The sequence below is a fragment of the Anomalospiza imberbis genome, chromosome 2 (genome assembly GCF_031753505.1).
Source record: "Anomalospiza imberbis isolate Cuckoo-Finch-1a 21T00152 chromosome 2, ASM3175350v1, whole genome shotgun sequence".
Taxonomy (NCBI): domain Eukaryota; kingdom Metazoa; phylum Chordata; class Aves; order Passeriformes; family Viduidae; genus Anomalospiza; species Anomalospiza imberbis.
The window spans coordinates 4,752,063-4,823,255 of NC_089682.1; the positions used below are offsets into that span (position 1 = coordinate 4,752,063).

Below are 71,193 nucleotides of genomic sequence, written 5' to 3' on the forward strand. Positions count from 1 at the left end.
ATCATGAAGTACAACATTCTCATGCTTTACATTTGCTCTGTTCTTCACACTCTGTGCAAGTGTTCCACTCTTAGCAACAGTAAAAGCTGTGCCTCTGTCATCTGAATCAAAGATCAAACCACCCTGAGAACTTTTCACAGCACAAATTCCTGCAAAATGGTCTTTAACCCATGGTGTTTTCACTTTTACAGAGATGAAGCTGAGTAACCTGGACTAGACTGAAGTGTGTTGATAATCTGCAGTGCTGAATAGCCATCGTCAGCTTTGTTTTCATTTGTTCATGATACAGTACTTAAATGTGGCAAGTACTTAAATATGGCATGCAGAGACCTCTCAAATACTTTGACAACCCTCTGATCTGAGGAAATTGTGGAAAAGTGATCACTTGGCACTTTTTCAATCTCTATTCAGATTAGAAGCAATCTTGCAGAGTTGATTTGAAAGTGGGACTTTGACTTGACACCCACAATTTGAACACTTTTAAAGGAATTGCCTCCTAGGAAGAAGTAAAAAGCTTTTTCATGGAATCCTAATTCTGAAAAATTAATCTGGGGGGAAAACAACAGCTGCAGTGGTGGAGGTCGATGTTCTCCATGCCAGGTGTTGCCAACCACAAGGAGCAGGTAGGAAGTGTTTTCCTGCATTCTCACGAGCTGGGAAAGTGCTGGGAAATACCTCTGGGTGCTTATTACACACGTGGGGCCACCACCATGCAGTAAGGTAAAAGCCTGCACAGCAATCCATCTTTTCCTAATGCCAGCAGGCAAATCCCATGGGAAGCCATGAACTTTAGGCTGTGACATTACTCAGGGCGTGGGTTTGTGGATTTAAAAGTGGGATGGCACAGAAGGTGGTAGCAGTGGTTTTCCACATCCTCTACATCTCTAGAAATACCCAACCTTCTGGTGCTTACCCGTCCTGGGCAGACACTGGAAGCTACAGACATGGCTGGAGGTGACCTTGGGTGGACACCAGCAGCTTTGCCCCTATTGTGCCAGACCTTCCTTTCCTGCACTTTGCCAGGAGGAGGCTCCCATTTCAAATATCCCCAGCAGAGCATTTCACACATGGAATACGAGGGGGTCCCTCATACCCCCATGTAGAAACACATTTTAGATGCTCCCATTTTTATCCCCTATGTTAACATGATAACCAGAAGCATAAAAAACAAAGTACCTGGACAAAGTTCCTGTTTTACTTCTCCATTTGAGAGCATGAGAAGTATTTCAGGGTCCTGACATGTCTCTTAAAAATCCTTGGATCCCTGGCAGTCCAATTTGATGGCAGCCATTGAAAATATTGATCAAATAATAAGTCACATTTTCAGTTTCTCAGTGGCAACTGTTTCTTCATGTTCTTTGTGTAGTGTTGTCTAACTCAAAGTGGGAAGTTTCCTCTATACTTAAAAGAAAAATAGAAGACAGGAAAAGAAAGGTGAAAGATGCTCTTTTTGAGGCAGACTGTGCTTAAAGGAAAATTCTGACCAAGAGCAATCCACCCAGATAAGCAAAGAGAAGCTGATGCTTTTCTTTAAACATAGTGCCTGGAGGGAAGTAATGTATGACTGTGATTTATGTGATCTCATCTTAGCTGCAGTGAGATGCTGAAAAATTACTAGAATTCAGAGGATTGAGATGGGTGGTTTAATAACATTTGAGTGACAGCAGTTCTTCCTTTCTGGGGACTCAGAAGTTTTGATTTCAGTTCTCTGCTTTGTTGTTTTGTTTTGGTTTTTTGGGTTTTTTTGGGTTTGTTGTTTTTTTTTTTTTTTGTGCTGTATTTTTGTTTTGGTTTGAGTTGGGAGGGTTGTTGTTGTTGTTTTTGGTTGGTTGGTTGGTTGGTTTAGTGTTTTGTTTTGTTTTTCTTTCCGGGAAAGGTTTTCAGCAGCACAGGAAATGTAGTTTCTCCTCCAAGACACAGACTTTACACTAGCAGCTCCTTCTTCCAAAGTCTACCCAAAGAATAGACTTTTTGGCCTGTCTCCATCTCCATTGCAGGTCTCATTAAAAATGAAAAATATTTTTTTAATAGCTATGTTTTAGCAAAAAACAATACACATTTCAACCTTGTACTTCTGAGATAAATCCTGTGTGGGTGTGCTTTTTATCTCCTAGGAATTCCTAGCAGTGTTTTGTGGGAGGCTGCTCTAGGCCACCCAGCCAGGAGGTCGACACCAACAAATGATTCTTGGAGGAACCAAGGGAACACCTCCAAATCAGCCGCCCTTGTCCTTGTGGGGAATTCAGCTTGCCAGGTGTTCACTGGGAACACCACACAGCTGGTCCAAACAGCCCCAGGAGATTCCCCAAACGCCTGGAGGACAACTTCTCGGTACAGGGACGCGGGGAGCCGGCTCGCAGAGGTGCCCTCTGCGATTTGTTGCTCGTTCCCAGAGAGGCTCTCGTGGCTGATGTGGGATTGTCTCGGACACAGCGACCGCGCAGCCGCTGAGTTTCAGATCCCTGCTGCTTTGCCTGCGCCCGTCTGGCTCCCGAGATGGGCCAGGCACAGCTGCGCCTGGCTGGAGAAGCAGCATCTTTTATCAATGTGTCCATGGCAAAGCTGTTGTCCCAAAACGGATTCTTCCACCCCGCGTGCAAGAAGCCAATCCCCACACAGAGTTCAGCTATTTCCTTTATTTACACTTCAGCACAGAAGGAGGTGCTGGGTGGCAAATCCACAAAGCCAGCACAACGACTATCAAAACTTTTCACTATTTATACTTTTTAACAAACAAAGGCATTCATGTTCATTGGCTACCAGTTCTCCTATTATTTTTTTATTATTATTTTTATATTTTATGGTATAATATTTAAATATTTAGATATTACATTAATATTATATGTAATCTACAATATTCTATATCATATATTACATAATAGATTATACTTAAATATTAAAAATATTTTTATTCATAAATATTTATTATTTATGGACATTATAAAGATTAAATAATATACTATATTTACATTTTTATTTTAAAATAATATTTGGATTTGCTATTTATTAAATAGCAAGTTAATATTTTCTCTTATTACTAACTAATATCAATTTGCAATAACTTACTGATACTTTAGTATTAATATCTTAATATTAATGTATTAATATTTTTCTGTTGGCTAGAAGATTGCCCCAGTTCTTATGTTAACTAGTCTTTCTCTGTGCTCAGTCTGTCTCTTCTTTTTTCTCGCTGGGTTTCTGGGGTCCCTGGGCCAGGAGTCACTGGTCGCCGTCTCCCCGTGCCAGAAGTACCTTTTCCCCAGCTGGAGCCGATTTCAGCGCAGTTGCTGAGTTGGCTTTATGAGTTCGGTCCTGATCTGGGAAGTTCTGCCAAATGTCCTTGTGGCTGTCACTCCTGCATCCTCGGTGTCCCCTCTGAGCAGGAGCTCCTTCTCCCCAGGCTTTGTGCACCTGCCCTTGGCTCTGACATCGCCGGTGCCTCTCAAGCCCTAAGCCTCAGCCAGGCCATTCTCCCGACAAGGAACTGATGTCCCTGACACCTGGACATCAAAGGCAGCCCGTGTGACAGCGGGCAGGCTCCTGGCCAGCCGCCACCTGCGGGGCCCGGCCTGGCGCTGGCAGCGGGCACTGATTGTCCGGCTGTGCCCTCAGGCAGGGCCAGCAGAACAGCGCCCGCAGCGCCCGCAGCGCCCGCCTGAAGCGGGACGGGCGTTCCTTGGGGGGAGCCGGCTGCTCCCTGAGGGCCTGGGCTCCCGGCTGGGGAGCTGAGGGGCCTGGGGGGCAGCAGGGGCTGGGCAGGGCAGGGCCCTGGCTCTGTGCCCAAGAGCCAGGAGAAGCTGCTGCCTTGGCCGAGTCCTGGGGAGCAGCATCAGGGTCCTGCAGGAGCTGTGGGTACTTGGGGTTGATCCAAATAGTGTGGATGATGATGCATTCCAAGTCCTGCTGTGACTCCTTTTTGTCACTGTCGCCTCTCTCTTCGGACAACTCTGGATATTGTCTGACTTCTCCTTCGGACAGCTCTTGGTCAATGGAGTGTTCCCATTGGGGAAACATTTTGTTGCTGTTGTCTTCTTTTTGGAACAGCTCTTGGATTCTCATGTACAGCCATTTGGATAGCTCTTGGTGTCTCTCAAATTCCCGGTGGCACAGCTCTGGGTCTATCTCACCTTCTGACAGCTCTTGGTCTCTTTTGTTGTCCTGCTTGTACAGCTCTTGGACATTCACATCTTGCTTTTGGGAAGGGCCCTGTCCTCCAGGCAGCTGCTCTCCAGCCCCATCCCAGGTCCCTCTGTCCCCTCTCCCTCCATGGCTGGCCATCACCCGGGGCTTTGTGTACAGGCCCGGCAACTCCATGGCAGGGGGGGAGCTGGGGTTCACCTCCTCCGTGAGCGTCTCCATCGTGCTCTGCCACAGAGGCTCTCAGGGGAGCTGCCTCCTCCTGACACAGCGGCTCTCCTGGGACTGGGCACCCCAGGGCTCTGCGCCCCTTAGATACCCCTCTGGCAGGGCGGGGCTCTGCCATGTCACAAAGGCCTCTGGGTGACACCATGTCCTGCATCGCCAGGGGCCCTGGCAGCACACACCTGTGTCACCAAGGGCCACACCCGACACCCCTTCAACAGCCGACCCCGGTGGAAGCAGCACGGAGCAGCCGCGGACTTGGCACTTGTAGCCCCTGCTGTGCCCAGGGGCTGTGAGGCTTTGGACACGGCCCCACACGACAGCCCCAGCCCCACCCTGCAGAGCCCTGGCTCTGGGGGCTGGGCTACTCAGGGCACGGGCCACTGGCCAGATGGACACAGCCGGGGAGCTGTGGGCAGTGGCTCCATGTCCAGCTGCACGCCGGGGATGAGGGGTGTCCCTCGGGGCTCTGCCTTGGCCCGGGGCTCTTGCATGGCTTCCCTCATGACACAGACAGCGGATCCAGCTCACCCTCAGCACGTTTGCAGGGGTTGGAAGCTGAGCAGGGCGGAGGCATCACAGAAGGAGGGAGCCGTGCACAAGGATCTGGACAAGCTTGAGAAGTGGGACCACGAGAACCTCATGAGGTTCAACAAGGCCAAGGCCCAGGTGCTTCACCTGGCCCGGGGGAATCCAAGTCCTGGATTCATCGAGGTTGGAAGAGACCTTCAAATGCCACAGATTAGCGCTGCCTCCCCGGCCGCTCCCAGCACCTCCAGAGGTAGCGGTTGCTTGGGCCTCGAAGCTCTGCCCTGCGCTTGCCCAGTCCCAGCAGGACCCGAGGGGAACGCCCGCAGGCCCTCTGGGCAGGCTGACCCCGGCGCGCACGGGCTCCGCTGGAGAGTGTCCTTGCAGCCCCAGGTGCCAGAGAAAGCCCAGGGCCAAAGAGTCTCTGCCCCGCAGGCACGACTTGTTTATTGCTTGTGGCAGTGGGGGCGAGCCCCGCGCGGGATGGAGAAGTGGGCTCGGGGTTGAGGGCGATGGCGCCGAGGCTACTCCCGCTGTGTCCCGTCGCCTGTGCGGTACCCCAGAGAAGGAGCCGGGGCCAGGCTCGGTCCCTGCTGCCACAAGGGCACTGCCGAGGGCTCCCCGCCCGCCAGGGCTGAGGGGTGGCTGCCACCTGCTCTGGCCTCTCGTCCCAGCCCCCATCTCGAGCACGGCCACCCAGAGCCGGTTGTGCAGGACCACGTCCACATTGATGGCTTTTGAACATCTCCTAGGGCTCTACAACCTCTCTGAGCAACCCCTTCCAGTGCTTGCTCACCCTCTAAATGAAAAGTTGCTTTTCCTCCTGCTCAGAAGGAGCCTCTTGTGTTTCGGTTTGTCCTTGGGTCTTACTCTGTCTCTTGGGTACCAGTGCCAAGAGCCTGGCTCTGTCCTGTTGGCACCCTCCCTTCGGACATTCCTATACCCTCATCAAATTCCCCTGCAGACTTCTATAGCCTCATCCCTCTTAGATGCTCCAGCCTGTGAATCCTTTTCATGGCCTTTCAGTGGCCCTTCTCCAGTGGAGACACATCACTTCAGGAGTGGCCTCACCATTGCTGAGGAGAAGGCAAGGATTCCTTCCCCCAGCCTGCTAGCAACACTCCCCCTAATACAGTCCAGGCTGCCCTCAGCCTGCTCTGCTGGAAGGAGATGTTGTTGGCTGGTATGAAATTTGCTGTGGACCAAGACCCCAGGTCCTTTCCACAAAATTCCTTTGCAGCCAGCTACTCCCAGCGTGTGCCGGTGCCTGCAGTTGTTCCTGCCTGGGTGCAGGACTCTGCACTTTGTTGTGCAGAACTTCGCCAGATTCCTGTCAGCCCATTTCTCCAACCCTGTCCACATCCTTTGGGATGGCAGCACAACCCTCTGGTGTGTCAGCCACACCTCCCAGTTTTGTGTCACCAGCAAACTCGCTGAAAGAATGCTCTGCCCCACCATCCAGAACAGGAAGAATGGGACGAGAAGAGTGCTGTGGAGGATGGGCAAAAAGGGGACTTTCCTTAGGGAGAGTGGGGCAGGGAAGGTGTTTTGGGGTGAAGGAGACACATTCAGGTGACAAGGTCCCAAAGCTGTGTGGGCTCCCAGGGCAGACAGCAAAGGCTTCTTTGCTGGACATTTTCAAGCACATTCCCAGCTCGAAGCAGAGGCAAGAAGAAAAGGGAAGTGAGGAGCTGACAGAATCCCAGAATGCTGATGGCTGGAAGGGACCCTGAGCAGGCGTTACGAGCCCACGAGGGAGAGAGGCCTCTGCCCAAATGAAGGTGCAAAGGAGACCATATGAGGACAACATACGGATTTTATTTAACGTGGATTTTATTTACCAATAAAGGGGAGGTAGAGAGTTAGAAAGAAATAAGAAAGAAGTCTCAGAAACAGATCATCAGTTAGAACTAGATGATCTTTAAGGCCCTTCCACTAGCAACCATTAAATCCTGATCTAGACACAGGAAGCCAAATACACTGTATCTACAGGAGTATTTCTTCAGATGAGCTACAAAAATAAATCAGAACAGAAAATCAGTTCTCTCTCACTGTGCTGCAGGAGCTGATGTGTTAAAAAGCAAAATCCCCTTTCTCAGATGAATGGAAAACAAATGTTCACCTCCTCTTCACAGGTCATTGCTGTGTGACTCATCATGAGTCTGCCTTTTATCTTCTGAAGACACACCCCATAGTTGCAGTTGTCCAATATTAAATATCAGAGAATCTGGCATCATTGCTTTCTCCTGACATGGAGGATTTACTGATGAAGCTTTTAATTTCCTTCACTTACAACTCATCATATATGTGCATGTGCAAGTACGTTGTAGTTAGACCTGGTTTAGGAACTGGTTGCTCAGTCTGACAGGGTTGGAGAACACAGCTACAGCTCCTGCACAGATAAATAACTGGTGATTATTAGTGATATGGAAAATGTCTGGAGCACAGGGTTTGCCAACCTCCCTGCATCCCTGTTCACTTCGACTACAGGACTGGCCTGACTGAGAGCAGCTCTGCACATAACCAGCAACTGATTTAGAGCACTCTGTCCTTTACTGAGTCCCACTTCTCACAGCTCATATGGATGAACTGTGAGGGCTTTTTTTGTGTCATTTCAGGGAATGGGCCAGGATCACAGAAAGTTCATGGTTCCCTGTCACAAACCCCATGTCTATGTAGAGCTCCAGATGATGGCAGCTGAGAACCACCTGCAGAGGAGGGGCTGAGGGATGGTCAGACTTCAATGCTTCTATAACCTTGTTCTGGGAGAGGATTTCACTAAATACCCAGGGGAACTTCAACAAAGTAAATTTCCCCGTTCTCACCTTCTGGTTTATGTAACATTTCCATCAGATAGGACCCCAGTCCACTGGTGCACTCCTCTCATCCCTTGCCTAAGAATCCCACGGACAAAAAAAGGAGCTTTTATTTTGCTGTTGTTATCTTAAAACTTTCATAGCACTATACTAAAAATGAGGGCTCAAGAGTTACTTAAGATATAGTTTCCCACAATTTTTATTGCAGGGCACCTCAGCAGGAATGCAGCACATCCCTTATCTATTTGGGCTGGTTCTAACTCCATTAGGGATGCAGTAAAACTAAGGAGAGGAAGGCTTCCTCTTCCTGCTCAGCAGAGCATAAATGCTCCTTGTTTATGGATATATTACTACAACCATCATTTCCTAATGCTGCTGATACTGATATCTAATACTCCAGGAATTTCCCACAAAGGAATTTGCATTTAGAGTTTTACAAGGTTTGTTTCACATAAGTGTAATTTAGACAGAAAACATCAGTGAAACAAACATATGATCAGTAGCGATCACTGTTGTTCCTTGGAAAAAGACCATTTCTGAACTTCTTGAACATTTACAAGGCACAACTGGTGCAATTCAGATGTGGCCCTGCAAATTCCATTATGCTGTTATCCCATGTTTATTCCCAAGATGACATGGCTTGCTTGTGGACTTGGCAGTTCAATGCCGGGTTTTCCATAGCAGAGTCTCAGGCATCTGGATCCTTAAAGCAATTTATTTCCCTGGCTGGTGCCACAGGTGCCTGTGACTTTTAAGGGACAAAGGGTCACTGCCAGTTCTTGCCTGGGGCTCCCACTCCCCAGAGCTCAACCTGCACCCTGAGCCACCTGCACTGATTGTATTCCTCAACTCCATGCCATGGGGAAAGCATTTTCCTTCTCTCACAGTCCACTGCTTGGTGTCTGCACCTCTATTTGTGTTTTTCTGCAGTAAAGTGAATATCTCAGTGAGATACTGATGAATTTCATAGTAAAGAACAAGCAATAATTAAGTCCATAACCTGTTTTCTAGTATGGCATAGGAGGGATAATTCAAATTGTAACTGCTTAGCAATGATAATTCCAGACCAAGTAATGATCTGGTGCAGAGGAAATGAGGACAGGAAGGGGTTACCCTGACTGGAGGCAGGGATGCCGGAGCCAGGGCTGCTCCCTGTGAGGGAGTGAGGTTTCACTGGCTGATGAGATAAGAAATGCTGCAGTATTTTGGTGGTAGTGGTGCAATGGGAGCACTCAGGGCACATGTTTGAGCAGCAGAGCTGGTCCTGGGGGCTGGATCACGGGGATGAGGCGCCCTATGCGCCTCACACAATGGATACAAGGGGAAATGTAAGGAATCAGCCCATTCTACATCTTTGCACTGTCCTTGTAAAACCACTTATGGCAGTAGGACTCTGCTCTGGATATTGTTCATTAAATCTCTTTGCATCTAAGCATAAACATGTGCTTAATTCACCTTGAGGGATACAAAAATCCCCCACCACTGTTCTGCCAGATCCTTTGCTACCATTTAATCTCCTGTTGACAGTAGTAATTTACATGAATTGAGGAACTCATCTCTGTAATTTTTAATGTAACAAGATTTAAAGAGACAGACAGGAGGAAGGTCGTGCAAAGCCACTTGCACCTGAGCAGTTCATGGACAATCAAACACACTACATGCTGTGCTTTAGGTTTCAGACTCTCCCTGCCCCACTCAAACTGTAATATTTTAATGCTAAACGGCTGTGAGGAACTCTTTTATTTGTCTTATCTGTAACAGATAACACTCTTCATTTCATTATCAGAAACTATGGAAGTAGAAAAATGGTTAGAGAAAAATATGACTACTTGTAAATGTCCCGATGGTTTAAATACCATAATCATAATGATCATTAACAGATTTCAGTACCCCTTGAACAAATAGATTTCATATTCAAGATAACAAGGACTTAATTCTTAGTCACACTGCCCTATATAAATTGAAGAAATAGTCCCTGTCTTTGAGGACTTTCATTTTTTCCTCTTCCTCTTTTTTGATAGCTTCTACTCTTTGGGGTTATTTAATTAATTTTGGGAATCTTGTTGTGTGGAGCTTGCTTTGGAGAAGTGTCCAATCCACTACACAGTTAAGGCTCTTCTTTGTTTTTTGATACATTACTTCATTTTTTGCTTCTGATTACCTTGAAATTCAGAGACAGGAAAATACTTCACCTTATCAGTTGTTGGTGGGTTGGGCTCTTTGTTGCTTTTAAGCAAATCTTCACTCCTTTATTCAGTGAAGTTTGTACCATCCCTTTTCAATAGGAAATTTCATCATTTTCTAAAGAGATTAAAAAATGCAACATGTAATTGAAAACAGTCAGAAGCACGGACAACAACAAAGAGGGAGTTCAGATGTCATTTCCTGGACTGACTTCAGACTGCCTTGCTTTAGACACTCTTTTAAAGCTACTCCTGGGCCAGGAGTGGAGGTTTTCATAGTGTAAAAAAGAAAACCCAAGTCAAGATTCAGTGTCCAGACAGGCAAAATGGCTTTGGCAAACACACCAGCACAGACAATTTGTGAACAGAGCCAACAGTTACAGCATTTTCAGGTGAACATCATTGCTCTGGTTGATGAATCCAGCTCTGGCCAAAAGTAATCAGCCTGGGAATTCATATGAGACTGGGACTAGCTACAGGACTCTCCATAAATATTTATGAGAAATAAGGAAATATTTAGTATAAAGCAGAAAGCAAACATAAATCTCTATGTTTAAAAGTTGAAGCCAAGTTTCTACATCATTAGATTTGTATATTTACTAAAAACTCTGAAAAAGCATCAACTGAAACCACAGTCTCTTCCGTGCCTCTCAAGAACATCTGAATTTCACTTTGCTTTACCCACTACTACAATCACTTCTGATGACCACAAAACTTGCAGTAAAGGAGCCCAAGAAGATTCCCTAAACAATCTTGTTTCTATGGATTAAACCACCGCTCAACACTCAAATGCAGAAAACACTTCTGTCCACCAGAGAAGCCACTGCAGTTCTCACACACCAGCCTTGGGGGTGACAGCAGGGTCTCATGCCTTTGATTCCCTCTGGTGATCAGGGGTCAGGGTCTCCAGGATGATGAGCTCCATGTGCCTGGCTCCAGGGTGGGGTGGGCACTTCTAAGCGGGGGAGCTGTGCAAGGATCACATCGGGGAAGAGGGAAGGGTGGGGGCAGAAAGGAGGGCAGACAGGGGGAAGGAAGGAAGGGTCACCATAGTAAAAACAGAAGATATACTGTCTGCCCTGCACAGTCGGAACCACCCCCTCTGCCCAGAAAGCCTGAAGTCTAATAAATCACAGAATCACAGAATCAATGAGGTTGGAATATACCTCCAAGACTGAGTCCAGCCTTTGACCACACACCACAGTATCAACTGAACTATGGCACTGAGTGCCATGTGCAATTATTTCTTGAACACCACCATCACCTCCCTGGGCAACCCCTTCCAATGCTTAACAACCCTTTCCATGAAGAAATTCTTTGTGGTGTTCAGCCTGAACCTCCCCTCTCTGCCCTGCGCAGTCTGAACCACCCCTCTGCCCAGAAAGCTTGATGCATAACAAATGTGCAGGAAAGCTGGAAGAAGGAAAAGCCCCCAGGCAGTGAGTAGACAACAGGAACTGCAGGTCTCTGCACACAGCTGAAGAGGACACAACCCACTAGGCAAGGCTTTCTGAGCCTGCAGAAAACCCATTATCTGGATAGTCCAATGCACGTGGGATTACCCTGGTGTTAGTGATGTCAGCAGCTCCCACTGCTTCAAGTAATTTGGATCTCTCAAATTTCAGGTATTTTTGTACTGGAAAAAGATCCCCTTAATTACAATATCCAGTTTACATAAGGCAGTCAGGCCTCACCAAACCACACGCAGACAAATTTCACTTGTCTCCATCTCTGTGACTGACAGGAAGCCACACAGTGATGGCTACTCACATGAACAAGGTTTCATCCCACTCTTCATGCTCTTCAGGATTGCCCCTCTCATTGTAAGGTCGAAACCTGCATGTCAAACACTGTGACCCAAGCTTCAGCCAAGTCAAATAGCAGACAAATACACCTGAGACATTTGCAGGAAGAGGTGGACATGTTTATACACAGCAAATCACACAATTCCCTATAGCTCATCCCTTACTAGAGAAGAAAAAGGCTCAGGAACTAAAGAGAATGGCTCTGGTTTAAGTGTCTCTCTCTCTGCTCTGAACCATGGAGAGCATTCTACCCACTGATGTTGTATTTTTCAGACACTTTCATGCACACACACGCCCCACCCCAAGAATGCACCGTCCCCCAGTTATATTTTCTCTCTGACCTTTCCATTTCTCTATTTATTTTAAAGCCTTTCAAATCCAAATCCTTCCCACCTCATGGGCTGCTTTTTGTCTCCACTAGCTTGTGCTGAAGCACCTTTGCACTGGAACTGCAAAGCTCCTCCAGGAAGTAACTCATTCATCTATCACCCTCACAGTGGGATGGGGAGGAGAATCACAAAAAACTTCTGGGTTGGGATCAGAGCCGTTGAATAATTGGAACAAGTAAAATATTATCATAACTACTAATTGAATTTTTTAAAAATAAAGCCCAAGTGATGCATAGTACAGTTGCTCACCATGCATTGATTGATGTCCAGCCTATCCCTGATCAGCAATAGGACCCCTCTGGCTAACTGTACCCATTTAAACCCTGAGCAGGGCATTCCGTGGTGTGGAATATCTCTTTGGCCCTTCCAGCTCTGCTCCCTCCCGGTTTTTTTGTTCTTCTCCTCACTGGCAGAGCACGGGAAACTGAAATGTCCTTGACTGAGGGTAAACAGTAGTTAGCAACAATGAAACATCTGTGTAGTATCAACACTAGTCTCCAAGACACAGCTCTGCACCAGCTACCAGGAAGAAAATCAACTCTGTCCCAGCCTCAGCCAGGACACTGGGGAGGGGGGGTTCTGGGGGTGGGGCTGTAGCAGCCCCCCAGTACCTCTGGCCAAGGGGGTGGCACTGGGCTCTGTACAGAGATGCACAGTGGGGGAATAAGAGACATTGGGTAGGAACTGAAACATGGGGGTTACATCCAACCAGGTATGAAGAAGGAAAAAAAAGTGATTAGTCAATCATTTGAATGAATTTCATTCTGTGGAATCTCCATACCTGAGGGTTTTCAAGACTCTCTGGGATAAAGCCCAAGGCAACACGGTCTGAATCACTTTGATTTATAAGGTTTGACTAGACAACATCCAGTATAATATCTGAATAATTTAATGATTAAGGATTTTTCCTAGTGGTTTATGTCACAGAATGATCCTGCCAACTAGTGCATTTACACTGTATTTTGATTTATTTTTAAATTATAATGTGAAATGGCTTTGACAAATGTTTGGTCATTCATCTTTTGCATCATGCCCCATTTTTCTGTTCATTAAAATTATTTCAAAACATACTCAGGACTGTCAGATTTGAATGAAATTCTACTTAGTCTATTTTAAACATCTCTGTTGTGTTGTGTTAATCTGTAGAACTGTATGCCAGTGAAAGAAGCTGTTATAAATCATTACATAAACATGAAAACTGTTTTCAATGTTTTACACTAAAAAGTTTCCCACTAAGGGGGTCAAGTTTTTATTTTGCAGTTTCAGGAGAAAATGAGAGAACCAAACTCTTGACATGTGGAGAAAGGAGAACCCTGATTTCACTGTTGACTGCAAGTGATGCTGCTCAGAGTCTTCCTTTTTTTTGCTACATAGTCCTGTGATCAAACAAAACCAAGTTGGTCATGTAACAAAGGCACTGCTGAAAATTCATAAGCTAATCTCTAGTATTGATGTATAGCTCCCAGATAGATCAATTATGGTCTAACATGTCTCAGTAATTGCAGCAGCTATGGAAAACAAAGAATGGAAGACAGAAATTTAAAATAATACATCAACTGAAACCAAGCATTTCTAGTGGATAGTGGAGCCAGACATTCAGTAAAACTCACTGCAAGGGTCTGCTAAGTAAAGTTACAATTCTGGTGTTGGGAAAATGGGAAAGTGATCATCACAGCCATTCTTACAACCCACAAAATGCACAGCTGGAGACACTAAATTAACTCATGAGTTTCTGTATGCCAAGATGTCTTGGGTTGGAAATGCAAGATGTGGCTGGGGGTGTGTTCTATTCCCACCTGTCAGAGGTAGGGCAGGTATCTGCTGTTCATTGGGCAGTTTTTTCTTTATCCCTCCCACAGCCAATCCTCCCTCCAGGAGATCTCTTCTGTTCATGGCCAGTGAGTGTCCCTGCATGGCTGAGAAAATTCCATCATCCCAAGGGGAGATGCTCCGCCCAGGGGAGGAGCCAAGCATTCCTACCTGGATACAATCTGACTTTGGGAACACCACAGCAGCCTTTGCCCACTGCATTCCCAGAGGAGCAGCTTTCTTCTCCTCTGCATTCCCAGAGGAAGCCCAGGCCCATCTCCACCAGCCCTGGAGCTTCAGAGGAAAACTCCAGCCTTGTCCAGGATCCCTGCTCCAGCAGAAGCACAGCTGGCACTGCAGGAGGGCTGAGCCACCATGGAATGGGACTGCTGCCATCACCCTGACCCACAGGCTGCCAGGGCCTGTTCTGACTCTATCAGGGTTATTTTGTATTACTGAATTTTAATTTTATTTTTATTTTTCCCTAATAAAGAACTGTTATTCCTATTCCCATATCTTTGCCAGAGAGCCGCTTAATTTCAAAATTATAATAATTCAGAGGGAGGGGGTTTGCATTTTCCATTTCAAGGGAGGCTCCTACCTCTCAGCAGACACCTGGCTTTCCAAACCAAGACACAGGAAGTGTACTCTGCAAGTTAAATGCTTGAAAACCTTTTTCAGAAACCTCTATGTATCTCACAAGAAAAAGCATGGAAGGCTTGGATCTGTTTAATAATGAACCAGACCTCAGAGGAACCTGGAAATGACATCCTGAATGCTGCTTGGAGAGGGTCACTCTGAAACAGACACCAGCAAAGAAGCTTTGTTCTCAGCAGTATAGGTTGGTACAGGATTTAAGAGAAATAAAACAAATGATCATGGACAAATAATGATTTGACTGCTTTGGAATTTAAAAGATGCTTTCTTTTGCATTCTGGAGGATGAACAGAGCCAGACCATCTTAGCATTCAGGTGGGGAAATCCAACAGGAGGAAAGGTGCTGCTATTCCTGCAGAATTGATGGTGGGATACTTGTTTCAGATAGTCACAACAGCTTACAGGGATTTTCACTAAGTTACTTCACCCTGTTGTTGTTCTCTTAATGCTAACCCTATTATGGTTTGTCTTTATTGCAGCACTGAATATTTGCATTTGAAAAATCATGAAGCAATTGACTTGCCAGTCATCCCTGTGATTAATTTCGGGAAAATGTGTGATGTTCATAAAAAGTGAGGCTTTTGGGTGCTGTTGTGGCTTTTTAACCGCAACTGGAGGAAATGATGAACAGCTCCCTAAAAGATAAATTATGTTTAATGTGTCTCAGTAATTGCAGGAGCTGTAGGGAAAAAAAAAAGAATAGAAGAAACTTGAGATAATGTATCAACTGCAGCCAGGCATAAATTACTGCTGAACCAACAAACCAAGGACACGGTGAATAAACTAAGACAATGCCAGATAGCAAGGAACAAAGCAAGGCCAGCTCATCAAATCAGGAATGGGTCATTTTGGCAAGGGGAGATCACAACCACTGACTCACTGCCCACCAACCCAAAAAACTCACTGACTCAAAAGAAGAGAAAGACTGTGCATGAGGACTAATTAGCAAAAGAAGTTAGAGAATAATTTAATGAATAGAAAATAGAATACTAGTTAATAAGAGAACTCTGTGACTTGTAGCCAGTGAACATTAATGCCTTTGTTTGTGTATAAAGAGCAAGAAGTTTTGATAGTCACTGGGCTGGCTTTGTGGATTTGCCACCCAGTACCTCTTTCTGTGCAAGACTGTAAATAAAGGAAATACCTCAGCTCTGTGTGAGGATCAGCCTTTTTCACACTGGATGGAAAAAGCCATTTTGGGACAAGAGCATGAGATAAGAATATCCTTCAGATTGATCTCTTGCATGGTTAAGTGCAAGGATGGGGATGGTGAAAGAGGCCAGGAGAGCTTAGAGCTGCAGTGTCTTGCTGCAGCCCATGCCCAGCACCCTGCCACCCACAGCCAGAGCTGGGGAACAAGTCCCCTGAGTCACTGCCAGGTGAGGAGTGAGGAGTGAGGAGAAAGGGCTGGGTCCAGAGAAGTGTGACTGCTGTGCAGTCAGACCCATGGACCTGAGTAAGGCAGTTGGAAACCCACCAGAACAGCCAGGAATTGAGAACAGCTGGTCAGTCGAGTCAATGGGCAAAACCAGAGGGAGTGAGAAGAAAGGGGGGCTCCTGCATCCAGCTTGCAAAGCCCCTGACTGAACAAAGTATACTGATGTTGCTTAACAGCTCAGAGCCTATTAACAACAGAGAAAAAAAACTAAAACACAAAAAAATGAGGTTAAGAGAGCAAAGACAGAAGAAGAGGAATCATCCTGACCTAGTGATGTTGAGAAAACACCACAAGGTCATGAGAAACAACTTGTGACTGTCCTCTGGCAGCCAAAGCACATCCCGAGGTGAATGGTGGCATGGTTTACCACCCTGGCTGGGATGTGAAGTCTCACTGGGAGGTGGAAAAAATACTCCTTGTCCTGTGGAGGTGGCCCTCACCCACTTGCTTTTTGCATGGAGGGGTGAGGAGGCTGAAAGGGTCCCCTGGATGGCACAGGACCAGCATTCCCAGCTGGCAACACTGGTGGGAGTGGGGCACAGCAGCTTGAACCAGCAGGTTCTGCCCCATGTGTGAGTGAACTGACTCACTGAGATGCCTTTTTGTGGGGGACGAAAGGCAAGTTGTTGCTCAGATATTTCCAAGTAACTCTGCCATTAATCCCTGACATCATCTTATACAGTACAGCCAAGGAAGGAGGAGCTCAGCTGAGTTGTGAGGAGTTTCATTTCTGCTGTTCACTAAACATACAGGGAAATGAAAGTAAAAAACCCAACATGTAGCATTGTTATTTCCAGGGCTATCACAAAACTGTCTCCTTAACAGTAGGGATTTCACATTTGCCTGACAGAGCCCCTCCAAGGCCTTTCATGAATACAGTTTTGTCAAGTCAAGAATTGTGTTTTGAGGTGACAGCTGTTACAGATTCAGAATTGCTTTTGATAAATGCATTTGCTGCATTAGTGCTAAATATCCTAAGGCTACACAGTGATTAATTAATAATTAACAATTCACTAAAAGTTCAGCAATAATTCAGCTTAGCTTCACCTGGATATCATCTGCTGAATGCTGAACTGCTGTACAGAGGTGTGGCTACTCTTCTGAGAGTCTTCAGTGAGAAGAGGACTGAGAGATTTTTACAAGGGCAGGTAGTAATAGGACAAGGGGGAATGGCTTTAAATTGAAAGAAAGTAGGTTTAGATTGGATATTAGGAAGAAATTCTCCCCTGTGAGGGTGGGGAGGCCCTGGCACAGGTTGCCCAGAGCAACCGTGGCTGCCCCTGGATCCCTGGAAGTGTCCAAGGCCAGGTTGAACAGGGCTTGGAACAGCCTGGAACAGTGGAAAGCATCCCTGCCCATGGCAGAGGGGTGGAACAAGATCATCTTTATGTTCTTCCAACCCAAACCATTCTAGGATTCTCTGGGTCTCTGAACTTCTGGCTGTGTCCCCCCTTCTCTGTGGACACAATTCATGTGTTAGGATATCCATGTCCTTAATTGAGCCAGGTGCAAAGTAAGCAAGTGGTGCCCACTCGTGGCAACTCTGTCTTTTGAAACAGCCTGGTCATTTCCACAAAGGCCAAATATTTCTCCTGTGAGAATTAGTTTCATTTCTAGTCCTTCTTGTCATAATGGGAAGGCGGAGCCTGTAAATAAAAAAGCATCTGAAGAAGTTTCAGAAAGTCATTGCTTCTCCTTTCTACAGGACCCTTATAAGGGTAAGTTTCTCCCTTCTTTCTTCTAAAAAGAGTAATGCAAATTTTTGTTTTTATCTTCATTCCTTTTAATGTGATAAGGCTGCATAAAGTGTCTGGAGTTAGTGTGATTAAACAGGGTTGCCAGGAGCAGGATTTTTTGCTTTCTGGGGTGGAAAAAAATAAAAAAGAAAATATGTTAGTATTATTTCCTCTTTAAAAGGAGACAATTGAGAGATGGCATTTAATTTTTTTTAAGCCATTATTCAGCAAGATGATCTATCCAGCACTATTTATGAGTAGGATCATAAGCTTTGCATTGCTTCATTTTCTTTTTGAGAAGACAGCTGGAGTTGACAAACATACAACACAGAAACTGTGAGGTTTACCCAAATATCCTGAGGTCACAGGATGTGTCAGCCAGAAATCCATGTGTTCCTTTGGCTGGACAGAGAGTGAATAAATCCAGGAGCTGTGTGGATTCAGTACTACACCTCTGCAGCTCTGCACCTGGAGTTTGAGAGGGGATTTTTTTAGAAGGGGCTTTTCATCTTCTACAGATGCAAAGCCAAAGAAAAAACAGAAAAAGCAAAGGAACACCTCTTCAGAACCATCGGCAGGTTGGTGTTTGTGCAGATGTGGGTGTGCAGCAGAGAGCTTCGTGTTGTGCTGGGAGAGGTTTCCCTCACACAGGCAAATCCTAAAGGTAAAGCTCAAGGAAATCAGTATTATCCCAACAAAGGTAGCAGGGCCAACTCTGGTGAGAGGAAATTTTTGGCAGACTTTCAGCATCATCACTTGCGTCATGCAGGTGTCATGTTTCACATGTGGCTTCTGTCCCATTGTAGAAGGGCTCTTTACAATTGCAGCTTTTTTGTTTTCCTCTCCTCCTTTCTTCCATCCGATGTTGTCGCGGCTCAGTACACAAAGAAATCACTATGTGGCACAGGGAAGGGTTGCAGAGCCCACCCAGCCTTTCAGGGGAGAGCAGCAGTGTAGCCTCAGAAATGCACACAGGTGTTTATCCTGGTGCTGACTGCAGGTGTCTTTGTGCTGGGTCTGCACCCTGTGGTCTGCACCCCATCTCGATGTTTGTAAAGGGTGACTAAAGATAGTTGGGTCTCCCCATGCATCCTCAGCCTTGCACATGTCCCTTCCACCTCTGTGATGGCCATGGGGTTTGTGAGTAAACACACCAAGTGGGTATTGCAGGATGTCTGGACGTTTGCGTAATTAATTCATTCCAGAGATCAGGAACTGAGATGTTTGCGATTGACTTTGGTGTACATTGGCCACAAAAAGAATATAAAATGCTGCTGGAGGCTGGGCCAACAGGGCAAACTGGTGTCACGAAGCTGCAGGAAGTTTCTGGGTTGGTTTTTGCCCCTCCCCATCCCCTTCTCTTCCCACCCCCACCAGGGATACCCACAAGGTACCTCCAGCTCCAGTGCTTTAGGACAGGTGTTAAAATACCCAAGGTCCACCTAAATACAGACATAAAATCCTAAAGTATCTCCAGAGGTGCTTTGTTGCTTTGCAATGGTGAATTCTGCAAGGCCAAAGACTGGAAATCTGTACATTTCCACCTGAACCTGCTCCTACTGTAACCCTTTAGACATGGACTGCTGAATAAATCTGGAGCTAAAGTGGAGCAGCTTGCACCTAAACTGCTCTGAGAAGTTTTGGAAGCAAGGGGATCTCACTTGTGACTCAGCAGAAGGACCATGACCTGATAATAATCCATTGTAATAGATGATAGAGTTGTTGTTTTGATATTGCACTGGCAATATTTACATACTAACAATAAACCTTATTATAAATGCCCACACAGTCACTGTGTCCCGTTTCTCGTGCCTGGCCTACAACCTCCTGTCAACTGCTCTGCTACAGTGTGTGTTTTTTTTCTAAACTTGTTTTACACATTGAAAGTATAACCTACATTGTATCTGATTATCCTATCTTTGTTTAAATTAGAAAGCCTGTAAACTTAATTCAACCAAAAAAATTTAACAGAACAGGAAGTTATTTCAAGCAAAGATGTGGTTCTGCTAATTTGTTTTCTGAAGAGTTTGAGTTAAACAGATCTTGGTCTAGGCAGAGGGAGGCTAAAAAATCTAGCTTTGAAAAAGGACTCTTGGGGTTTTTTTCCTTAAATCACATTCTCTGGAAGTTGCCTTCCCTGGATAATGTCACATCAAACGTCACCAATTTCCTCGGTCACTCATAGAAAACAAAACTTTTCCATAAGGAAACGCTGAACAAGGAAATAAAAAGCCTCCTAGTCCTCCCTTCTAATGTGAAGAAAAGTCTGCTTTTGGCAGAGGGTTTTAAACTATAGAGGAGAGGACCAAGATACAGAGCTTAGAAAACAGGTGTCAGACTTGCCCCTGACAAGTATTTCTTCCACAGAAGAAGTGAGATGGGCAATGAGCAGACTATGTCTACACAGCCCTACACTTCTGACCCCAGGAAGTTAAGGATTCACGTTCCCTCCAATTCTGCCCTGATACTGACTGAGCTTCTCCAAACACCTTTCAGCAAAATTTTTCATCTAGGAGAATTGGCTTTTTGTAAAAACTGGTGTAACTTTTTTTTTCCCCAAAAACCAAATACTGTTTTTTCCCGTGGCATTTTTTTTTTTTTTAAATATCAAAAAATAAAAGCATAAGGGAGGTAGGGAGAAGTGCTTCAAGTCTATCCTCTGGAGAGCAATTTTAGTGATTTGAAAAGAGCTGTGGCACTTGGTACCTACCAAGGGTTTGGATCAGGAAATAAAAGAGGTGTTTGATTTTCTCTGCTCTGATCATTGTTGCCAGGTGGAGTCGCTCACTTCCTCCTGTTTGGTTTCAGAAGCTGCACCTCAGAGTGGTTGGAACAGGCAGCAGTCAATGTTTAGTGTAGCACTATGGCCAACATACGTTCAAGCCCAGTAAATCGGCAGACCATGGATAAAAAGAAAGCAGCATTCAAACAACCTTCTGAAAGAGACAACAATACCCTAAAGAAAGAGGGGTTTGTATTTTCTTTTGTAAAACCATTTCCAGAAGCTGCTATAATTCCTCTCCCACCAGAGGAACCAGAAGAAGATCTTGAGCTGTCAGAGAAGCCATTTGAGAGCAAACCTGACTATGACCAGGACTTGGAGAAAAAGTTTTTTGGAGAAGAGGGAAAGGTAAGGCAAGGGGAGGGCACAGATCCTCCCCACTCTTACTCTGTTGTTTCACTTTTTGCCCCAGAATTTATCCCTTTGTCTATTTGGGCAATCTGCACTTATTAGGTCTAAGGAGAACTTTTGGAATGAGGCCTAGCAATTATTCATGTAAGTAGCAAGAGAGGTACCTGCAATTAATATGCAGACATTAATAATGCAGGTCTAAAAAAAGAGATGGCTGCAGCCTAAAAGCCAATTTAATGTGTGACATGTGTCTGTTTCAATCCTCGCAACAAATGTTGAACAGAAATCATAAAAGCTGAGTTTGTTTTTTTTTCTTGAGGCTCTTCAGCCCTTAACGGAATGGATATTTAAGACTGAACACAGGTTGGTTCTAAGTCTATGACACAGTTATTGAAGCTTTTTGAGAATTTACTAACTATTAAACATTGTAGTGAAGAGAGTGAGCAGGGGTTTAAACCCAAAAAGGGTTTAAAATGCCTGCCTCCAATAATATGTGCTGCTTTCCTCATCTTGAACCAAAAAATCTGCTTTGTTTGAGTGCATCTGATCCATAGACATACTTCTGGAGGTATTTTTCTTGGATAAAAATGATGGAGAGAAACTTCAATTTTTCTTTTCAAAAAATCAGGTTTGAATATGCCTGGCCCAATATGTCTGAAACATATTGGTGTTCCCAAAATTGCATCTCTAACAGAAGCAGTCAGACTGGAACATTGAGAGAGGAACAGGGAGAAGAGACCAAGCTGATCTTTATATACTTTAGCTGAGCATATTTAACAGCAGATGGACCAGTTTTGCCAAAGATTGGAAATTGTTTTATTTTCACATAAATGAAGAGCCTGTGTTAATATCTGGACCTGTGTTAAACCCAGAAAATGACAATAATCAGTCATTTAAAACAACCCACTCATATTCATGCCTTATGTGAGCTTAAAATGAGGCAAAGAAGAAAGAGCCATGATGATCTAAAAGATTTCAGCCACCTGTTAAGAATGTTACAGCAGAACTCTTTTGGTGCCTGTGTACAAACTAAATCTTCAAACTCCAAAACAAAGATCTAATAAGCTATTTTTTACCAAATTCAGTGATGTCTGGGATCAGTCTTCATTTGCATACACATGCTTCAGTACATCTGTGGATGAGTGGAAGAAAATGGCAGTTATTTAAAAAACGGTTATTAAAAAAATTAACAAAGCACACTTAGTAATGTGTTCTTTATCTTTTCAGGATGGCTTCCAAAATTTGTTATTTTTACTAAGGATGGTCTGTGAGCCAACCTCAACTGTTTCTTTCATATTTACAGACCCCTGTTTATTACATGGAGATGAAGGATGCACAGTGATATGAAGTAGAGCTTGATGCCAGTAAATAACTTACTAAAGATCGACAAACAGAAAATGTGTCTTTTTTTTTTTTTTTTTTTTTTTTTGACTATGGAAAATTCATTGTAAGTTTAACTCTTAACAGGCTGCAGAACACACCTTGTATAACAAATATGAGGAGAAGATCCGACCCTGCATTGATCTTGTTGACAGCCTGAGAGCTCTTGGAATAGAAAAGGACCTGTCCTTGCCTGCGATTGCGGTGATTGGAGACCAGAGCTCCGGGAAAAGTTCTGTCCTCGAAGCCCTCTCTGGTGTTGCTCTCCCCAGGGGCAACGGTAAGAATTCATTTTCTCACGTTTTCTCTTTGATGAGGTGGAAGGTCTAGAATTGGATAACTCCATGACTGAGAAATGGAGGTGTGAGTGAGGCACCACAAGGTAAATCCAAGGCACATGTTCCACGTGGTCAAGAGACCAGGAATAAGAAGTGTAGTGTGATTACCCCAGCTGGCTCTGTGCATTTCCCAGAAAACAGCAGTGCAGCAGAGTATTAATTTTACATGGAAAACCAGTTTTTAAATTTGTTTTTGAGATTGTCTTGGATTTTTTAAACTACATTTTCTTACAGATATCTTTTATTATTATTATGTGTAAAAAGTGTACAAAGATCTTTACTTAAAGCATTATTTAAGTCAGAGATGATTGTTGAAATACTTTACAGCTCAAGAAAATCCACTTTCCAGTTCTGTGTGTGTATTTTTGCACACATAAATTCTGCAAGTTCCATATGAGTTTACAATATAATCTAGTCTTCCAGGCTGGAGTTTTGGATAGGTTTTTCATAGGATTTTGTTGCAGCACTGAAACAGAAAATCCAGAGAGGAGCAAAACTCCATCTGTGGAGGTTTGTAGGGCCAGACATGTCTGGAAAGAGCCATGGTTGACCTCATCTAGCACTGGTGACTATCCAAGTCCCCTCTGGCAGTGTCTCTTGGAACATTTCCACATTTTTTGTGTGAAACATTTTTGTGCGACACAGGCAACCCTGTGTACACCACACACCTCAAGGCCATGTTTCATGCACAACCTCTGCCTTTGGAACTGCTGCAGGTATTGTCACTCGGTGTCCCTTGGAACTTAAACTGAAGAGGCTGCCTGAAGGCCAGGCCTGGCAAGGGAAGATCTCCTACCAAAATGTAACCCTGGAGCTCCAGAATGCCTCTGAGGTGGACAGAGCAATAAGGCAAGGTGAGTGGATTTGGCTGGCTCCATCTCCTCTGAATCCTCCTCTTAGACTGAGCAGCACCCATGGTGATTGTGGATAAACACCAAGAGCTGGAATTAGAGCAGAAGAAGCTGGGTCAACAAAACTCAGTTCTCTCAAGGGATCTGTGCCAGTGCTTCTGTGGTGAAGATGATTTATGATGATGATCCCAGAATGGCCTAGATTGGAAGGGACCTTAAAGGTCTTCAAGTTCCAACATCTCAGGCAGTGATGCCATCCACTAGATCCATGATCCTTTTATCCTGATCCGTGATAAAGGCTCAGGCTGTGTCCTTACATGCATGGTGGCTTCCTGGTTTCCTGGTTTGGGGAGGTTGTCTGTCAAATTGTGAACATGGAACCTAAATGGTTCCTAACATGACTTCAAAAGCCCAGAGAGTGCTTGAGGTGTCTCTGGCTGGAAATCTTATTTTGGAGGAAATTGTGAGAAGGCAGAGTGGAGAACAGAGAGCTTCTGCCAGGTACTGTGACCACAGGCTCAGTCACTGCCCTTCACATGGCTCAGCTTTACTGTTATGGCATTTCATGCTGGGTAAGAAATCAGTGTTCTTACCCAAAGGGCAGTAAGCACTTGCCCTAAATGTGAAAGTTGATTTGTCCTTACTTTCTTGACTAACACAGCTCTGCAAATTGTTATTATTTATATTTTTTTAAATTAGCTTTTCAACACATTATTTGGATATTCTCAAAACTGGCCAGGCAATTAGTATGAATTAAGGTAATTACAGAGCTGAAAATCTCTGATGAAAATGACTGGGGTTTCCTTGCTTCTCTGTGTTCACAGTTCAAGCATAATTGCCTTGTAGTATCTGGGACAATTTACTCTCAATCTCCCTATCAAAATGTGAAGAATATAGAACAACACCTATATCTCTTTCACGTCATCCAAGGATTAATTAATGCTTACAAAGTCTCTTGTTGTTGAGGAAGCATTTCTACAACTGACCAGTGTTTTACCTGATCCCTTTCATTGTGGTTTATTTATATGTATTTTGTCTGCATACATGAGAGTCCATAAATAGATGCTCTGTAAAATATTACAGCTCATATTCCAACAGGACTTCACATCAACTTGTTCTGCATGATAATTTCCTTAGATTTTTGCATAAATAGATTTAAGTGTGTGGCTGGATCTGAAAGAAAATGCCAAGCCTGAAAGAACCTTAGGTGGCAGTTGGTGCATTTCAAAGTCATTGTGTTCAGCTTTGATTTGGTGCATCATTTGAAGCTTGTATTCATTGCCTTGCTCTTTTCACAGCCCAGAATATTGTGGCCGGTCCTAGAGGTGCCATTAGTGCGCAATTAATTTCCCTGGAAGTTTGGTCCCCTGATGTCCCAGATCTGACACTAATTGATCTTCCTGGAATTGCCAGAGTGGCTGTGGGGGACCAGCCAAAAGACATCGGGGACCAGGTAAACTCAGCCTGATGTGCCAGTCTGTGCCCAGGGTCTCATCCCTTGAGGGCTCCCAGCAGACTTTCTGTGAAGCAAACAGAATAAGGGGAGGGGGTCTCTGCTCTTCCTCTATCTGCTTTAGGAAGAAATGCTGGGGAATGCAAATAAAACTCTGGTAGGATAAGGCCTGCTGTGAGGGTGATGTGCAGGAGCTGGGTGTGTTTTTTCTCCTGAAATACCTTTAGATGGGAACTTGGAATAAGAGGAGCCCAAACTAAACTAGATATACCAAATAGAAATGAGACAAAGTTAGATTGTCTGGGCTTTACTTTCTGGGAGGAGAGTAATTTAATTCTACAGTTAGATAGCAATCTTTCTCTTGTATTGAGAAGAAAGCAGCAGATGTGATAAAATCCAAACATTTCCATGGTTCCCAGCTGTCTGCATGCTCCAGAGATGGAGTCTGTAGCACTGCAGCCTGTCAGAAACTGGGATGGGTGGGAAGTAGAAAAGAGAGGCATCTTTACCAAAATCCAGGGGAAAAAAATTCATTTACTGTGCAATAAGCACAATAGTGCTCTGTGAAGCTTCTACAAAACAACACAAATTACGAGGAACTCTTTTTGTTTGGCATTGAAACATAGAAAAACACCAACTAGATGTCATGTTCATCTTCAGTTTTGGTGCTTTTTTAAATTTTCCTACAAATATTCCACTGAAAAATAAGCCAAATACATTTGTGCTCCTTTCAGAGATACAAATTTGAGATTCATCAGCATAATTGAGCTTGCTTTCTTTCCATAAGTGTATACCTACACATCAGAACCTGATTTTCTTACATGTGTTAGATATTAAATACCTTTAATATTTCTATAATGAAAGATTATATATGCACAAGAGTTTAAACTCTACGTAGCTGTCAAGACAGGCTTAATAACATTAGTCTGGTCTCATTCATGCCAGATGTTTGGATTAATAATCCTGACATAAGGAAAGAGGCTGCATTCTTCTGCTGGTCCCTTTCCAGGCCATCCTCTAGCATGTAAGACTATCCTCAGCATATGTGACATTTAATGTCATCAAGCAGTGGCTCATATTGCTAGAAATTGTCACATCTTACAAGTAAGTGTCTGATTTCACTGAACCTCCTCACTGCTGTATTGAATTGCAGATCAAAATGCTACTTAAAAGAATTATTGGCTGCAAAGAGACAGTCAATTTGGTAGTGGTGCCATGTAACGTGGATATTGCAACAACAGAAGCATTGAAAATGGCTCAAGAGGTGGACCCTAATGGAGAAAGGACAATAGGTGAGATAATTTTTTAAGCTATGAGCTGAAAAGGAGGACAAATATTTTTTTTATCCCTGCCATGAGGTCTGATGTTCTGTGTTCTGTGAAATTAGCTACAAGAAGAAGAGGGGAAAAAAACCCAGAAAACAGCCTAAAGAATATATTTGCAAGTATTTCTAGTCACAATTCTTGAGTAGCTCCAAGAATCCCCTAGTTTGTTGTCTTGCTGTCACTCCTGTTATGAATTACTGGAAGCTGAAAATCTCAGTTAATAGTAGTTGATCTGAAGTTAATGGTAAAAAAGTTTGCTTTAAAAAAAAAACCTTTAAAGAAAGGTTTGCAATGCAAAAGGCATGGTGAGAGGAACTGCAGAGTGAGTTTTACAGCCTGGGAACAGAGAACTTTCTAGGAGAGAGAATACAAAAAAAAATTTCTTTATAAAACATGGTACAGAGTGTTCCTGCTTGGTGGTTAACTTTCTCTTTTAACTTCACAGGAATCCTCACAAAACCCGACCTCGTGGACAAGGGAACAGAAGAGGCTATTGTTAAAATACTGAGAAACAGGGTAATCCCCCTCAAAAAAGGCTACATGATTGTGAAGTGCCGTGGGCAGCAGGACATCCACGACAAACTGACCTTGGCTGCTGCAATCCAGCAGGAGAGAATCTTCTTCGAGAATCACAAACATTTCAGGTACTCCTCGCAGAAAAGTTCGCATCAAAAACGTGTTAAAGTCACGTCAAATCTTCCTGTTGATTTGCTGAGATTTAACTACTTAGGAGTCACAAACAGGTATTAGTTATACTCAATATTTCTCATTGCCCATGTAGGGCTGTGTTTCAGTAACCCAGAAGATTTCTACATACTGAATAAACTTTTTAAAATGTTTTTTTTGGGGGTTTTTTTGGATGCAAAATACATGGGGGAAGTGCTATGAACTTCAGAAGTTCCAAAGAGTCCCAAAGAATTCGAGTTAAAGCATCTGAGCACTCTGAAGTATTTCTATTCACTGTAAAACATGGAGGAACAGCATGAGAAAGGCTCTGCCGAGGACACAGGCTGCCCAGATGACTCAGCAGCAAATCAATCATAATACAGAGAATGGCAGCTGACAAGGGTTGTGAACTTCACACGTGAAGAAATAATAGAACAGCACATTCATCTGCTGTTAGAATTTGCTTTTTTCAGATTTTTCTGTTTCCCTTTGCTCAGTCAGTAGCTGTCAAACAGCTCTTGAATAAACCCAGAGAGTCCTGGGCTGTTGCCACATCTGCACCAGCATGGCCCAGAGACCCCTTCTTACCCAAATTGTGTAACAGAATTAGTGAAAACAGAGCAGAGCATCAGCGCTGCCTCCTTGCCCTGCACAGCCTAGCTAACCAAACCCACCTTTTCCTCTTTTTTCCACAGGGCTATTATGGAAGAGGGAAAGGCTACTATCCCCCGTCTGGCAGAGAAGCTCACAGATGAGCTTGTGAAACACATTATTGTAAGTAACACAAGTCCCATACTGAGCTGTTTGTATCAATTACTACGGAAAAACAAGTTCAACCCTTCAACCTTGGATTTCATCTTTATGTGCCTAATGATCCTTCAACTCAGTGATCAGAGAACAAACTGAACTGAGAGGCAGAGGTAAAAAAGCCCCATGCTCTGTCTTCAGATTTGCTTTTTAACTGCAGATCAACAATAAACAAATTATTTCATCTATTTGTGGTTCATAGTTCCTGCCTTTTCAATGACAGCCGTGATATTTCTTTTTGCTTATGAGTGTTGATCACCTGGGTGATGAGTTACTGCTATCAGCTTACTGAAACAGGGATTTCTATTCCACTGAAAATGTCTTCAAAACATTAAGATGTTCTATTAATATATTTGTGTAAGGATATTGGGTTTTTTTTTTTTGTATAAATATATCTGCACGTAATATATCTTATTCCATTAAGAGAAGATGCTAAAATATAGGGAACATCTAAATTCAGTCTCAAAAGAGAAAAAAAAATATTTATGTAAATTTACCGAAAATAAGCAATTAAATAGCCATGTTCCATCAGGAATTGAGCAGTCACAACTTTCCTGGCACAACCTGTGAGGATATTGTTTTTGGCTCACCGTGGGTGAAATTCTGCCCTAGACTGCAGCTGTTCTGCCCAGATCTCAGTGAGGTCCAGCCTGATCCCTCAGGAAGACCCTGGCTCCTGAGTTCCCTCAATAAAGGCCATATTTGCTTTTCCATGTTATCCCACTATCACGCATGGGACACTGACAGCAGGCTCTTGGATTCGTAAAAACAGCAAAGATCCCCTGCAGGTGTAGATCACTCTTAGAGGGATTTTATTTTCCTTCCAAAACCAGACAGGTTCAACCTATCTCAATGTCCTTCTTCACTGTTTTCTCCCCAGAAAACTTTGCCAGCACTGGAGAGCCAAATTCGTGACAACCTCCACAAAACATGGCAGGATCTGAAAAGGTACAATAGAGGCACACCCCAAACAGAGGCTGAGAAGCTGTTTCTCCTCACAGATGTAAGTATCAGTATTGGTCACAGAGCAGAGCAAGGAGGTAACTGTGGAGAAAAAGAAACCACCTGAAATTATCAAAACATCAGCATGGACCACTGGGAAATTTGTGGTATCCATTGTTTCAGTGAGGGTAACACAGACAAACCACACCTGCAAAAAATAATGGACCACAGGAGCTCATGGCCTCTTCTAAATTTTTTTCCTGTGATTATGGGACATGAAAACTAAACAACTTGGTTGATTGGGTCAAAATCATGCATCTCAGCAAGGGAAAACAAACTCCTGCATGCTTAACACTTTGAAGGGTTCCCATTGTTTACACTCATAAGAGCAAATGCATTCCTGATATCAAAATGTGGTTTGCACGTCCATCTAAGTGCCTCATCTCATGGAGTTACTCCCTGAGTAAGTCTTCAGTAGGCTTTAGAGGTGTTTATGGGAGCTCATCAGCCTTCATACAAGTCTGGCCTATTAGAATTTAGTAAATGGCTCTAAAAGTCTACAGGGGAAAAAACAAAAGAATATAAAGTTTGTTCTCCTCTAGCTGTTACAGTTTGGGGGGAAAATAATAAGAAAAAAAACCCATACAAACCAGGAGCTAAGAGCATAAAAGATGTAAGAAAGGGATGTTTTTTATGAACTGTGTCCGTGCTTTAACATCAAACAACTGCAGATTTGCTTAACATCCACAAATTAGTCTGAAGAAATGAAACTTCACTAAATTGCCTGCTTGTTGTTCGATTCACTGCAGTTGATCAAACTCTTCAACCGAGACATCTGTCAGAGCATACGGGGAGAGGAGCAGCTGTTTGGAAATGAGGTCAGACTGTTCACCAAGGTCCGCAAGGAATTCCGCTCGTGGAGCGTGATTCTCCTGGAGTCTGCTGTGAGGGGTAAGCACAGAACAGTCTCAAGCTGTGCCAAGGGAAGTACAGGTTGGACATTAGGAAGAAGTTTTTTACAGAAAGAGTGATGAAGTTTTTTACAGAAATAGTGATAAAGTTCTGGAATCACTGCCCAGGGAGGTAGTGGAGTCACCATCCCTGGGTGTGTTTAAAACAAGCCAGGATGCGGTGCCAGGGTTGAGTTGAGGTGTTGGGGCTGTGTTGGACTCCATGATCTTGAAGTTCTCTTCCAACCCAGTGATTCTGTGAATTCTGTGAACCCGTCCTGGCAGCTGACCTGAGAGCCCTTCCCCTTGCTTTTAAACCCAGACACAGCATCTTCAGTAAATATTTTCCAAGAAAATTAAGAGCAAGAAGCCAGGAGCATCCATCTGTTGTGGTGTCCTGGGGACACAGACACAATTTGTGTTAAATGCTGTCATTACAGAGAGGTCAGTGCTTGTCTCTCTTCTCCCAGCACAGCAATAAAATCAAGACACTAGCACAGAACTTGTTGGTGATTTTCTGAACCATTCTAAGTAACAGCAACACTAATTAATAATAATAAATAATAACAATCTAGATAATAATTTTTCTTTTTACTCTTAATGTTTTTATTCTATTATTGCTATTAATATTTTAGAATCTGGGGGGGGTTTTTTCCACTTTAGCTCTGGGCTGAGGTGATACCTCATACAAAACAAATTAGCAAATTTGTACAGTATCAACAAGGAAATACTGACTGTGATATCTTAAATAAAAATAACAAATCAACAATAGATTCCCCAGAAAAAGTGTTTAGTAAGCTTGGAGGTTTGTTTTGTTCAGGGCTTTTTTTAAACTTGGAAGTGACTGGTAATGGCCAGCTACTTCTGTGAGGGTGAAAATACCAAGAAGAGCCAGAATTTTTGTGGCCCATCATAATTTCTGTCAGACAGATGCTTGATGCAATGTGTGAGATGGCTCATTCAGAGAAAAACAGTGTGTTAGCTCTGTTCTGTGGTAACAAAAAACCAGCTCAGTAGGTTTTCCTCTCAAGAACAACTCAAAGAGGAGAAATAGACTTCCTTCTTAAACCTGAAACGTGTACATTGAGTGATTTAGTAGCAAATCAATGTTATTTTACCATTACAGTTAAAAAAACTGTCCCTGGTAAAGTGTGGAAATATGAAGACCAGTACCGTGGACGGGAGTTCCCAGGCTTCAGCAACTACAGGACTTTTGAGGACATTATAAAAGAGCAGATCAGAGAACTGGAGGAGCCAGCAATTGAGATCCTGAACAACGTGACAAGTATGGCCCAGCCCATGGGAGGCTCTTGTGTGGGGGACTGCTGGGCCTGACAAGTTTATTTTCCAGGAGAAGCTGATGCTCTCACTGATGCTTTCAGGATCCTTCAGAGTGTGGAAGTAAATCTGATTCAGCTTGGGGATTGCTATTACAAATGTTAACAGCATTTGTTAATACTTTTCCCACTGGCTCTTGGAAGGGAATTAGAAAATAACTATAATAAATAGAAAGTAACTATAAAAAAACTAGAATATAACTATAATAAATAACACAGCAAGGAAACAGTACAGTAGAAGTACTTGATGTTAAGTGGTCACACTCGTGGACCTGGAAATCTAAATTTCTACTTGTTTGTATGCATCATAAAGGCAGAGTGCATCAGTACGGCAGCTCAGCTATTTCTGAATGGATACAGAAAATGAGCAGTCTCCCAAGTCTCATATTAACAATAGCTTAAAACCCTCACTTACTTACCTGACTTTATTTTGTCTCTCTTTCTTCCCTTAGAACTGGTTGAAGAGAAATTTATGGAACTCACTAAAAGGAATTTTGCTAATTTTCACAATCTAAGCAGAGCTGCCAAGGTGAGGCACTACTATAACCTGAGATTCTCAAAATAGAGAATGGCATTTCTAAATACATCCATGATTGTGGTACCTTATGCAAGTGTGGAATTTCTTGCAGGAAAGTAAGAAAGAGCCTGAAAATGATGGCATGATTATAATGGCACTAATGAAAGTGCATTTTGCGTAACTTTGACAAGATCTAATATATACATTCTTTATTCATTCTGCTCACATTCTTGACAGTGCAAAGAAAACCTGGTGTGGCTACCTTGAAGAGTTTATCTTTAATTTCAGATTTAAATCCTGCAATGATTTCTTAAGAGTGCTCAACTGTTTTCTCCTCTCTGAAAGCAAGCCTGGGTTTTAGCCAGTGCGGGAATCTCATCTTTGATGAAAGGGAGCAGGAGCAGACAAACCAAAAATCATCCAGCCATGAAAAAACTAGAAGATGGCTGTTCACAGTTTGGGTATTCACATGTTTTGGGGTGGAGTGCAGTGGTGTGGATGCCCTTGAAGGCCTTTTCTCAGAAAGAGCTTGAGGAAAAGATGAGAAGCAATGCTGACAGCCAGGAAACAGAGTCCACTCACAGGGTACTGCTGAAAAAGGAAACTCAGAGCCAAATGTGAGTGAAATAAGTGGTTTGCTATTTCACTTGCATGGTCAAACCCTACTGAGCTCCCAGGCCAGCCAGACAGTGAACAAATAAATTATTTCATCCAAACACAGAGGCGTTCAGGCAAGGTCTTTAGGTGTAACACAGTGAGGGGAATGAAGAGGGAAGAAGTTCTGGCAAACACTGGACATGAGAAAAGGTATGGGGTGTTTTCTTAGGGATGCTAGGAAAGCATTTTAAGGGAATTTGAGCATGACTGAGGGAACTTTGCCACTCCAACAGACTTTTAGGTGGAAGTATCCAAAAGGCCAGAAAGAGTCAGATGGCTGCAATAAAAGCACCAGACAGAGAGGGGTTAGACAGGGTTTGTTTGCTGACTACAGATATTTTCCTTGAGGTTTCAAGCACCAGGTTTGGACTGATCCCATTTGTGTGTAAGAAGGGGACAAAACTGCCACATTTTCCTGCTCTTTCACAAGAGAGAGACCACAATCCAAAGCGTTACTCCATGTTCCCATGTTCTGGGATTAGACAGTGCTGCACAAGGGCAGTTGAACACTGTGCCCACCTTGCCATTCCCTGGGGACGCTGCTTAGCACTGGCACCTTCCCAAAGGGAGCAAATGTCTCAGAACTTCTTGTTCCTTTCTTTTCTAGATGAAAATTGAAGACATTAGAGAGCAACAAGCAGTGGAGGCTGAAAGACATATCCGGGCACAGTTTAAAATGGAGAGAATCGTGTACTGCCAGGATGACCTTTACACTCAAGATTTAAATACTGTCAAGGCACAAAATGCTCTCAACACCTCCTTAGGGAAAGACCTGCAGTCTCAGATTGCACCAAAGGAGTCCTCTCTTGTCGTGGAGATGGTTTCTCACACCAGTGCCTATTTCTCTGTGAGTTCACAGGCAGATTTGCTGCCCCCTGAATGGCACAGCAGATCCCCTTCAGCCAGATCTTGCTGGAGTCAATACAGCCTTGTATGCCACCCTGGCACTGTGCAGGGAATAGCCAGGGGGTATCTCAGTGTCCCATTCAGGTAGATGCTCAGCTTCTCTGCAAACTACTTGGAGCTTCTGACCAGTGATGAGAGTGTCAGGGCAAAGCTGGGCTGTATCAGCAGGTTGCAGGGTGCAGGATATGGTGATTAGAAAAGCCTGAAGGTGCCAAAGTGACAGCTGGCTCCTAAAGCACTTGTTAGCTACCTCCCCGTCTGGCTCAGGTCAGCCTCAAGCCACTCTGCACATTCCCACAGCCAGCAGAAAGTGGTGTCAGTGGCTTGCAGTCAGATCCTAAACTTCTACAGCAGGAGGAACAATAATAAAACATTACATTAAAATATATCAGCTGTCTGTAGAGATCAGAGTGCATCTGCTCTACTGCAGATAGCACCCTGTAAGTGAAGTCTCTGAAGACAAATAAGGTGTTTTAACAAAGAATCACGTTAGAGAAAGAAAAGAGAACATGCATTATGAAGATTGGCTTTGTTGTAAAACTCCCTCAGAAAGCAACAAGTTCGATATTAATAATTCAGGAAGGTAGGTAGCAGCTCACTTTGAATTCCAAGAGCAGGCTTTGTGACAAATTCCTGCAATTAAATGATCAGGCTGCTCAGACTGATGAAGACAAAACCCTTGGCTTTCATAGAACAAGAAACAAAGCTGTAAGTGCATAAGCACTTCCATCCCACCTTGCTACACACTCTGCTATATGTTTGATCTGCAGTTAAATATTTTTGTAAACGCCTTGAGAGCCATTTTCAACAAACCCCCAAATGCCAGGTCACCACAGCTCCACGGGACTGACTTATGCAAGGCCAAATACAGTTTGAATGAGACGGAAGTTAAGTGTCCATGGCTGCCTACACCCTATAGGACCTACAAATGCCATTTTCAAGTTGTACTACAAAAAGAAGGACAGAACTCTCAATTGCACCCAGGCACTTAGGTCTAAATGCTCACCCAGCACCAGGAGGGCTGGAGGCAGCCACTTCCCAGAGCTGGGAGAGGCTTAGATCATGTTGCCCTAAAGCACCAGGTGGACCCCCAAATCCTGTGGATGTCCATGGGGAAAGGGCCTCACAAGCTCTTCTGGATCAATCTGTTTCAGTTTGCATCCATAAATGAACCAGGCAGTTGGTCAGGTCAGACAGAAGAGTATCTTGTGAGGATATCAATTAATGTAATGTAGGCACAGTGTGGTCTCACTGCTGCTGAAGACATTTCCCCTTTAAGGCTAAAGCTTCCTCCACAGCTGTCTTAAGCTTAAAAGGACAACCACATCAGAAATACCATCTAAATACCACCATCTAAATAATAATCTAATGGAGGGATTTACCAGCTTTAGGAAAAATCACTCTGATTTCCTGCATCAAAACATATTGTTAGCATTCAGTGAAGACAGATTGGACTCCAGAAACTGGGCACAAGTTCTGTTTGTCAGGAATGTCCTCCTATAACTTGTCCCAGTAACAGCTGACAGAGCTGAGCATAGGACAGTCTGCCTTGGCTTTAGTTTGCTGACGGAAGAAAAGCAACAGCTGACATCCCCATTACTCTCAATTTTTAGATTTCAGGCACAAAAGACATTGTTTGTAAACATTTTTTAGTCCATAGCATCACTCCTTTCTTGAACAGTAACTCAGTCCAACATTTTAAGACCTTGGAACCACTTTTTTTACCAGATTACCTATAGATCCTTCATTTTTCAGTTCTTTTTGCTAATTTGGTATTTTGCCTTTTTCTTCTTCCTTCTCGCAGGAAGCAAGTAAACGCCTCACCAATCAGATACCTCTGATCATCCTGTCTTCTGTCCTTCATGACTTTGGAGAAAATGTGCAGACCTCAATGCTGCAACTTTTGCAAGATAAAGAGAAGTTAAACTTTCTCCTCGACGAGGACTCTGAAGCTGCTAGAACCAGGAATTGCCTCAGCCAAAGAGCTGATCGTCTCACCAAAGCCCTCCAGTACCTGAGAGAATTCAGCTTGCTGTAATTTCTTTGTTTTTCGTGAGTTTTTCTTTTTTTCTCATCTTCTAGCATTACTGAAGAATTTTGTATAATCCCATAAAAATGTAGTGTCAGCCCAGAGCTTTGATACTAATTTCTAGTGTTCAGTTTTTCTTTATTTTCCATAATCAAATGCAAACAAGCTGCCTTTGCATAAAGAGCTCCACTGGAGGAGTTGTGATTAAATAAACATTATCCCATTTTTAAACATTTCCTTTGTGAACTCTGTGCAACCACTGGAATAATCATTAAAAAGCTAATACTCTGAGGATTTTATGTTTTGTTGGGTTTTTTTTTTCTCTTTTTAATGATGGAAGCTGTATAATTCACACACTTTAGAAATCAAATTATCTAGCTTTCCTCAATGAAGCTTAATGCATGACACAGATCTCCCACTTCCCTCTGTGGTTTTGGCTTGCTGGGGTTGTTCTTTCCTAAAACACACCTCTGCAGTGTCACCACTAAGTCTCAGCCCAGGAGGGAGAGAGGAACACACAGCAGGTAGGAAACCCTTCCTGCCTAGAAGGAAAAGAAAGTTTTTTTTCCTTTCTGTGACTGGTGCATCCAGAGGACACCATTGGCTCTGTTCAGCCTCCTTTCCCAGCTGTCTGACTTGCAGAAGGCCAAGAGGCTCTTCCTCTCAGATGTCTGCAGCATCACCTGAAATTTCAGGATTGATGGGCAACTCACCAGAGGGCAGGATTTGGATGTCCAAAAGGAAAGAAACCTCCCAGGATGTTAAAAATTACAAGGGTGTCTCAGCATGTGTTTTGCTGCCTTTCTCCTTTCCCTCCCCTGGGCAAGGAGAACCTTTCCAAAAGCTCTTTCATTTCATGGAAGCCAATGCAAAATATATCACACACTGTGTTCATGACATTTTTCACATGCAAGATTTGGTTTAATAACCAAAAGTAATCTCTGCATCCAGCTAGAAAAAATGTGTTTATACCAGTGTTTGATGCAGTCATTTCCAAGTTTCTTACAAGAGAAGCCTTCTCCTCAGGCTAGATATGACAGAGAGGGTTTGTCCCTGTCATATCCCCATTCACCCCAACATCCAGGTTCCTCAACCTTCTTGAACACTGCAGCCAGTTTCCTCTTTCTCCCAGTACATTCTTTTGCTATTAGTGACTTTCAGTGCTGCAAGAAGCCACAGGAAAAGTGTCTCATACCTGTAACAATTTAATTTTATTTCTGTTCTGAAAGCACTTTAAACTCATTGGTTATTTCACAGTGTCCCCCCATCCCCCAGGACGTGCTATTGCAAACACCCATCTCACACCTAGAGAGGAGAGGCAAGGACACATTGCTCCAGGCAGCATGAGAGGGGAAGACAAAATAGGGTGTGACTCCCTCAAGCCACTGCCTTCAGGCGAAACTTCCCTATTTAATTTAATTAAGTCAGAGTGATTTCATCAGACCCAGCCACCAAAAACACTCGGCATTCCTGGACATCCGCTCTATTTCCCTGGGTTTGTTCAAGGACCTGAAATATTGGAATTAAAATAATCTCTCAGCTCACCCTCTTGAGGTGTTTTTCTTTTTTTTTTTTTTTTTTTTTTTGTTTGTTGTTGTAGTTGGTTTTGTTTTTTTTAATCAGACTCTCAAAGCACTTCATACACTGAATCCAGCAACTGCTTCCAAAAACAAAATCCAAGTAAACAGATATAAAGCACAACTAAGGAAAACTATTTGTTAAAAAAAAAAAAAAGAAAAAAAACTATTTATTTGGTGCAGTGTTTACAAGTAAGATAATTGCATTTCAGTACCAAAAGAGAAAACAAGACTAGTAGAGTCATTTCATTCAATAAAGATTTATCCTTCTTAACAAAGTGACTTGATATGGCTTTTTGATCCTCTACCACGATTATAAATTATTTTCAAAATGCTCAGTCAGGTGGCACTCGGATACAAATTACATTTTGCTAAAAACATACAGGTGGATACATAAAGGAGAGCTCTAAGGAATCAGAAGCCAAATTTAACAAATGAGGTAGTTCATCTCGTCCCGCAGAAACGCAGCTTTGTGTTTCCTTGTACAAAACATCCAGTCCCTGTGTGTGTGTGTGTGCAGCTCAGCCTGGCTGGACACGTTTGCCCTTCGACAGCAGGGAGAGGTCCAGAGTCACCTGCAGTGTGCTCAGCCAGGGACATCAGCACTGAGACTCCTCCTGCTGCAGCTCTGGGGCATCCCTGTCCAGGGCATCTCTGTCTGGGCCATCCCTGTCCCCTGTCCAGGGGTATCCCTGTCCAAATCCCACATCAACAATGCGCCCCTTCTGGGTTCAGAGCAGCTTAAGGCAGAACAGCACTTTTTTGTAAGGTCTGAGGCAGCCAGACTGCACCAGTCTGACTTTGATTGACGGCTGTGGTGAGATCCTGAGGATTTTTAACTACCTGAATAGACAGTGTATTTTCTTTTTTTATTATTATTTTCTGTGCCTGTACTGTAGTGCATGAAAAAATCCCTTCATACATATCCCTCACCCTCTTACTCTCCTGAGACCCCACCTGGAATACTGCATCCAGCTCTGGGATCCCCAGCATGGACCTGTTGGAGCGAGTCCAGAGGAGGCCACAAAGGTGTTCCAAGGGCTGGAGCACCTCTGCTATGGAGACAGGCTGAGAGAGCTGGGGTTGTTCAGCCTCTGGAAGGCTCTGGGGAGACTTCACCACCTTTTCCAGTCCCTAATGTGCCTACAAAAGAGCTGGAGAGGGACTTTGGACAAAGACATGGAGTGAGAGGACAAAGGCTAGAGACATCAGACTGAAAGAAGGCACATTTACATTACATTTTAGGAAGAAATTCTTCCCTGTGAGGGTGGTAAGGCACTGGAACAGGTTGCCCAGGGAAGTTTAGGATGGTCCAGCCCTGGAAGTGTTTAATGCCAGTTTGGATGGGGCTCTGAGCAACCTGGGACAGTGGAAGGTGTCCCTGCCCATGGCAGCGGGGTTGGAAGCGGATGATCTTTAAGGTCCCTTCCAACCCAAACTATTTTGTAATTCTACACTAAAAAAACATTCATTTCTTTTTAAATTGCCAACCAGCAGCTCGGAGATTCAACATTCACATTACTTAACATTTAATTTAAAAACTACTAGACCAACTGTCTCAGCATCCTGCTACGAAAATCTGGAATTAAATTGTGATTGAAATTGTCATTATAAGCCTGATCATCAAGTGAAAGTTACTCAACAAAAGAGAGACATTTCAGCAAGCAGTTGGCAGAATGACTCTGCCAGGCACCACAAGGAGAAGAAAGGTGCTCCTTGTGATAATCCTTCACTGATTAAGATCTGTCACTGTAGCCAGCACAGAACCAAGTGTGCAATCCTTCATGTTACTTTTAAAAAGAAAAATCAAAGAGGAAAAATAAAATCAACCACAAAGTGAATAAATATCCCAGGCCCCCATGGCTTCATTCATTCTTGTTCTCAGGAACATCAATTAGCAATGTTGTCATCTGTTTGCCTGTTTAAAAGACAAAACAAAACAGAAAACAAAGGTTCAGGTTCTGTCTTAACAATCGCTTGGATGCTTCCCAACAAAACAGCTTAGTTGTCATGCAAGTCACATTTATTTCTTTATTTTTTTAACGGAAAACCACGTTTCAGGATGAGGGGCCTTAAAAGTTATGGGAAAACTCTGACTATTTTACCTGCATATTTTTATAAATCCAGTCTGTAAACACAGTCATATTCCCGTACACTCCAGGTTTGTTGGGAGTGGCACAGCCAGTGCCCCAGCTGGTATCTCCAACCAGCCACCACACAGAGTGGTGGTGAGTCACCAGAGGACCTCCACTGTCACCCTGCAGGGGACACAAACACCTTGTTAGCGACACAGCCACACCTATTTCACTCCAGGAACACAGCTTTAGTTTCACTATAAACCTACCTGCCATTTAGGGAGTCACTAAAACGAGATATGGTGGCAATTTTGGTGTTAAGTGACATCTGCTTCCAATAGGGATGAAAATAATTTGCTCAGAGCCCTCTAAGTAAGATTGGCATTATTGACTTTCTTGTTCACAAGCACAATGCTGTGATTAACAAAATAATAATGATAATAATGCTGCAGTTATGAGGAGCATTTGATCACTTTCAAGTACCAGGTAACAAACCATCCTTGAAGCATTAAAAAGGAGCCTCACCCCCTTGGGATTTTAGTGAGAATTAGCACTGGCAGCCATTCAGATGATGAAACAAAAGCTCTCCTCTTTAAAGGGATGTACCACCAAAAGAACCAGAAGCCCAACCAGATGTAACGCAAATTTTTAATTTTGGGGAGGGCATAGGGTTTATTTAAAATAGAGAAGGAAGGGAAGGGAGAGAAAGAGAGAGAGAGAGAGAGAGAGAGAGAGAGAGAGAAAGAAAACCTACTAGCAAGGCCACAAAAGTAATCAGATCATTTTTATTTCATCTTTTATATATTTCTTAGCTATCAATTAGGAATAATTACCTGACAGGAATCGATTCCCCCTGCTAGGTCTCCAGCACAGATCATTGTAGGCAGAATCATGCCATTGTAGATATAAACAGCATTACACCTCGAACGTTCTATTAAGGGCACTGCAACGTAATTCAAGTGATTTGATGTTTTACCTGGAATTGAAATATACACAAATGTGCAAAGATAAAACCAGAGTCAGCATCACATTACTTTGCTGTTACAAAAAAATCCCAGCAGCCAAGATTAAATAAACATCCTAGAAGCAGTGGGATGGAAATTTAAGATGTAAGAAGTCTACAAGAGGTCAAGAGAACCTCCCCCAGTACTTTTCTTATACCAAAAAAACCCTTTCCTTCATTTCCTCTTTCCAGTCTTGCAAATTTACTTGCACCATTCTCTTCAGCCTGAGGTGGTGGAAAGGAGCAGCTCCTGCCCTTTCCCACATCCACAGGACATGCTTGGCACACAGCAATCCTTGCTGCAGGAGAGGTGGCTCTGCCAGCAGGGGCACAGAATTATCTCCTGGGTGGGTATTTCTGGCCCCCAGAACTGATCTGAGGGTCCTTTGCAGTCTGCTGAATGCAAAACCTCACAACTTGCTTTGAGACAGATTGCCCAGGGGAAATACTGGGGGCTGTAAAATGGGTGAAAAAATAGTGTATGAGCAGATCTAATTCAAACTGCCCCATCAGCCCATGCAACAATATTCTTAGGATGAAAAGGACTTGTTTATGTGAAAGATCAAAATATTCCAGAGGCACTTTTTACCTCCTTGGTACTCTGCTCCCCACCCTGATATCCAGCACTGCTGGTTAGGCTGGAACATCATTCCTGGATTGGGCAGACAAACTGGCCTCACAGTTTCTGCAAAACAAACAGAAAATAGATGTTCAGACAGAACTCAGATTTAAATGGCCACCACTTACACACCATGCATTCCCTCTGTTACTTTATATTCCTTGCAGGCAGTCAATGCAGGAAGCAGCAGAAAGTTTACCAGCTGCCCTTTCCCTGAGGAGTAGGATCTCCACCTCAAATCTACCTCATCTCCACCTCAAATCTACCTCATCACCACCTCAAAGTGAGGGACAAGTGGTTCTACCTTAATTCACCAAGTTAAATAGAACAATTAACACCAGCTCTTCTGAGCAGTAGAAGACAAAGAAAAAATTCTGAAAACTACAGCTCTGCATTCTCTTTGCAAAACTCTGCTGAAAACAATCACAAGCAGGATTCAGCATTGATATATACAAGAAGCGTGCAGCACAAAAACCTGGAAAACAGACAATCTCCCTGCTCTCAGCAGCAGAAAATCCCTTTCAGATGACTCCTGGTAGCTTTAAACTGATGCACTGAAACACAAAGGGTCTGTACACAAAAAGCACTTCAAGTTTAAATAATGGCTTGTTCTCTATTTTGTACTGATTGCTTACAAACAACCTACATCTGCTTTTATGAAAGGAACTTCTTGTAATGCTGAATTCTGAAGGGTTTTTGACCATCATTTGACCTGACTTCAGTGGGGATTTAATCAGCTGCTCCAGCACTGCACCTGTAGTTGTCTGCACATACAGCAGTGGCTAAACTGAAGCACCACAGAGCATTCTGAGGTAAAAATATATTATTGAGATGAGCCCAAACCCCCTATCCATGTTATAGATTTAAATAAATCCTGCTTAGGAAACCAGAGGCTGTGCCCTCTGTCTCTATACCCTGTCTCTAGGGTAATTTTGTGTTTTCCACTAAGTGTCTACAAGGATTGCTTGGTGAAATTCAGAAGTTTTAAAAGGTGTGCTCACTGCTACTGGATTTTTCCCTTAAGAAGAGCTGAATACCTACCAGTAAAACTCAGTGGTGTCTCCAGCTTCATAAGGGCAACATCATTGTCTTTAGAGTCTGTGTCATAATCTGGGTGGGAAATTATCTGTTGCACTCTGTATCCACTTCTAAAGAGCATCTCATCCTGATTCAGAATCCCAGCATAAACCCTCCAGCTGTGTGGGTCAGACAGTCGCCTACAGAACAAAGAAAAGGTCTGAAGGTTTTCTTCTGTGGTGACAAGACAGGGATTAGGACCTTCAAAAAATTGTCTTCAGGAGCTGTAGTCAGATGTTTGTGTGACCAAAAATGCACATGCATTTGACCACCATTTCTGAAGAGTAAGACAAACAACTTGACAGACATGGAACTTGAGGAAAGCTTGGCTCTAGTTTCAAAAATGTATTAAAAAAAAATAATAAAATCTTTGCAGTGGGTTAAGTATCGCTGTCCATCCCCTTAATCACTCAGCACAACAAATTAAGTCTGAGACTGCAACACTGAAACCTTTTGATTTCCATGACTGAGGGATCAGGCAGGTATTTCTCAAGTCTCGCATGTCAGTGGTATCAGCAGAAGCCAGAATTAGTAAAAACATGATCTAGTGAAAGAATTTCACTATCTTGAAAACACCAGGGGGCTTTTTAGGCTGGTTTTGGTGGGCTTTTTTTATTGTTAAGCACGCTTACTAGATGTTATTTAAGCAGCCTCTTGTGCTCCAGCACAGTTTACAAAAGCTTGATAGAAAACTTGCCCTGAATTGGGCCTACAAGTCCCCCCACCTCTCAAAAAAACCCCAGATCAGGCTGAAAACCGGGTCTGTGCCAGCTGCAGCTTGGTTGCCATTCCCAAAGCTTTTGCACTACACAGCTCAAATCCAGACAGCAAAGGAGGGATAAGATCTCCAGGTAGAAATCAACACTTGCATTCCTTTCTCAAGGTTAAGGACAAATATTCTTCCTTGCCTTCGCCTCAAACTGCGATCCAGCCAACCAACCATTAAAAATGTTTTTGCTTTTAGGGTTTTCCCTCCAAGAGAAGCAGCCACCTTTTAAACAAATTCTTGCCCTTTCTCAGGGTACCAGACAACCCTCAACTCTCTTTTATAGGTTAAAAATGTACAAAGCACCAGCTATTTTTCTTGTTGATGGCTACATAAAGTGCTCCTTGGATAGATATAAATCTGTATTTAATACTGACTTGGACTTTACTACCCTGTGGCAAGAAGATACGAAGAAATAAATGGCACAGGCATCTTTAAATTGATCATATCTACAGCAGTGTGATATTTGAGAATTTGGGGAGGGGGAGTTTCCTCACAGTGTAATTCAACATCTTCATGGAAACACTGTACTAGCTGGCATTGCATTTGGTGCTGGCAGTGCATTTGGTGGGTATCTGTGCTCAACATCACCCATTTCATTTTGTAGATAAGACCGAGTATAAAACAAGGCTTCCTGTAGAAAGCAGACAGATGAACTGCAGCCAGCCTCCTTCCAGAACCAATCTTCCCTTAATACTTCAAATTTTTAACACAGACAAAACACTGCACCGATCACCTGCGTGCCAGGCGGGGTGGCGGGGGAGAAATTCCGTTTTAAAGGAGAAAGTGGGGAGAACTGAAGAAATGCATGCATTTCAGCCTGAAGAAAGGCAAATAGCCACGGAGAGAGGGACTCACCCTTCCACACAGTGTGCTGCTGTCACAAGCCAGCGTGGGGTGATGATGGAGCCCCCGCAGACGTGGGTGCCCTGCACGTGCAGGCTGACCTGCCACGGCCACTGCCCCAGCACGGCCCCGCTGCCCCCCACAATCCTGTTCATGATGCTCACGCTCTTGCTGGACAGGCCACACTCTGAAAAGTCAGCCACACGCAGAGGTTGATCAAAGAGTGAGCTGGGAGGTGGATTCTGCACCTCGGGCTCCCCTGGCAGAGGGGTGCACACACCATGCTGGGCACACCACAGCTTTCTACCTTCCAGGAGTCTCTGGAGATTCAGACACCTCTGTGCTGTGCAACAAAGCAGCCAACAGCCAGGAGACTCCTCGGGACAGGAATCACCATCGAGCAGGCACTGCCCACCCAATTGCTGAGTCTTGGAGAGCAAATGTGCCACAGACATCCCAACACAGCCGCTGGGGGACGGATATGGAACTCCACCGCAAGTCATTTAAAGGAACCAGTGGCAGCAAAGACAAAAGCAACTGGGGATCCACTGTATTCCTTGTCTCCTCTCCCACCCTGCTCCTAAAACTGCATTATTTGGGAACAAGAGTTAAATCTTTTGCCCATGCAAAAACAGCAATTAATGCCACAGGTCCAAAAGAACTTGCCAGCCAGGGCATTTCAAAGCGTGAAGAAGCAGAAGTTTGCAAAATTGCAAAAGCCAGTGAGTTACCTATGCAGCGCAGAGAAACCACATTTCCTGAGGCACAGGAACCACTGCAGGAGAAACAAAAAAACCAAACAGGATCTTAGGCACTCTGTGAAGGAAATGGTGAGCAAAGTCCACCCTCCAGCTGCTTTCTACGCTTTCCAGCTACATGCCCTGCCTCCAGCCTCATCTTCCTGTGGCAGGTTCCCTCTTTTCTTCACTTTCTCCAGCTACCCTACCAGCAACCATCTGGCCTCCACCATGCCTTGCATTCACCAAAACTGTCCTGTGGGAGACTGCAGGCATGAGCACAAAAGGTTTGAAAGCCTATTGAGAAGCAAGATGAAGTGATAAAGTGGAGCTGATTTAGGAAGCTGATTTGCAGAAGAACTAAACAAGGGAGTTGCAGGAAGTTTGCAGGCACAGCAGACTACAGGTTTTGACACTGGACACTTCAGAGTTGTTTAATGACAATAAAAATGATGCTTTCCACAGTGAAGATCCATTTTTGCATGCTGTGTGTTCATGTGACTGAAAAAAAGGCTGTGCCAGCTGCTGTGAATGTGTTGCAGCTTGTAGCTCTTGTCACCATACACAAACTCCTGCAGATGGCCAGAGAGCCTTACAAAAATTTGACATGGCAACCTTCTAGACAGCACCGAGGATGAGATAGTTTTTCTTTTAGAAGAGGACAGGGAAGATGGAAAAATGACAGCTGTGTTTTTAAAAAGAGGGAAGAACAGTTGCTGCAATCAGATTAAAAGCAAATTCTCTTTCCCTCCAACAATCCCCACTGAAAGATGTGCTTGCATTGTGCTGCAGGCAGAAGCTGCACCTCTTCCAGCATCTGCAGAGAGCCTGGATGAAAGGAGAGAGGCTTTTACTAAACAAAGATACCTGCTGTACAGCTTTTTGTACAAGTCTATGTTCCCAGCACTTGTGTTCAGCTTCATGTAGCTCTTAAAGCTGACTTCAGGTGCCACCCCCTGACTGTAGAAATATGTATCCCTGCAAAAGAGAAAGTACACCATGACAGCACTAGAAATCTTTATTTTTGTTTATTATATTTATTTTTATTTTTGTGAACGTGGAACCCTGGTGGTGCAGCCCAGCCAGAGTCTCAGATTCTTCAAACATCTGTCAAGCTCCACTTCCCACCAGTCACTGGGTTAAAATAATATTATTAAATTTTTATATATCTATATATATAAATGCATTTAATTATTAAATAATTAAAAATGTTTAATTATTTAATAACACTGTATAATATTTAATATTTGACTTATTTAATAATGCTTATAAATATTATTTTTATCTGATATGCATGCACCTCATGTAACAGGGCAAGATGCCTTTGCCAGTACATTTTCACAGCAAAGTCTCAAACACATTAAAAATGGCAAGAGGGAAGTTTTAACCTTTCTTTGAGCAAAGGCTGACAGAGGTTGCACTTACACGCTGTAGCCCATGTCTTTGCATGCAATCTTCCCATAATCATCATTCCAGTCATCTTGGCAAACAGGATACCAGGATTTGGTAACAGGTGAATAAACTTCCAGAATAAAATTTGGTCCAAAAAGTCTAACTGCCAGAAAAGGAAGAAAGGGAAAAAGGGAAAAAAAAAAGGAAACTAAGAACACCACATGCTATTATTACTCCTTTCTCAGCTTGGAAGTAGTTACCCATAATATCCACTTCATGTATGAACTGATGTTAATTTAATGCTCCCTTCTACTCAAATTCTGAGTAAATAGCCAGTAGACAGAAATATGGCAATGACTTACTTCTTTTCATGTAAGGCAATTTAGAATAACTAACCAGTTTTAAAATGCAAATGTACAAGATAGGGTTCATCCCTTCATTTCAGCTTTTAGACTCAAAATTCTTTTATATTCTACCACTGAGAAAAATTGCAATAATGAAAATTTCCTGATCTTTCCTCGACGCAACCATTTATTTCTTAATATATCACATACTGTGTATAAATAAAATATGATCTATTGAAAAATACTTTATATTATTTCTTAACACACCAAATTTCTTCAGAGAAGTGCTTTGTAAAGCAAGAATGTAACAGGAGCAATTAGCTCTGACATTCCACGTCCCATTATGTATCTGCTTGCACAAGAATTTAATAAAAAATAGTTCAAGCAAAAGAACAGATTGAAACAGGCTTCTCCAAGATGCCATTATTCAACCAAACGGAGTGGAACAGCTGCCAGCAAGTGCCAACCCTGCATGAGAATGTGCTGAATAAAAGTTTACAGAGGGAATTTAAAGCACAGCTGGAGTTTTCCAGTGGGGCAGTGGCACGATACAAGATGCCAAACCTCTGGAATGGACAAATCAATGTTTCCACCTTCTACCTTTAGCTCAGCACTAAAGCTTCCCTTGGCATCTTTTCAAAGCAATGATTAGGCCAGCTTTTCTTACACAAATGAGTTAGGAAGTAATTGAAGTACTAAGAGGAGAACACGGAATATGAAATACATGGAAAAAGACAAGCCTGACTGAAGACCACCAGGTTTGTTATCACCTGAAGCTTACTGAGAAGTCACCACTGACTGTTCCATCCAGAGGCAATGCTAGATCCACTTCTGCACAAACCCCACTCAAATTAAAAGGTGATATTAAAAAAACTGACTCAAAGTCAAGGCAGCTCAAACCCCTGAGCATTTTATTTCAACTTTTTAATCGGGCTGGAAACAAACTGAATATCTATCCATAACACACATCCTAAACCATTTTAGTGACAGACCTTAGGCTAAAACACTCTTGTTGCAGCTTAGGCAAGCTCTGGACAAGGCAATCTGCTCCCAGGCTCCTGCAGTTGATGCAGGCTTTCCCCCCAGCCCCTGGCTGCTGCCACTCACCACAGCGGGTCTCGTCCTCCCCGTTGGGGCAGTCGCTCACTCCGTCACACCACTGGGAGGGGGACATGCACACCCCTGAGGATCCACACTCAATCAGGGAGCTGAGACAGTGATTCTCTACTGCAGGGAGACAGAAGCACAGCCACGAGGCTGCACATCAGCCCAGCTCTCAAAGAGTTTCCCACTTGGATGGAGCAAAACGTTGGAAGCGGCTCTTAAACCCGGAGGTGGGGAGGGACCCAGCCTGCCACAGCAGAGATGGATTGCTCTGTCCTTTGCACAGATCAAGTCTCTGATGCAGCTGATTGGGTTTTGGCCACTTGCCTCCCCTGAATAATAAGGCACCATTAAGTTGTCAGAAAGGAGTCAGCTTTGCACTGGCAAAGCGTCAGGACGTAGAAAAGGAGGAGGAGAGTGAGTGCCTCAATTATGGACTTTTGCTCTCGTTTAAAACAAGATTACACTCACCCTGCTTAAATCAAAATGCGTCAGAAAAACGCCTCTAAGAACACAAAGTGTCATCCTAATAGTTCTAAATGAACTCCCTTAAAGTCATAGAATAGTTTGGGAGGGGTCTTTAAACATCATTTTAGCCCAACCCCAATGCAATGAGCAGGGACATCTTCCACTAGATTTCTCCTCCTCTTCTCCTGAGCAGAATGGAAAGGAGAGGCTCCTAAAAACACCAGATTTTTAGTTTCCTGCTTTCTTAGCAAAGCAGCTTTCATTGAAAGGGAAATTAAGACAGTACAAGGCAAACTTCACCCGAGTTGAACAGAATTGGTCCAGCCCTGCTTCAGAGCTCAGGCACCCCAGCTGGGGATGATTTCTAAAGCAAACATCCATGGTACAACTTAGAGTGCTGAGACAGCCTGGGCTCATGCAATATTTACACAAAAGTCCCACAGAAACAAATAAATGGATCTAAATGACTTCTGCTCCAAGAGAGATGTCATTTGAGCAAAACAAAACACATCTTGACTGTTTACACTCCTGCAGTTAAGGTTTGCACTTATTGCAATCCCCTCCCTTCACCTGAAATTAAGTGAACCTTGAATTTGAAAAGTAACAGCACCATTAAAAAAAAAAAAAAAACCTCAACCAACAAACAAAACTGAGCCATTAAGAAGTAACATTAGTTCATCTCTTAGGAGAAAAGGAACAAAGATTTTCTATCCTTAATTCAGAATAAAGCATAAAATGAGAATGGATATATCTAACTTGAAAAGTTTAATACATCTTTTCTTAAAAAAAAAAAAAAAAGAAAAAATACAACTTACCAAAATACCAGATGAAGAAAGCAGCAATTGCACAACAAATTACTATTAATATAGATAATATTATTATTATGGTTTTCCTTAGACCTGAAATGAAAGCAAGGAGGAAAAGAGAAATTAGGTTCACAAGTAAAGTAATTTCTACCCACCAGCACTATTTATTTGACATTAAAATCAGTCATTTTTAGCCAGACTTTTCTCCATTCCACCATCCTTCCTCCCAAAGCCCCCAGCTTCACCAGCACCCCAGCCAGCTGCCACTTCTTCATCCACATGGAAGCATCCACTTGGAAGGGAAGGTCCCTTTCCTTTGTTATCTTACTTCGACAGATCTCAGGTTCAAAAGCAGGAGAAATCCCCCCAGAACTTACTGGCTGCACAGGTTCTCCTGGGCGGGGGTGCTGCTGGCCTGGTGGACTGGTGGGTGACAACCCTTGGGACGTAGCTTGGCACGGAGGGAGGGTTGGTGGAGAAGAGCTGGGGGTAAGGATTAGCACCTGCTGCCGGCCTGGCGGCGTAGAGGGGCTCTGGCTGGAAGCCCCGGTTCTCGTAGTATGGCGGTGGTGGACCCTGAGGGGTGGCGTGGGGAGGGAGGGAACAGGAGAAAGTGAGAAACAAGGCTGCCATCAGGACAAAATCTCACAGTGCTGCTCTGTAAAATACACCCCCCGCACACAGAACACTCACTAGGGATTCTGTCGGGGTCTGTGATATTTAGATGCTCCTGAGATTGTAGAAAGTCTCTGTCTTTCAGCCCCGCTGCCAAAGAAGGAGTTGTGATTCGTCTGTGCTGGTTTTTAAGGTTGTTCATTCTTTCTTATCTATAATAGTTCTCTCTGCCCTGCAGCAGGTCTGTCTCACAGGACAGCGTGCGGGGCTCTGCCCCTCAGTGGGAATTACAAACATTATATACCAAAAACTACGTGTGCTATATTTACAATAAAGTGCCAATACCTATCACCCATGCTGAACAGTGTGTCCCCAGCCTAAACCAACAGAAAAATGCCAACACCACGGTGAAACACAGAGGGCATGAAGAAGAAGGACAAGGCACACCCAATTTCCTCCATCTTGCCTCCTTTGAACCCCTTACCTAGAATCCTAAAATTCTACTTTTGCACCCGTGCCACACTAATTACTACTTATATCAAACACTCAGAGCTTGGAATTCATCCTGTAAGACTGAAAACTCTTTTCCATGGACAGAGATCAGAGACAGTGTCTCTCAGGGCTCTGTACAGGGGGGCTCCTGACCCCCTGCCAGGGTCCCAGACCTTCCAGGGCAGCCAGAGGGATGCCCTGGATTCCCATAGGACTCCAGTGTACACAGACAGAGAAATTCACAGAACATGCCAAAAACCTCACGTTTTATGATGCCCTGATTTTTAAAAGTGCTAAGGTTTTTTTTATAGTTCTTTTGAAAGTGTTGAAGTCCTCATAAAACTTCTTTAGCCTTCTGATAATGTTTACAAATTTGAGAGTCAGAGTTCCCACACAATTTCATGTATAAATAGAATAGTTTACATATTTCTCTGTGGGTGGAGATAAATGATGGATTGATCTTTGGACCAGTGTGGTTGGAGAGGTGGTAAGTCTATCCTCCAATCCATGGTCATCTTTAGAATTCTATAAATACCAGATGTTTGAATAAAACTGGGTCTTTTTCTCTTTTGAACTTACCAAGCTTCTTTGTACTCATTTCGTGGCCAATAGCGACAGTTTTGAATGATAAAAATAGCACAGAGTGAGGCTATGGGAATCCTCTGACAGGATCAGTTTCCTGATCCATAGCAGCCCAGCCCAAGGAGGATTCTTGAGCCCAGCTCTCCCAAGCTGTTTGCACAAATGCTTGCCCTGGGACGTCTGACAGGGTAGAAATAAACAGCAAGGACAGCTGTGGGCTGCACTGTCCCAGAAAGAAATGCGGACAAGTAACAGCCTTTGTCCAGGTCCAGGATAAATGCTTACTGCCCCATTTTGTGCTGTGACAACACCAGGTACACCTAAGCTAGTTCTCACACTGGCCTGCAACAGGAATATTTATCCTGGAAGAGCTTTAAGAACTAGTTAGAAGCCATTCTAACCCATCCCACCAAAACAAGCTTAAATAAATCAAATGCACATGCTCAAAAGCATAAGTCTCCCCTAAAAGTATCCGAGCACTTGAAATGTTGGTTAATTCGAGGCTCTTAGACCTGCCTCACAGCATCTTCTTCTGTTTTTGCCAAAAAGGAAACACAGCAAATAGTCCACGTTTTAAAAGACTTGTTAATCAGGACAGCGCTCAATGGGCTGTCACATGTAAAGAAATAAAACCGTATTAAAAGAAAAAAAAAAAAGCAGAGAGGAATATTGTGAATATTTTGTTTACTTACTAGAGTAGAGGTCATTTTTCCTTTGTCAACAGTACAGAAACAATTCAAGTGTTGGGGAGTACAGCGTGAACCTATACAAACAAACAAAAAAGAAAACAATCCCAACTGGAGGCTTTTGTCCAGCTTTCATGTCAGTTTTCCCCTTGGAAAAAGAACAGATTTGCAGAGGAGGGAAATAAAACAAATTTAAAAAAAAAACCAAACCCAAACCAAGCGGAAGTATTTGAAGAGAGGCTACAAAGTAAGGTGCAGCATGAAATCAGATCTCAGCAGCCTCTCAATACAAGCCTGAGGATAATACAGTGGTGACTATTCATTAGCACGAGGGCAGCACAAACTGAGAAGGTCAAGTCAGTGCTCACTCTCGCTGGCAGAACCAGTCAAAGAATATCCTGGCAGAGACCCACATGGTGTCAGTGCCATGCTCGGGCCCTCTCTCAACACTTACTCAAGTGTCTCTCTGAGGTTTATGACACAGAAACCAGCAAAGCATCAGGAAATACAAATTCAACCAATTCATGATACTTGCAGCCCCCACAGGCCGGGTTTTTTCACTCTTACGTGTTCTAAAGAGTTGTTTTCTTGGCTGTGTGTTGTAGTCACTGAACCAAAAACAGGGAGAGAAGCACGGCAGGGGAACTGTGCCACAGCAATATTGAAAGTTTTGCAGACAGGGTAGAAGAGAGGTTCTGCACTGAACGTTTCAAGCATCCACCAGTTTATTTTAAAGTTAAACGTTAACATTGAGCAAAACCACTGATTGCCACAGACACAAGAAATACCAAAATGTTTGCTGGTGCAGATCTAAAATAGGCAGTTATACAGCTCCACAAGCAATCATTCTAATAAATGCTGCTGTCTACTGAGTCCTCTCATGTTGCACTACAAGAAAAAAAAAGCCTAGAAAGTGCCTCAGTCCTGCACTGAGAAATACCTTTTCCTACCTTGCAGAGCAAAGCCCTGCACATCGCAGCTGTGTCAAAATACAACATAATTCAGCCCAAAGTAATAGGTTATTTTTTAGAACCTCTATCAAGGCATCATCTCACCCAAAACTGAACTGCAAACGTCACTGAAGCAGATTTCAACAGCTGCTCAGCCCCTCAAGCGTGCCAATTCTTGTGACACTTCAGGAAGGCTGATGCTGGTATTTGCTTATCATTGCCAGCAAACATGTAAATAATGCACCACTGAACTTATTTGTGTGGCAGACAGGTGAGTCTTACTCATACTTACTGGAAGTCCATCAGACTGGTGACTAAGGCTCCAGGACTTCTGCTTTGCTTTATGTCCCATCCATCCTTGCCCAGCTCTTCACAGCAGTTGGGAAGTGCAGCTCTGCCCAGACTTAGGGACAAATAAATCACAGGAGGATACTTCTGTTCCTTGTTCTCTGAAAAGGAGAAGGAATAAAAGGGTTAGGATGGAAGGGTCTCTCTTCTCAAGAGAGAAGTGGTGATTCTGAGGAAAGCCAACCGGTACTGCGACCAAAAAAAATCCCAAATACTTTTTTTTATATTACCATTTGAAAGGCTTTGCAAATTAAAAGGGAAGAGTGTTCCTCACTCTTTTTTGGGAGTTTCTGGGAGTGCTTTTGGTTTGGTTTTGGGATTTTATTTTTAGTTCTTATTAATCTATTTCCTATCCAGCTTCTGATTAATAACTGTTTCCCTGTTATAAAACACAGGAAATCATAGGTAAATACAGACTTCCATGATATTACATACACACATTTCCCAGTGTTTTAAAACTACACAAAACCAAAATCACTGAACTCCTGTTAGCTTTGCAAATGTTTCGGGCAAAAATCAATCTGTAGCATCCAATAATGACATAATCTGGTCTTCCTAAGCACACATCACTCCCACACTTCAAAATGTTTTACAAACACATCAAGGGAACTGCGACAACTTCTCAGATAAGGAAGCTGGGTCATGGAGAAGCAAAGTGACCAGTCAAACACTCCCCTTCCCAACAACTAGAGAGCTAGAAGGGACTGGTCTGCCTTATCTCACTCCAGTACTTTGGCCTCTAGCTCACCTCACACATCAGATAAATTTAAATAGGCCATTTAAAAGTGTCATAAACCCACTCTGATGGCACAGAAGAGTTCAGTGGGAATGTACAACTGTCCTTCCCTCATTCCTCCTGATGTCTGCTGAGCTATTATAACACTTTACTGAAAAAAACAAATTTCAAGAGTCCTTTAAAGGGAGCTAGAGGTCCCAGGCAAGGGAACTGGGATGGAGTTCCCCACCAGAGCAGGCTTCAAGGTATCACAGGGTACACCAGAGGCTTGAGGGTTGGCTTGCTACCACCTTCCAGCTCTGGAAAAAGTGCACCCAAACAATGAAAGGGACCCATCAGTCCTGTGCAGTCAAGCTCCTAAATTTCAAAAACTCCAGTAGGGATGGAGCAGAAGCAGCATTTAGACCTCCAGCAACACAGAAGGTCCAAAACTGAGTGTGTTTTTCTATCATAACTCCAAGTACAGGAAAAAAAGCCACTGTTTCTAATGACAGGAGAGACAAAGAACAAAAAGCCACCACTGACACAGTTCACTGATGAATAAAGCAAAATGTGTTGTCTCACAGATGGTAGCTGTTATTTGAAGTATCTGAGCCTCTTACATATGCCTTAGGAGTGTTAATGTTGTGCTATCTTAATCATGGGTCATTAAGTTTAAGAAATGCATCACTATTTCCATTAAATTTGTCAAAAACGAAACAAAAAAGGAACACAGCCAAACAACAATACAAAAAATAAAAGTATTAGATTAATTCAAAAAAATTCAATCCAATAGCTCTTTGCATTTTTTATGTTTTTCTACAGATTTCTGCAAATCAGGTCTTTAAGTAAAAGTTGCATCACAGCTGGTCTGTACTTCATTTGACAACATCCTATTTAATGAAAAATGGACTTTCCAGACTCTCCGCCCTCCAGAGGCTTGTCCTCCTCCCTACCACAGTGACAGTCCCTCTCTGCCCTGGTGAGTTGTTCTGATCAGCTGACCATGGTCCTCACCACCGCGTGCTCCTAAACCCCTCACTGAATTTTGGTGAATTTTGGGCAAAAATTAGACCCTGATTTTGCCTCATTACAGCAGCATCAGCTCATGGCCCCCTCACACCTCCTGTGTCCTTTGCTGGCCAGGAGCCAACATCCCAAAAAGGCAACAGACAGAATGAAAGGCAAAGAAACCCTAAAGGTCTAAGCAGGATTTTGTAATGACACATCTGCTGCCATTTACCCTGGCCCTCCATGCAAGAAATAAGAGGATTTCCTCAGCACACACCAATTCATAATTGCTTATTGGCTTCCAAAGCTTTTACACAGAGATCCCTATGGGCTGTTTCCATGCCCAAGTCAATAGGATGGAATAACTACCTCCAGATATCCTAGTTCAACACTGTGAATTCAGCTGGCCAAAGAAACCAGAGTTATACTGGCAACAGCTTGCTTCCTGCATTTACATATTGCTCCAATACATATTTTGTGCTATTTCCTGATACAGAAACATCAGCTAGCTGTTTGCTAAGCCCTGTGATGGTTATCAGCAATTGAAAAAGAAACCCCAGACAAAAAAAAAAAAAAACCAACAACAAAAAACTAGTTCTTCACAGTTAGACCTACATAAAAGCAACCACATGCAAACAGAAATGCAAGAGGACAGAACAGTCACAACCCAAATGAAAGAAGTCAGGTTCATCTTCTAAAAGGAGGAAGCATAAAAGCATGCAAACATTCTACATGAACCTAACACACTGCAGCCCATCCAAAAAATTCCCTGTATCAAGCAAACCAACAGAACTCACTGAGATAACAAAGGAGTAATTTCAGTGCAAAGCTCAACCTTAAAGAAGGGCAAGCCAACACATGATGGTGTTGGTGATGCTAGATATGAAATATTATTTCTTTTTCTTTTCATTTACAACCATTTTATGAGCACCTAAAAGTTTCAGCAACATAACCGTGAACACAAAATAACCATGACATGATGGTGTGGAGGAAAGGTAAATGGGGAAATAAAAAGAAAAAAAAAGAGGGAAAACAAGCAAGGAGGTGATTCCAGATTCATTTTCATGAAATTTTCACAGAGCAATTTCACAGGACAGTTCCTGCCTTTTCATGTGGACAGGAGGAAAGAAACATGGTCAAGGTTCCTGTTTAACAATCAGTACTAAAAACTATCACAACTTGCAAATTAAGTATAGAAAGGTTAAAAAACATCCAGTTACGAGTGAAGAAGGAAAGGAGTTAAATGAGATTTTTCATTCCATTAACAAGATTTCCTTGACACTTATTCAGGAAGTGGCACTGAGTATTTTTATTGTGATGATTTTAAAAAGTTATTTTAATTTACTCCATTTATCCTCTGGCAGGGATCAAAGATGAATTGACTGAATGTCTCAAAGTCATCAAAAATCAGGGTCCTACAGTGTCCTGGCCTTTCAACAAATCTCAACAGAGGTGAGTTCTACTCAGGGTGCCTGTGCAGTAACATCACAAGTATTTCAGAGAACTTTGTGAGACTATGCAAATATTTACCTGAAAGGTTGCCACAAATAAAACCTCCTCCTTCTCACAGTTCCTAATAAATAGTTTTGAAGCTATTCTAGATTAGCTCCTAAAATGCCATTATGAGACTATGCAAATATTTACCTGAAAGGTTGCCACAAATAAAACCTCCTCCTTCTCACAGTTCCTAATAAATAGTTTTGAAGCTATTCTAGATTAGCTCCTAAAATGCCATTATAATGTACAACTACTTATCAAGAGGTGTTAAAAACCAGTGCCTCTTGATAAGCTCTATCAGCAGCAGCTCACTGAAGTCCACAGCAATAATCCCCAGGCCAGGAAACCAAGATTAATTCTACTTCCACGTGCCAAAAAAAAGAGGAGGCATTAAAAATCTGAGTGTAGCAGTCACATTTTAAAAAGTTATAAGATGCCATACTCATACTACAAATAATTGTCTTATTATTGTTGCTATTATCATCTGTCTGAAAACAGACATTGACTTCAAACTCAGCCTTGTCACAAGTACATCATGTGCTTTGTTAGGAACAGTGGGGTGAGGAAGGAGGCTGAAATGCTCTTTTCTTTTTTCTCTTTTCACTGAGTGAGTGGTGAGGGGCACAAGACCCTACGAAATCAGCCATTTCGGAAGCAGAATCAGAAAGGACCAAGAGCCCAGAAGAACCAGAGGCTCTGGCATGGTAGGAGATGGAGCCGTTGTTCAGGCAACAGCTGCAAACCACAGCACCCGGCTCACAGGAGGAGCTGGAGGATGCAGCAACAGCCAGTGTGGCCTCTGGGTTCTTACTTCCCCTACACTACATCCCAGGTTCTGCCCTTGCCCTTCTTCCAAGGCATAAGCAAATAACTTTCTGGCAGAAGCATGTTTGCTAATCATTTTCATATTTGATTATTACCTTCTGGCTAAATTCAAGTGTCAGTCTACGTCACTGAAAGTCGCTGGCAAGGAAATAAACCTCTCAGGAACATTTGTTCACCATATTTGAGCTGCAAATAATGTGATGTGAATAAGACAGCGCTAGGTACCCACACTGCAGGAAAATAAAACCCAGCAATGTTAACAAACCAGACTTACTTAGATACCTGTCCAGGTCAGTGATTTTTAACCTGTGACCTACAGGTCCTGAGGAGCTGCAAACCACTTCTAAGAGGTCTATGGCAGATAAGAGTGAAAAGCAAATCTTGCTGGCAGGAGCTTTGAATTCACTCCAGAAAACAGGTTTCAGGATGCACACATCAAAGCCGTGGGGGAAGCACTGCTGCAGGGCACAGGCACCACAGAGCCACCACCGTGGCATTGGAGCTACCCAGTGTGGACCAGCCACAGGAGGAAAAGCCCACATCTTCAGGACTGGCAACTCCAAGACAAATATTTTGACCAGCATCCCAGAATAAAGTGTTGCTTTGTTTTCCCATCAACATCCAGGAATGTAACTCCAACTTATTTCCAATTTCAGGCTAGGCTACCATGATATATTTGCTCTAGGTTGACTGTCCTATGAACCAGAATAAATTTTAACAGTTTAAGAATGAAAGGAAGAAAGACAAAAAGGCATATGAAGTCCTACTTGGACATCAACATTTATCTTAGCCCATCTGTCTTTTGGCTTTACATCTACACCTGTAGGTAAAAGCCACAACTTGCCATTTTCCAAGTTCACTGACCTATGCTACACACAACGTCCACCTCTTTTCCCACCTAATATTGCCCTAGATGATGCAAATAATCCAAGCTGCTTCCTTGGGCTCTTTCTAAAGCACTGGAGACATTAGTGTCACTTAAATCAGGACAATCAGGGCCACTTAGGACAAAGGCTCCGTGTGACCATGCTCCCTTAAATTCACAGATACCCACCCACCCAGGAGGCTGAGGCTGAGTTTCGAGATCCGGGTAAGCAATGAACACTGATCCACCTGCGAGGAAGTGTGAACCGAATTCACTTCAGCATGAAAAGTTTTGGCACAGAAGTTTCTAAAAGTTACGGCTCTTCTAGAAGGTACTTTTCCAAAAACACTTGAGGAGCTGTGCCAACTTCCACCCTGAAATTAGCGCTTTTGCTAAAACCCAATGCATCAATACGCGCTGAAGAGACCCCAGAGCTAAACGTTATTGTGGTTTACTGTCTCTGTGACCTTGAGGAAGTTCCCCAATCTTTTACCCTTCATCACCAGGGCAAGACACGGACAAGCTCCACCTGGAGCGGTGCGGGGTGGGCCGGCTCTGGCCGAGCCCTCCGCACCTTCCCCGCTGCGCCTCCTCGGACCGCGTTCTCGCCGAACCCACAGCGCCCATCCAGCTCCTTCCTTCCTTCTTTCCTCCGTGCTCCTTCGGCTCCCGGCTGTCCCAGCTATCCCCGTCCACCTCCTCCCTGCTCCTTTGGCTCCCGGCTATCCCAGCTATCCCCATCCACCTCCTCCCTGCTCCTTCGGCTCCCGGCTGTCCCAGCTATCCCCGTCCACCTCCTCCCTGCTCCTTCGGCTCCCGGCTGTCCCAGCTATCCCCGTCCACCTCCTCCGTGCTCCTTTGGCTCCCGGCTGTCCCAGCTATCCCCGTCCACCTCCTCCGTGCTCCTTCGGCTCCTGGCTGTCCCAGCTATCCCCATCCACCTCCTCCTTGCTCCTTCGGCTCCCGGCTCTCCTGGCTATCCCCGTCCACCTCCTCCCTGCTCCTTTGGCTCCAGACTGTCCCGGCTATCCCCGTCCACCTCCTCCCCGCTCCTTTGGCTCCCGGCTGTCCCGGCTATCCCCATCCACCTCCTCCCTGCTCCTTTGGCTCCCGGCTGTCCCGGCTATCCCCATCCACCTCCTCCTTGCTCCTTTGGCTCCCGGCTGTCCCGGCTATCCCCGTCCACCTCCTCCCTGCTCCTTCGATTCCCGGCTGTCCCAGCTATCCCCATCCACCTCCTCCGTGCTCCTTTGGCTCCCGGCTGTCCCAGCTATCCCCGTCCACCTCCTCCCTGCTCCTTCGGCTCCCGGCTGTCCCGGCTATCTCCATCCACCTCCTCCGTGCTCCTTTGGCTCCCGGCTGTCCCGGCTATCTCCATCCACCTCCTCCGTGCTCCTTTGGCTCCCGGCTTCCCTTACACCCCTCGGGAAAGCGCGACTTTATCGCGCTGCATCTCGCACTGGAGACATCGGCTGCGGGCAGGGGACACCGGGGAAAGCAGGGGGGGAACGGGGCGAGCCACCTCTCGGTTTTCACTCAGCCGGCGCCCCCTACCCCGCGGCACGGGGGTTCCCAGACGCCGCCGCGGTCCCTCCTCATCCCCCCGAGAGCACAGCCGAAGTTTCTTAGTTCAAAGCCAAACCCAGCAAGGCGCAGCTCGCAGCGGCCGGGATGGCGATTCCCTCCCCGCCGGGCGCCAGGTGCTTCCCGAGGCGAAGGGGCCGCGGGCGGGGAGAGCAGCGCTTACCTAGGGCGGCGGGAGCGGCAGGGCTCGGCGGGGGATGGAAGGCGGCGGAGGCAGCCGGGAGCAGGCGGCGCGGCCGGGGAGGAGTCACGGTGCGGGGCAGGGGCAGGTGCCCGCAGGTGGATGCGCCGCCCGGCCCCTTCCTCCCGCGGCGGGCGGGACCCGGCGCTGCCCGCGCCCGCCTCGCTCGCCCCGAGCCACCGCAGCCCACCGGGCCCGGAGGGACACGGGCTGCCCTGCCCTTCTCGCCATGCCCCCAGCCCTCCTCCTCCTCCCGCGGGTGTTTGCGAAGCCAGCGAGCCGGACGGGAGCCCAGGGGGAGGCGGTGGCCGCGCCCCCTCCCCGTGTAAGACCCCCGGGTCCGGCTTTGCCGCTCCAGCCCAGCGTGCTGCGGCTGTGCCCTGTTTTTTGAACTCGCCCATGGGTCCCTGTTGGACTCCGTTTCGGGGTGTTGCAGGCAAATAAGGACTCACAACACTTCCCTGAACAGGGCAAGTCAGCACCTGATAAAGATTGCTCGTAAAACACCGGCCGGGGCAAATGACTTCCGTTTTCTTTGGGCTTTTTTTCATTTAATAACGGGGCGCTCTGGAAAATTACTGCCATCTCAATGGTGGCGTTGCTTACAACGCTCTGGTGACTTGTGGTGCCACCTGTGAGGCAGATGTACAGTGGGGGGGGGGGGGGGTTCTCTGCCAAAGCTGAGCTCCACAGCAAAAAGAAAAAAAAAAATTTCCACTCACATCCCAAAACTTCAGAGTAGTACTGGAAAAGTAAGTTCTCAAATGAAGGAATTCCACTCACTGTTAATAACAGCTCTGATTTAGCTGCAATATTGCTGCATGCTATGCTTAACATCTCTGTAGGGGGACTGCAGATAAGGCTAAGTACACAAGTTCGGCATGCGAGTGTCTGGGGTTTGTTTATATTTCCAAATGCATATCAAGGAATTCTATCAAGTGCACCAAGATCGCACCTTCAGTATTTTTCCAGGTCCATGTGTTTGATCAGAGAGAACTATGAATCTGCAGACCCCTAGGTACAAAAACATAAGGAGTATTGGAGTATTGTCTAAAACATCTTTCAACTTTAGCTTAGGTTTTTGAGTTGCACCATTTTGGGGGCTACTTCTCCTGAACTCCCAAAAGGAATTGGTGAGATTCAGTCATTTTCCCATATGGATTCAGTTGCAGCAATTTGATCTCAAATTTCACCTGAAGAAAAAGGTAAAATCATCCCAGACAAACCAAAACACTGTGGTTCTCTAACATGCCCACCTGTGTGCCATGTCCTTGTCTTTAATTTACAGCAAGGTCTTCAGGCCTTAGAGATGTTTTAGGTTTGAAGCAGCGTGCCTGGTCATAAGATTTCCCTGTAAAGTTTCCTTACCAGAATGGAGGGAAATAATTCTGCAAATTGTTACTTGGCACCATGACCACAATAAAAAAAAATCCCTCAAGATCTGTTCAGGTCTACTAGAGAAGCTGCACACTTATTTTCTTTGGAAATTCATATATTTTTTTCTTTGGAAGTCGTTTGGATCTGTTCAGGTCTACTAGAGAAGCTGCACACTTATTTTCTTTGGAAATTCATATATTTTTTTCTTTGGAAGTCGTTTGGAGGTTATGTACTCCTGTACTGATGGTGTCTCATTTCTCTCTCAAGACATAACCTAATAACTTAGAATGCAAAACTGTATTTCTTTTGAGTTTAGAATATCCCGGAGCTCACTTTGGATTTGCCCAAATGTCTTGCACGATGGCTACGGATAATGAGAGAGATTTGAAAAATATACTCTGGTTCCTGTCAATCTGTATGAAGCCACTTTGAAGGTACGACATCAATTCAGGTGTCACAAGAAGAACTGGGCAGACGGACATAGCAGGAGGTAAAAAAATACTCTGTGCTGCTCTGCCAGGGGATTTTAAACCCTTTAGGAGCACCCGGCGTTGCTTTGTGGGCTAGGAAACAACACCAGAGCAGCTCGGTTCAAATGAACGGAGCTCTGCTTAGTTACAGCCTGGAAGATCTGGAAGTTCGCCAGCAGCTCGCTGATTACCCCTGTTAACACCTTTTCTTCTCGGAGAGGTCTGAGCTGCTCAGCGAACAGCGCATTCCCAGCCTCTTTCCCCCAGCTATTCCCTTCCTCCTGACTGGTATCTGCCTCACTAAAGGGCCTTGCAGGGCTCTAGAGTAGGAAATGATTTTTTTTTTTTTTTTTTCCCAGCCTGGGTTAATATTCCCCGAGGTTAACTCAGCTCGCTGGCAAAGGTCAGAGGAGCGGGAGAGCCTGGCAGCGCTGGGCAGGGGCACATTGCCTCTCCTTGGCAGCAGAAGCTGCCGGGTCTGCTCAGCTCGTCCTCCCCGGTATCTCATCCCAAACAGCTCCGTGATCGTGGTTTAAATCGTGCGGAGCGCCGGGATGCAGAGCATTCGTTTTATTAATGGATTATACACAGCCCCTAAAGGACAGATGAGGGCAGGGTTTGGTTTCTCCGAGTGGCTGCGTGTTTTGGGAGGAGCAGGCAGCGTCTGCTGGAGAGGGATGTGTTCTTGCTGGGCAGCCCAGAGGTTACTGCCGAGAATTCAGGGTGTGGAGACCTTGAGCATGACCCAGCAATTGCTCCAAACAACTTTATCACACTTAAATATGAATAAGTTCAGTGGTATTGATTTTAAAAGTTATTAATAAGTTAAATGTTAGCAAACCACTTACTCCTCTGCATTTCTGCAGCAGAACGACGTTTGGATGTGTTCTTTTGGTCCTTCACAGGAAAGCAAGCTAACCTTTCCACACTCTGGTGCTAAGCTATTATTTAGATATTATTTTATCTGAATAAATAAATAAACTGATAAATAAACTGCTCTTTTTTGGTGTCTGGCATCACTTACATTGTAGGTCCTGTTTACTTTTGGCTTCCTATGGCACCTCCTCAAGGTGCTATAAGGTAGCTCTGCCCACCCATTTATAGAATCATGGAATATTCTGAGTCGGAACAGACCCATCAGGATCATCGAGTCCAGCTCCTGGCCCTGCCCAGACCCCCAGCAACCCCACCCTGGGCATCCCTGGCAGCGCTGCCCAAAGGCTCCTGGAGCTCTGGCAGCCTCGGGGCCGTGCCCATTCCCTGGGGAGCCTGGGCAGTGCCAGCACCCTCTGGGGAAGAACCTTTCCCTAAAATCCAGGCAAAACCTCCAGACTCAGCCCCATGATGTTTCACCGGTCACGACAGTGGAGAGTTGCCTGTGCATTTGCCAAGACCACAATGAGGTAATTTGCCACAGCTCCCTTTGTTTGTGCGGGCACTTTGTCAAAGTTCATTTCCCACTCAGTTAATGCCCAGCTTGCCATATGCTCCCTAGTATTCTGATTTCTGCCTGTGTTTCAGGTGTCTAATCAAAACCCCAGGGCAGTGGGAGATAAAGTCTCCCTGAATCCAAACATCCAGTACTTACTCCAAGCACTCAGGGTGAGCTTGCCCTTGACACTTTGGGATTACAGCACAAAACTTCCTTTTACCATTGCAATAGAACTACCTTTAGAGCAATCTCCAGGGAATTTCGGTGGTAAAACCCACAGCTGGGAAAAGAAGTCCCACCAATATTCAAATGGTGGTGTCCTCTGTGAATTTTTTTCTTCCCTCGGTACCATGAAAGATCTCTGTGGTTGACAGAAACTACAGGTACCCACTCACCCATAAAACTACACCAAACCTGGGAACATAATTAGTCATTTAATAACTAAGCTTAAACTGAATGTATGTTGACTTTGGAAGTACATTTGCATCTGGCTGCTGTTACCTCAAATACACACACATAAATTTACCTGCTGCAGGTACGGCTGAAAATCAAGATAAATGAGTAGACATCTTCAAATAGAATTTTTTTTTATTATTATTATTGTTATCCCAGCTGTTGAATGAAGCAGAAGGTGGTTCTTTGTTAGGGTATTAACTAAATATGCTGAAAAAACACAAGTCCTTAAACCAATCTCCCTGTTATCTGGGAAGCAGGAGAGGGTCTCATGGGCCTGCAGAATAGAAAGGTGTGTCCTTGTGAACATTCTCATTTCTAATTCCCACTTCTCTCCCCGCCTTTCAGAAAATATTGTAAGAGTTTGAAGCTCCACACAGATGAAAACCCATAACATTGCCCAGACTCTTTTTAGTTCTCAATTTATTTTGTTCCCCTTTTCCCTCCCAATTCAGTTTTCTGGTATAGAGGCAAAGTTTTAGAGTTACAAAATGAAATTCTTTGCTGTGTCTCAGAGGAAAGACAGGAATAATAAGTGACCTTCTCTTTAGTTCAGGTGCATGTTGTTTCAATGGGTTTCTCCTCTGTTACTGTATAACAAGAGAGAATAAAATTCGAATCCTTGCTCTTTGTTGGATTTTTCTGGGTGTATCATGTAAATACAGCTGCATTTTCCCATATCAGAAGAGAATTTGACCTACAAAATTTGACCTTCTGTCCACGTTAAAATAATCCTATTCTTGTGGCACAGAAATTAATGCCAAATTTCATTTATTGTATGATTTTTTCCTGACACTTGGGGCTTTTTTTTTCCTCACTGATCTGGTAGTTTAGCTTTCTCTTGCACTTGTAGCACAAAGCAGCAATAAATCCAAATTGCCCAGCCAATTAAACCAGCTTTTAGTTACTCATATGCCAGCCTGGTCTGAAGCAACTACAATGCATCAGTAAATTTGAGTTTCAATGCAGAATGAACTCACTGTTCTCATAAAAAGAAATGTCAAAAATGCATTTTGACTTAATATTTTAAATTTTTTTATTTGCAAAAGAAAAGCTACTCAGTTCTTATGTGATTGACTTCAAGAAACCAGAGAAAGAACTGTTTCAGAACAAATCAGAATAAAATACATTTAGTCTTCCTGATGCATACAGAAAAAAAAATAGTAAAATAAAAAGAAACAAAGCACAATAAATCTTAAATTAAATTTTTTCTTTTTTTTTTTTCTGAATCAGAAATCAAAAATTATGTTTTGGATGTAATCTTGGACAAAATTAAAATAGATTTAAAGAAGCCAGATTTTCTCAACTGATCATTTAATCACAATAAGTTTTTAAAATGTTCACTGTTAAACATGCCATCTTGTATAAAAAAAAACCCACCTTATTTTCTATAGTTCCCCAAAGACCAGTGTTTTTTCATTTATCTGGTAATAATTCCATGCTAGATAGATTTAAAAAATGAACAAGACCTTTTGGACAGCTGAATTTTCTGAATCCCTGCATGAGATAACCAGAGATAAATTCCATCCAAAAAAAATTGCCTTTTGTTTGTCTGAATAATAAAGGGTGTTCTTTTTTTCACTTTCCATACTAGTTCAGCTCTAGATTTGCTGTATAACTTCAGCGAATTTGTTTGTCTGTCTGCATTTCCTGCTCTGCAAAAGGGAATTAATTAATGGTATGCAATGTCAGGAGGAGAACAGCTATGTTCACATTTAACCAAATATTTGTAAAATGCTTCCAGACTTGTTGATTGACCTGTTATAAAAGGGTAAGAATAATGTGTCCTCTTTATATTTACTTGCAGCTAGACAAGCTTTTATGGCCTGTTCCTGAATCAGGTATAAAAGTACTTGATTTTTATGAACAATTGGACATTGTTTTAATTCCGTGATAAATGGAGAAGTCAGAAAACTGTAAATCACTGATTGGTCACCAAGAAAGCACTGATCCAGTTCATTGGATCAGGCAGGTTATAAAGGAGGAAAAATGCAGCTCAGTTTCATCTGTTTATATTCTTCAGCAAGCCAGTAATTCACTGAGGACCAAATATATTTAATTGTGATTATGAGAAAGTGCTGTTTGCATATGCAGTTTTCAGGGAGCCGTGCTTTCCATGGAAGCAGCCAAATGTGTTGCCCACAACTTTTGACAAGACAACTTTGTTTGTGACTAAGGCAGGATTTTTCACCTTGATTCCAATATGTTCAATTATTTTACTTTACCTTTCTTTTTAATTTTAACTAAAGTGGCTCAATGAAACACCATTTGCACTATGAATATAATTTCAAGTGGAGGAAAAATGATGATTTCTGAAATTATTTCTGAATCACGGTTGCCACTCTTCCATGTTTTGGTATAAAAATTATTAACTTGTAGTAGCATGTCACACTCTTGTCAATCTTGCTGCATTTTCCTTGTTAATGACTGAATTATGTCTTACTTCATCAGTCTTAATTTAAGTCTGACTCTCTCTTTATTCTGGTTCAGTGGCTCCTTGAATTGCTTAAGAAAGAATTTGTTTGCCTGCCTGCTGCCTGTGGAAAGAAGCCTTGTGTTTGAAGGTACAAATAAAGCCAAAATACTTCTTATCTTTAGAGAAGGTAGCACAAGGGAAGAGATCCTTTCTGGTCAACAACAAGAGCTGTGGCATTAGTTTTCCTCTAAGAGGTGATAGACCTGTGCTTTAATTCAACCTTTGCCTAATTTCCAACACTTTGTAATTAAGCAAGTAAATTTTCCAAGCGGAAATTCCCATGCTTAGGTTAACCAAATTGATTTCTAGATTTTTAGTTCGTAGATCTCTTTTGTTATCAAAACCCAACCACACTTTGAAAGATATCAAAGCTTGATATGAAGCTAAAAGCAGTTAGCTGGAAGTGTTTGTTTTCTCTGGGGTTGGTTGGACATTGGTCATCAGACGCTTGTACAAGAGGAAGGTAAGTAATTTTCAGAAGGTAATTTGAACCCATCCTGGGAAAGGAGTACAAGCTGGCTGAGACAGGTTTCTGCTGGTGATGGACCTGTTTTCTTAAATATTTCTGTGTGCACAACAGCAATGGACTCATAAACACCAGCTAGGGCTGGCATCTGCACTGCTGCTGTACATGAAACTGCTCAAAGTGCAGGTGCAATAAAAACCACTTGACAACATTGCATGGGCACTGTGGAAAATGGCCCTAAGAAATGAGTGTTTTCACAAATACCCAAAGCTGACAAAGCCTGTGATTTAGATCTTAACAATATACCCCTATCACTAATTGGTCAGGTCATTGCAAAATGCTGATTATCTTGCTGTCTGTGTGGGCAGGTTTTGAAGGAAACAATAAAGAATGGATGGCATAAATGGAAGTCAGGTAAGTGGAGCGGACCAACTAATAGTCAATTTTATGGACATGTGTTTACAGTCAGGGATTTTATTTTATTTTGGCACTTTTTTTTTTTGCTGCTACATGCTGCCTAATACACAACGAGCTGTATTTGTTGTGGGGCAGTTGTATTTCCAATCCCTGCATTATTTTTTAAAGTCTGTTTCGAGATCATCCTGCCCTACCTGATTTTGAGGAAGGCACATTAAGATTTATTTTTTTAAATTTTCCTTTCTTTTGTCCCTTTATTAATGGCTCTGGTTTCGTAATTTCTGCTTGTGTCTATGTACATGTGACAACTGTTAATATTAACTATACAGTAATGAAACCTTTACCGTGTTTTATCTTTCTCTGCCCTTGTTGTATCTTCAAAACAAAACAATCCTCTGCCCCTGCTTCCTGCGGAATTTAGTTCTACTGAACTACTCCAGCCGGATAAAGAGGATTTCCACACCTTTGAACACAGCTGCAAGGTGCCTGCTGTACAAAAACAGGGAGCTCACCTCTTCTTGAACCGGCTGAAGTGGCAGAGAGAGTTTGTAACTTCAGATTCCTGCTCAGGAGTGATGCAAGAGCTCCGGGCTTGTGTCCCCTGCCCCTTTCTGAGCTCCCCAGGCCATTCCCAAGGGAGCCTGGCTTATCAGGAGTGCCAGTGCCGAAGCTGGGAGGGTCAGCTGGGAGGGTCAGCTGCACATGAAGTGCAGACCTTGGAAAATAATAATCCCCGGGCTGTGGGTTGGATAATCCCCCAAAGAACATCAGGACAGTCCAGGTGAACACCTCTCCAGAGTGCATGTCATAGATGTTGGCAGCATTTGGGTGGGTTTTAATGTATTTTTTTCCTACGGCTTTTAAATACAAAATAACCCTCTTATTTAAAGTTATCCTATACGTTAGTGTTAACTTAAGGATAACTTAAGTTAGCCTAAGGTGGCGTATCTTGATACCAGTCAGATTTGTTGGAAAAGCCTAGTCAATACATAGTCTTTTAAAAGCGCACAACACTTTAAGTAAGAACTGTGGGACTCGGCAGGAAAAATACGATGTTCAGGGCATCCTTGCAGAGATCAGGGCAGCGACTCAGAGAGGAAGCTACCCTTTAAGTGCTGGGAACTGTCAGAAGACCTTAAGGCAAAGAATTCACGAAATAGCCAGATTTTAGCATCCCATTGCATGCCCAGAAAGGCATACTTGGAGCTAACAATTCAGGAGAGTGTCTGTACTTCAGCAGGTGTTTGATCCCTGTCTGGGAAGACTTGGAATTTCTCAGATATGCTAAAGGTGACAAATCAGCCCATGAGTCATTCCATCGGCACAAACTGCTTGACCTTCAAGCACTCGGAGCTAGTCACTTATGAAAGGATTTAAAGGAGGCCACTGGCTCTCCTGCATCCTGTGCACCCAGAAAAGGTAAATTTTATGTAATCCGAAATTGTAGCACTTGTGACGGGGCTGCAGAAGCTGCAGCCTTGACTCTTACCTAGGTGGGAGGTCAGGCTGTTTGTCAGGCTCTGAATGGGGCAAGAACAGCAGGTTTTAACTGTGGTGGGATTTCACCTATTTGCATGTGAACAGGGAATGCTAATGCCGGCGTTTCTGCATGGATTAATCCTCAAAAGGGCTCCCGGGAGCGGCAGCAATAATCCCTGAACAGCTTCTCCAGGTGCTCCCTTCTGCAGGAGGAAAGCAGGTGAGCAGAAATCATTTCAGCTGAGTTTAGCCAGCTTGTCTTGTGAGAGAGGGACAGTCCTCCTGCCCTGGGGACATGCAGTGACCCAGTGCAGAAGGTGAGCAGTCCTTCTGCTCAAGAGCAGTGAGGTGTCCGCTCTTGAGGATGCTGTTGTGCACAAAATACACCCAAAGCTAAAACTGAAAAGCGAAAGCAGTGAGGTTATACCTCTAAAGCTGCTGTCTTGCTCAGAGAGATGTCCCAATTGCTCTCCCATGGCCCGAATGAAAGGAACGTGAACATAATAGAAGGATAAAAAGGAAACCTGCATCCCTCCCAGAGGTGCCTGAAAGATTGAGTCTTCCTTAACAGCAGGAGCTTAGACACTTGCTTGGGCACAGATTGGTTTAAAACCTGCAAGAAGACAATTTTTTTGGTGTGGCTTTCAGAAAAAGGGTTGCTGTGATACATAAAGAAGGTGCTGGCTGGGCTTCAGAGAAAAGTGGCTACAGAGCATGAAACTGCAGAGCCGAGGAGCAGCTGTGTAAGGCATGGGTCTTTAGGGACGAAAAAAAAAAATACATTGAGGCACCCTGATTTCACTCTGAGGCTTTTGAGGTTCTCTCTTGGTTTTTTTCTCCCTGGTCAAGTGTCCAGAAGAACAGTGATGCTTTTTTTAGATTACACCCTCCAGGCTGTCTGGAGCTACCTCCTAAATGTGGGCATCCCTAGAAGTCCCTGGGAGGAACAATGTTCCAGCCAGGGCTCGAAATGCACTTTTACTTATGCGTAACACTCCGGTCCTCACAGCACATACTGTTCCCAGGCCACTATTTGTGTCCCCGGGGAGCAGAGCAGTTGCAAATTACCTTCCATCGAGACTATTGTCTAGTGGGGTTATGGATCAGAAGCTTGAGTTTCCCTCCCGGGTTCTGCAGGGAACACACAAAAGCCTCCTGGCTGAGCCACCCAGGGCGATTGGCTGCCACCCACGAGTTCTGGGTCAGCAGGGAGCTTTGACTGAACGATAAAAGCTGTGCTGGAAGGAGTTTGAGGGGCACAGTGTACAGCAGTGCATTACTGCTGCAAATGATGCTAGGAAATGGCACAGGCTTCCATGGGATTCCCCCCCCCAGGAGGGTTTGTCATCAACAAAAACAGACCTGTGGTAGAAGTTTGCACCAAAGGGGATTCAGGTGTGTTCAAAAGCTGGTGGGGAGGCCTGGTAGATCTGTAAAAAGCCTGGTTCAGCCAATGGAGGTGCTATGGAAGAGCTCGGAGTCGGGTGGATGCTAAACCTGAATCCAGCGCTTTCCCCTAGCCTCGTGGTGCAGGCAGGCTTCTGTCAGCTCCAGGGTGTGCGTGTGAGAGTCAGCACAGGCAGGCAGCCAGAACAACCACAAATTCATGACTAAAACACAAATAATAAACTGATTTCCATTACCTGTGTAACCAGGGGATCCCCACAGCAGAGGCACACAAGAGGAGCCACAGACATTGTTAAACTCATGCCCGTGCCAGGGGACCTCTGGCCCTGCTCTTTGCTCAGGCTTATCAAGGGTTACTCCAGCTGCAAGGTCACCTGGGCTGATTTACAGCCCTCCTCCACTCTACTGCTTTTTAACCCATTCCTCCCAAGACTGAGCATTAAAGAACTCTGCCCAAACTGCTGATGTGTCCTATTGAAACCTTGCCTGGAAAAAGAAAACAGATGAGCTATTCAGGAGTAAAAATCCACATCAAATCAAGAAGGAGCTGGTTCTCCTTCCTCGTGCACACAGAGCACTCTCTGTACTTGTGTGAAACCTTTGCCAATGCTTTTATGACTGCACCCAGGAAAGCACAGACTGTAAAGCCCCTGGAGCTTTATAAGAAGTATGGCCAGAAATTAAGAGCTGTGTTCAGTCTGAGAACAAGCGTGGAGCTGGCATCCTCCTCCATCCTTGGGCTTGCTTTTCCATGTTCTTCAGGAATGTCAGTACCTCGTGCCAGCCTGACATTTACTCGGGCCTGACTTAAGAAGTTAGTGAAATGCCTGGGAAAGCTCAGGTACATCATGATCCTTCTTTTAATTAAGAGATTGTCTGATCTTCTTCTCCTCACAGGTGCTGTTCAGTGTGTAGAGACCCAGAGCTAAATCTGAGGTTTCCTGAAGGGAACACTCAAGCACAGCCTGTGTTTTTTCAAGGCGTTTTCTGGTTTAAAGCCCAGTTCCTCAGGATAAAGAGGGGGGTAAATTCCTCTTTTTTCCCCATGGACATTCATGGATGGTCCATCTCATGCTGCCTTTCACAGCTGCAGAGACAGACTCCATGGAGGATACCGATGGGAAAAAAAAAAAAAATACAGCTTTCAGGAACTTGGAGGGATTTTTTTTTTTTTTTTCAGGGAAGAGCCCTGCTGACTATTGACACTCCCTGCATCCCTGCATCGAATGTGTCCTCTGTTTAGTTTTGTCCCAGAGCATCTGACCTCAAAGCAACATACAAGAGTGAAATTAGGACCTCAAAACAATACACAAGAGTGAAATTAGGGAACAGGCTCCTGCAGGATGGTTTGGGACATGGAAGACACAAAGAGTTGACTACAAAAAATCCTCCACATTTTCCAGAGACTGACTGATGGGCAGATACACTCCTAGGGAGGCAGCCTGGCTCTATCAGCATCAAAGGGGCAGGCAGTTGCAACAGGCCTTTCACACTGGCAGTGCAGCAACTACGAAAAAAAATCAAGATGAAAAACATTTAATGGGGTATTGCATAAAACAGGCTGCCTCAAGACTACTTGAAAAACTTGTTTCAGTAAAGCTACGTGAGAAACAAACAGAAAAGCAGTTATTTTGTGTCCTGTGATAGTTTTTTTTCTTGGTTTTGGCTGGGGCTTTTTGCTTGGTTTTTGTTTTTTGGGTTTTTTGTCTGGGTTAGTGAGTCTAAAGCTAGTGTGAGCTCTTTTGTGCATGTCTTACCCATTCTGCTAAACATAAGGTTGCAGGACACCCTCTTGGATAGGTTTTCCTCAGACAAGTTTTGTGAGATGCCAGAACAACATGGTACCTCTGGTGCCTGCATCACTTTGGTTCTTTGGGGGTTTTTGTGTCATTCATCCCTTGGAAAGGAGCTGCTTTGGCCATGTTAACAGAGGTTAACAGAGAGGTGCTGGCAGGAGCTGCTCATGTGGACGTCAGCTGCTTGCTGACCTGAACACCTCCCTCATTTCTGTGTGACCCCCATACACCTTTTGCTTTTCCAACAAAATCATCATAGAACTGTCCAGTTTCCTCCTCTTTTGACCCACTTTTTTCTCTTCCTGACATGTTTTTCTGATCTTAAATTTACGAGACCATTGTTCCATTCTGGCCTCTCTAAAAATGTAATTCCATTTAAAAAACCCACCTATCAACATAAGAGAAAGGGGAAACCTTCTCTCTGAGAGTGATGTCCATATGGAGAGGGGGTTTCAGAACCCTCTTCACTTGCATTTTGTTGTGAACTTCTGCCAAGTCCATTTTTGTCATTATATAAAAACATTTTAATATTAAATCTTAGAGATTATTCACATGATCAGCTGTGTAACTGCAGTGGGCACTCAGCTTCTCATAGACCATGCTGAAATGACAGCAATGAATGCTCTGAAAGATAAATGGCATCTTTTGAAATCCAGTTTACTTCTTCAAAAGGTACCCCATTTTCAAAGGAATACAGTGTATCTTCACCCTTATCAGCAAAGGCTGACCTTACATAGCTCAGTGAGGACAAGCATGCATAGTTTATAACTGACCCTTTCCTCCTGCAGTTCATCTGGTGGAGCATCTTGCCCAAAAGCACAAGTTTAGGATTGCAAAGGCGCGTTTTTTGCCCATGGTTGCAACACAGGTGAAGTACAGTTAATACCTGCTGTTGGCTCTGAGAACTGAAATTTCTGGGGGCAAACACAGGACCCTGGCTGGGGCTCCACTGGGACAACCCTTCTGGGCTGGCTGGGGAATGCAGGGGGCAATCAAGTGAGCCTGCAGAGACCTCTGCTTTCCAGCCTGGGGAGTTTTGTCATGGCATAGATAAGGTGCCAGACATTCCTCTGACTGGAACTGGGAGGTGGGATCTCACTGGTTGTGTGGAGCTTGGGAGGAGTGCTGTGCTCATTGCCTTCCAGATGTTGAAAACACCCAAAAATCCAAGGTGCTCAGCGCAAAATTCCTGTTAAGGACACAGTGAATCACTGCTGAAATGTTCACGAGGATGTGGCACT

General features: G+C 43.9%; 2 protein-coding genes across 3 annotated transcripts; one reads left to right on the forward strand and one right to left on the reverse strand.

The window, feature by feature from the left end:
- Positions 1–20,523: 20,523 nt before the first annotated feature.
- LOC137468170 (interferon-induced GTP-binding protein Mx-like) lies at positions 20,524–35,306 on the forward strand. The gene is made up of 13 exons (XM_068179593.1): positions 20,524–20,853; positions 22,324–22,516; positions 23,291–23,428; positions 24,724–24,878; positions 26,032–26,170; positions 26,649–26,847; positions 27,565–27,643; positions 28,557–28,679; positions 29,428–29,569; positions 30,695–30,853; positions 31,358–31,434; positions 32,687–32,926; positions 34,790–35,306. Exons 1-13 carry the CDS (start codon positions 20,587–20,589, stop codon positions 35,021–35,023), a joined length of 2,145 nt encoding a protein of 714 aa, XP_068035694.1. The 5' UTR covers positions 20,524–20,586; the 3' UTR covers positions 35,024–35,306.
- Positions 35,307–38,096: 2,790 nt separating this feature from the next.
- TMPRSS2 (transmembrane serine protease 2) lies at positions 38,097–53,731 on the reverse strand. Of its 2 annotated transcripts, none has more exons than XM_068179568.1 (15): positions 53,597–53,731; positions 51,446–51,602; positions 50,210–50,280; positions 48,206–48,404; positions 47,838–47,921; positions 46,558–46,677; positions 45,140–45,269; positions 44,582–44,692; positions 43,709–43,752; positions 42,990–43,164; positions 41,330–41,505; positions 40,259–40,354; positions 39,500–39,642; positions 38,697–38,849; positions 38,097–38,509 (listed from the first exon to the last, which is right to left on the reverse strand). In XM_068179568.1, the coding sequence occupies exons 3-15, from the start codon at positions 50,222–50,224 to the stop codon at positions 38,498–38,500; spliced, it is 1,458 nt and encodes a 485-aa protein (XP_068035669.1). In that variant the 5' UTR covers positions 50,225–50,280; positions 51,446–51,602; positions 53,597–53,731; the 3' UTR covers positions 38,097–38,497. The 2 variants fall into 2 exon arrangements, with proteins under 2 accessions (XP_068035669.1, XP_068035670.1); XM_068179569.1 differs by having other exon boundaries at positions 38,097–38,501; positions 38,683–38,849.
- Between the last annotated feature and the right edge of the window lie 17,462 nt (positions 53,732–71,193).

Excerpts from the sequence above, each read along its gene's own strand:
- TMPRSS2 (XM_068179568.1), bottom strand. Across the intron at positions 46,678-47,837 it reads TTTCTTCATCTGGTATTTTG|TAGAGAATCACTGTCTCAGC; the intron begins GTAAGTTGTATT and ends GTCTCCCTGCAG. Across the intron at positions 40,355-41,329 it reads GACACCACTGAGTTTTACTG|AAACTGTGAGGCCAGTTTGT; the intron begins GTAGGTATTCAG and ends TTTGTTTTGCAG.
- LOC137468170 (XM_068179593.1), top strand. The coding sequence starts at position 20,587 with ATGGCCAACATACGTTCAAGCCCAGTAAATCGGCAGACCATGGATAAA. Across the intron at positions 23,429-24,723 it reads GGACAGAGCAATAAGGCAAG|CCCAGAATATTGTGGCCGGT; the intron begins GTGAGTGGATTT and ends CTCTTTTCACAG. Across the intron at positions 29,570-30,694 it reads CCTGGAGTCTGCTGTGAGGG|TTAAAAAAACTGTCCCTGGT; the intron begins GTAAGCACAGAA and ends TTACCATTACAG.